The sequence below is a fragment of the Ascaphus truei genome, chromosome 21 (genome assembly GCF_040206685.1).
Source record: "Ascaphus truei isolate aAscTru1 chromosome 21, aAscTru1.hap1, whole genome shotgun sequence".
Classification (NCBI taxonomy): domain Eukaryota; kingdom Metazoa; phylum Chordata; class Amphibia; order Anura; family Ascaphidae; genus Ascaphus; species Ascaphus truei.
This window is the reverse complement of record NC_134503.1, coordinates 5,477,519-5,549,607: the sequence shown is the minus strand read 5'-3', so window position 1 is coordinate 5,549,607 and position 72,089 is coordinate 5,477,519. Positions and strand designations below refer to the sequence as shown.

The following is a 72,089-nucleotide window of genomic DNA, read 5'->3' as shown; positions in this document are numbered from 1 at the left end:
GGCTTTAGTCCCAGAACCAGAGCAGAATTGGGGATGCTGAGCAGCTCTTCCAGTCCCCGGCCCACTGACAGCACTTTCCCTGCAAGCATAGAAACAGGCGGGTCAGAACCTTCCTGCTGGGAAGAACCAGGAGAGGCGGGGGGAAAAGAAGAGAAGGAGGAAGAGTGAAAAATGGTGGACAAGGGAAGAGGGGGCACGGGGGGAGGATAGCAGAAAAGGAAGAAGAAATTAGGGAAAGGAAGAAGGATACCAGTCAGATGTTACTGGTCGCTTCCCAACGTGGGAGAATAATAACGCAGAGAAGAAGAAAGAACATACAATGAAAATGTAGGGTGCAAGAAGAGAGAATAAAATAATGGATTAAGGAAGAAGAGGAAAGGAAATGAACAGGAAGAAGAAAATAGTGGGACAGGACAGACATGAGACCAGGCACATACCAGAGGGATCAGCAACGTGTATGTGGGGCTCTGGACCACTGAGTGAAATGGTCACTTCTTTGAGGCTGGGGTCAAAGGGAATGTCCCAGCTCTTCTCCCCGGCTGACTCGTGGTCTGTGGACAGCAGGTGGACCTTGGAGGCCTGGATCGCTTCCTCCACCCACTTCAACACCTGGGAAAGAGCCACGGGAAGCACGCACGTGAGGACATTGGCTGATATCGGAACGTTTGTATGTTAATGAAGGCCATGGGACCAGTGACCACAGTGTGATGGTGCTGGAGATGGACATTCCAACTACTTCTCCATCTACAAACCAGGAGTACCAGTACTTTTTTGGAAATTGGGATTTTTAGAAGGCTTACTTTCTTTCTACTGGTATATTATAAATGCCGAAATGAAGCATTAGATCAGAACAGCTTTGTCCCAGTGTTAACTTGGTTGGCCCGGCATTTTCCCAGGGGCAGCAATGACCTCCAGCAACATCATTACTGGTACGCCAATGAGTAACACGAGTATTGCCTGTCCTGGCTCCAAAGTTTCAAAAGTAATGTTAGCAGCATGAATTGCATGTTTAATTAAATGGGAGGAAACTCACAAGTCATCCCCCAGTAAGGCTGAGGAGGGGGGGGATGGATGTGATTATTCAACACATAATGTGACCGTGTGAAGGAATTAGGGCACTGGCAGTAATTACAGCCAGATGGGCCGGGTTCAGCCAGCATGAAGGAGACACAGGCCTCAGCTTCCCCGTGGTCATAAACACCAAACAGATGTGAGCCGGGTAGGGAGGGGTCTGTGTGTGCGTTGGGTCTGGGGGTACAAAGCACCTCTGTCTATAACACAAGAGAGGAGTAGGGGTATTAACATCCCCATCCATGTCAATGCACCTTAAGGGCCTATGTGTCAAACAGCCAAGCGTGGGGCTTACATGAAGAGACCCGAGAGATTTGTAAAGCTCTGCGCACTACAGTCTCCGATGAACCCTCATGTGAGGACATCAAAATAAATCTCAGCCAGCAATAAACCTCTCCAAGACAGAGGTCAGAAAGTTACACCAGGTCTCCACTCTGCAAATTCTCTCTCGCTTTAGTAGATGGAGCGACTGGGAACGGTGACGCGGAGGGTTCTTCTTCTAGGTTGGACAAGACAGGATTGGGAGTAATTCGTCAAGGGACCACAGAGGGTTTGTGGGAGTTTCTGGTTAAATGCACTGCCAGTCTCCATGCTTTTCCTCGGTTTTGCTCAACATTGCTTCAGTGGGTGTTGAGCAGTAGGTATTTCATCACTTTTAGTATTGAATACAAATTAGGGTGGGGGGCGGGGGGGACTTTAGTGAAAAAAAATCTGTAACACAGAATAGTCAAAACGGTAATCAAACAGAATTTCTCAAAAGGAGATACAAAGCAGGGCTCTGCTCCCAAAACCCTTAATGCAGCGTCTTCCATTAACTGCAGGAACAGTGCAACGTTTGAGGTCCCGTACGGACCTTTGTCACCTGCTGATACGTCCGTATGGGACCTGAAATGTTGCACGCTCTACTGTTCCTTCAGTTAATGGAAGACGCTGGGTTAAGGGTTTCGTGACCAGAGCTCTGCTTTGCATCTCTTTAGTACGCCATATTGTGCCTCTTGCTGAGGCCGATTTCCCACCAGGCTGACTAGGCTATGGGGGCAATTTGTGTGTGTTGAGAGGGGAGGTCTTACCTTTTCCGGAGCGGCCCCCCTCCTGCAGTGTTGCGTTGTCATGGCGACCCAATGTCAAATTACCCAGTGACGCCAGGTGACAGCGCTTTGCCATGACAACACAGCGTCTCATCATGACTCCGCGGAGGAGGGCCGCCCCCGAGCCTATGGGTGGCAAAAAGATCGGTCCGCCACTGGCCTCTTGGTAAGGTACAGTTATGTGATGTAGCAATGCGTAGCATCCTTAGAACACGGCTAGTTTTAATCTTGTCTGCAACCTTTAAATACGCCCGTCACATATATTGTCTCCAACTGTCCGTGAAGAGTCTGTAAATATAACGTGTCACCATGTATCTGTCATCATAACTCTGTGCCCGGGAGGTACGTTAAAACGAGAGGTAACTCTCAGCGTGTTACTTCCGGGTGAGACATTTGATAAATAAATGTGTGTTCCTTTCATCTGACACTGATCTCAAACACCCGGGATTAACAAAACCCCAGGCCGGGAGGATCTATTGGACAAAAAGAAGAAAAGAAGAAAAAAACACACACAGCACCAATTTGGCACACCCCATTATATTACTGCACCCCCCTCCTAGAGCTCCGTCTACAACCGCTCCCCAAACCACAATCCAGGCTCAAGGATCCAAATGAATGAGTTTTTGTTGTTCTGGACCAAAAAGTGATAGATTAATGAGATTATTCTGATGCAAGAGACCCTGCAGAGATCTGGGAGACCGAACACGCCATAAGAAGTGACACACTGTGAGTGCCCATTTGCATGTCATTACCCAGAGTCCCTAGCTGCGGTGGAGGCCAGGTTGTGGACCTATTTGAGACCTGCTACGGTGTTTAGAAGTGGGGGGGAGACTTATTTCCAAGACGTAATAACCTTACAGGTCTGCACGTTGTAATTTCCCCTTTGCTTGTCACCTATACACCGGTTTTATTACCAAGAAACGTATTCTAGTATAGCCGCTGGAAGGGACGTTCAGGTCATTTTAGCCGAAATTCCCCTTTGACTTCAATAGGGATTTTGGGTAGAATACCTCCCGATTGGGCGCCTCGTGGATGCAGATTAAACCCCCAGGTCATCATTACTAGCTTTTGTTGCCATTATGATGTATTCTTTGCACCGTTTCCCATCCCATATAGCACTGCTGTGAGTAGTAGGCGGTGTTCTTGTGAATTGCTGAAAGCCCCAAACCCTGCCCACTCGCCTCATTAACTTGCTGCTTGTCCAGGTGGAATATCTGACCCGAGCTGGTGGCCGCGATCTCTTCATACACAGTATAGCCTGGGTGAGTCCTGTCGCCGCAGTCCCCGGTCAGCACAAACACTACCTGAAAGGCAGGGCAACGTGAGCAACTACATGCACGTATGTACATATATATATATATATATGTAGAGGTATCAGTACCGTGTTAGCCGAGCTTCAATAATCAAAAAATAAATAGATGATACCGTTCTGTGGCTAACGAAATGCTTTAGCATTTCGTTAGCCACAGAACGGTATCATCTATTTATTTTTTGATTATATATATATATATATACATATAGTATGCACACACAGCTGTCTCTCACACATACTAATACTCCTTATTTCTCCATCCATATACACCAATAGGGACCACATAGTATCCACACACACTTTTAGTTGTGCTAAAAACTCTCACATTTCCACACCCACCCACACCATTTATATCCCTCTCACTCCACACACACCTTGTGTAGAGCACTGTTTATACTGTGGGCTCTCCATTCATTTTTATTCACACTGATACACATACACACTCTTTCTTCACTTGCTTTCAGTTACCCTTTGACACCTCTAGCCATAAAACACATCCACACCGGGGGAAGGACCAGCACAGATAACATTCCAAGAGACACTGTTTTCAAGTTATCCTTGCTTCATTCATTGTAACATCGCCGGAAGAAGAGATCAGTGTATCTCGAAAGCTCGCACAAATAAAAGCATTTCGTTAGCCACAGAACGGTATCATCTATTTATTTTTTGATTATTGAAGCTCGGCTAACACGGTACTGATACCTCTACATATATATATATATAAAAATAAATGATACATTGACATACAAATGACACATTGTCATAGCCAGTGATCCACCAGTTCTGTATGCACAAAGTGATACGCATTGCAAAGTATGGACACACACTGAGCACAGTCACACTCAAAGCTAAACGCTGGCTGTAGGTAGAAACAGTGATGTACAGGAATGCCTAGAAACACACACGGGCAAAATGCTGCATGCAGACACACAATGATACAGAACAGGGGGCATACAGGCACACGCTACGGGAAGCCACTTTCACGGGTGTTTAGGTTCTAACAAAATGTTGACTTTTTGTTTTACCAAAACTTTATTGTTTTGTATTTTTTAAAGTAAGACTTTAATAAGACCAAGAAATAATTTTAAAAAATGAAAAATTTGGAAAATGAGCCTTTCTGGTGTTTTGACTGGAATTTTGCTCGGATTTGAATATGTTTTCCAACGTTCGAGTCAAGCATCAAATTCTCAAACTGCTAGGACTTTCTATGTAGCTATAGGCTGAACCTGATGAACTTGCCTCGTCAGCCTCATCGCCTATGTAACTATTTAATGTCATTAGAATTGAACATCAAATTCTACGAGGTTTGGATCTCAGATGTGTCCAATCCTTTGTACACACACATGGCACAGACACGCACGTGACACACACACGCACGTGACACACACACACACACGTGATGCAGACACACACACGAGGCACAGGGCGCAGGCACACACACGCACATGGCACAGGCACACACACGTGGCACAGACACACACACGTGGCACAGACACACACACGTGGCACAGAGAGATACACACACCTGAGACTGCTTTAACTGCAGTAACTGCAGCACTTCCTGCTTCCTCCTGTAATCCTTAGCCCGGGCGTCAGTGAAAACGTATATAAAAGAACCCGGGCGCGAGACCTCCACCGCCATCTTAATTGCTCCCACACTCATCTCTGGGCAGTCTCCCCCACCCTGTGCCCGTGGAAGGTTAGAGAAACAGCAGAATCACAACTTAACATCTTATTCAAGGTTATTTATGATAATACAAGGAAGACTTATACTTTTACATTTGACGGTAATAAAAATAAAAACCGCAAACACCTTAGAGAACTATTGAAATGCAACAAAAAACGTGGCATTATTTCTTTAACTTGCCATAGAATGAAAAGAACTGCAGTTGCCGTGAGTTAGTGCCTGCGACACGGACCACGTGGAGTGCCATTAATATCCAGAGAGAATGGGAGAGGGAGCACTCACGTGGACCAGTCAATGCTGTAAAAGCTCATTAGTGCAGTGGTCGACGTGTCGGTGCCACAAACGTGGACCACTGCACTTATACTCCCAAATTGTATTGGCATTCCCAGCTTCCGTGGCAGTATACCTCACCCGGACGCGTGAGTGCTGCTAGCACAGTATTAAGCAAAGAAGGGTGGGGGGCCGTGTAACTCCTTCCTTTCATGTAGTAACAGAGGAGGGAGAGGGAGTAGGGGGTGTGATACCTTTTATTGAACCAACAAGTAGTTGAAATATTACAAGCTTTCCAACCTCTCGGGGTCCATAGTCAGGTCCTCCCTACCTTACCCTGAGAGGCTGGAAAGCTTGGAACATCTCAACTACATGTTGGTCCAATAAACGGTAATCATACCCCTTACTCCCTCTCCCTCCTAAGTTACTACTGCAGCATTATTAATACCTACAAGACATAGCTATGTGGATTGGCTATACCCATTGCATTTTTACTGAGGAAGGGTCGCGGACCCAAAAAATCTTGTGTGAGGACATCCCAATCATGGACATGGATGTAAAGCACTAGTAGGGTTATATACCCTGGGTGAGACCATTATGGATTCAGCCACTTTGCAAACATTGCGAACCGCTTGAAAGACTTTGAAAGTAAATATTTGTTTGTTTTAGCTGAAACTTTTTAATACACTTTCTTTGATGATAATAATACATATTCTCGTTTGAATTTATTATAGGTATGCGCGTCTTCTCAATTACTTATCAACAATGGGAAACTGTCTCTGTATTCTGTAGTGGCCAAAGTGGTCATACCACGGAGCACAAGCCCTTTGGAATTTAGTTACTGAACCATTTAAGCACCGTAATAACATCCCACAATATGTTTTTCATTTGCAACATAGTGGGGGGGGGGGGGGTGGGGGTGCGAGGGGGAGGGGATTAGGTTTTTGTTCACTTAGTGATTGCACATTTGATTGCACTTCACATGTGGGTGATTCATTTGCGTGTGTTTGTGTTCAGTGTTTGTGTTCACATTTGGGAAGGATTTGCCCAGCAGAACTGATCAAGGATCTCTGGGAATATTGGTGTTGAGTTGTAGGTCTATTACATCCAAAAATATCATTCCAGGCTGGGATTATCTGAGACATGAACGCTACATATGTGAAATGGAGCCAATTTGGTTACAACTTCTCCAGCATATTCGGGAGAAAGATGGATACATTGTGCCACTTTGCGGGTAAGGAACCAGCTGTACATAACCTTGTAAAAGGTGTATCGTGGTATAGATTGATGATTTTGCAGCAGTTTTTCCCAGATGTCTAACCCATCCTCTGGACCAGGTCACTGGTCCCAGCTGGCTGCTGTATATGTTGTTGCCATATAAGCAAATGAGAAAACAGCCCCAAAGCAGCAACTCATCACCCCATTATTATATTATTAACCCCATCCTGTACCTGGACATACAGCTCTCTTAGTTCGCTCTTGAATTTCTCGGGGTCGGTTGTGTTGGTGATGGGTCCGATCTCTAGAAACCAAGCACAGAATGACACAGAATCAGTATAGGGGCACATGGGTTTGCATTCAGTAAGTGGGAATAAAGAAAAACAACCTTTGTGAATAACCCCTTCACTTCCAGAGCCTAGCAATGAGTTGCAACCCTCCGCCCCCCGCCCTGAAGAGGTTAGGTCGGGAGTGGACAAACGCCAGTCCTCAAGGGTCACCAAGCACTGTCCCACCTGTGCTGAAGCCGGGATATGCTTAAAACCTGGCCTGTTGGTGGCTCTTGAGGCCTGAAGTTGACCACTTCTGGTTTGGGACAACACGGATCTGTTTAATTAGAAGCTTTGCCTCTGTGTTGATAAAGATTAGTTTCCATTTCCAGATTAGAAACAAACTGGAAATGTTAAAACACACACCGTCCTGTCACTTCCCACGGGGAGTCCTCCCGTTTAGTCTCAGCCCTCCATAGACGACTAGGGAATATGAGCAGTGTCACTTGGCGGAGTCCCCAATCGCAGGATGAATTCAGAGCCCGAACCTTCGCCAGCAGGCACAAGACGGCTGCACTGCAGGTTAAATAGTGGTCTGTGCGTTAACTGGTAACGATTAACTTGCAAGCTGGCTGGGGGTAGGATTTTATGGCACTTGCATTGTTCTCTTGTCCACAGCACTTTATTAAAACAACACTTCATATGAAATTACATCTTCTACACAGGGTCTTGGTACACGTTGCATTGCTAATCATTATGTTAATGTCTTGCACACACTATCATGGAGATATATGATTATTGAAGCTCGGCTAACACGGTACTGATACCTCTACATGAATATATATATATATATATATATATATATATATATATATATATATATATATATATATATATATATATATAAACGGAAATAAAGCATTTCGTTAGCCACAGAACGGTATCATCTATTTATTTTTTGATTATTGAAGCTCGGCTAACACGGTACTGATACCTCTACATGAATATATATATATATATATATATATATATATATATATATATATATATATAAAACGGAAATAGCCCTGTTAGTCCAGTTGCGATAGTGCAGAATAAATGAGTTGTCCTAGGACCTATGACATAAATTGTTAGTCCAAATAAAAAAGGTGACACTATAAATATATATATATATATATATATATACACACACACACACACACACACACACACACACACACACACACACACACACACACACACACACACACACACACACACACACACACACACACACACACACACACACACACACACACACACACCGCTCTGACAGCCAATCCCACACCTGACTGATGCTTATGAGCAGCATAATGAAATAAGGATTATTCGGCACCCTAGGGGCCTTTTTATTCTTCGATCTCGAACGGTTTTCCTAAAGCAGTTCATATGTCACTGCCGTTCTGAGTCATGTACAAATTGGATTGTATTTATAAATACCACAGGGGATCTCAGCGTCGCGCACGTCCTTTCTAAGGCATTCGGTTCTTCTGTTCCCTGTTAACCTTTTCACGGCGAGAGGCCTGCAACACTAACAGGAGTGGTCTAAATGTCTACAAAATATAACAGATACAGGGGGAAAGTAATTGCTGTCCCCAGGAGCTTACAATCTAAGGCTCAGAACCACAAAAAGGCGCCAAGCTCTTATTTGTAGTCGCAGTCTTAGATTGTAAGCTTCTGGGGACAGCAATTACTTTCCCCCTGTATCTGTTATATATTTCTTTTTTAGACATTTTCTATCATATTTTCCCTTTATTCTGTCCTGCATAAAGGGTTCTGCATAGCGCTGTGTACATGGGCAGTTATTTAACCCCGTGGGTGCTGCGGTTCTCATCTCTTTTATCCAGGGCGAGATCACGCTCTGTGCGCCTCTGCAGCGAGGGCCGCCCCCTCCTCTTCCATTCCCAGCCTCAGGGACACCGCGATCGCGATGTTGCCGGAGACGTTAGGGCTCCTCCAGCACACAAAGGGTTAAATAAACCCCCCAAAACAGGTGTCAGAACAACCGTGTTTCAGGCAGCACAGGGGGTTCATCGGAAATGGTCAGTTATCCAGTACATGGCACGCCGAGCGCTGGCTGCGCAAACAGTTACATCCTGGCTCCCCTGACACCGCTCCCCACTGCAGGGTTCCCGGTATTGAACCGGACTGTCCTGTATTTGGACATGTATGTGTATTACCTCTCTGGGCGTGTATGTGTATACCGGTATTACCTCTCTGGGCGTGTATGTGTATACCGGTATTACCTCTCTGGGCGTGTACGTGTATACCGGTATTACCTCTCTGGGCGTGTATGTGTATACCGGTATTACCTCTCTGGGCGTGTATGTGTATACCGGTATTACCTCTCTGGGCGTGTATGTGTATACCGGTATTACCTCTCTGGTCGTGTATGTGTATACCGGTATTACCTCTCTGGGCGTGTATGTGTATACCGGTATTACCTCTCTGGTCGTGTATGTGTATACCGGTATTACCTCTCTGGTCGTGTATGTGTATACCGGTATTACATCTCTGGGCGTGTATGTGTATACCGGTATTACCTCTCTGGGTGTGTATGTGTATACCGGTATTACCTCTCTGGGCGTGTATGTGTATACCGGTATTACCTCTCTGGGCGTGTGTGTATACCGGTATTACCTCTCTGGGCGTGTATGTGTATACCGGTATTACCTCTCTGGGAGTGTATGTGTATACCGGTATTACCTCTCTGGGCGTGTATGTGTATACCGGTATTACCTCTCTGGGCGTGTATGTGTATACCGGTATTACCTCTATGGGCGTGTATGTGTATACCGGTATTACCTCTATGGGCGTGTATGTGTATACCGGTATTACCTCTCTGGGCGTGTATGTGTATACCGGTATTACCTCTCTGGGGGTGTATGTGTATACCGATATTACCTCTCTGGGCGTGTATGTGTATACCGGTATTACCTCTCTGGGCGTGTATGTATATACCGGTATTACCTCTCTGGGCGTGTATGTATATACCGGTGTTATCTCTCTGGGCGTGTATGTATATACCGGTATTACCTCTCTGGGGGTGTATGTGTATACCGATATTACCTCTCTGGGCGTGTATGTATATACCGGTATTACCTCTCTGGGGGTGTATGTGTATACCGATATTACCTCTCTGGGCGTGTATGTGTATACCGGTATTACCTCTCTGGACGTGTATGTGTATACCGGTATTACCTCTCTGGGCGTGTATGTGTACACCGGTATTACCTCTCTGGGCGTGTATGTGTATACCGGTATTACCTCTCTGGGCGTGTGTGTATACCGGTATTACCTCTCTGGGCGTGTGTGTATACCGGTATTATCTCTCTGGACGTGTATGTGTATACCGGTATTACCTCTCTGGGCGTGTATGTGTATACCGGTATTACCTCTCTGGGTGTGTATGTGTATACCGGTATTACCTCTCTGGACATGTATGTGTATACCGGTATTACCTCTCTGGGCGTGTATGTGTATACCGGTATTACCTCTCTGGGCGTGTATGTGTATACCGGCATTACCTCTCTGGGCGTGTATGTGTATACCGGTATTACCTCTCTGGACATAGTGACCTGACCGGCTTGGGGGGCCGCGGGATTTTGCCGAGCAGGGAGAGAGCAGGGTTGTTGCTAGCAGGCTGGGCAGCTTCCTCCGTACTGATTGGCTGCTGCAGGATAATGCAGCGAATCAGGAGGAGGTGTCAGTAGTTGGGGGATGGAGCCAAGGAGAGGAGGAAACGGCATGGAGCAGAGAGAGAGAGATGTGAGAGGGTGTGTGTCTTAAGCGTTTTGCACCTTTCACCATTGTGTCCAGTATTTTTGGAGACATCACCTGGCCGCCCTACGGCCCAGACGAGTGTCAGATTTCCCATTAGGCCCGGGCCTACGGCAGCAAAATTTGGGGGCAGCAAAAATTTCCACCCCCCCGTATAATTTCGCTTCGCTCTCTGGCCTATCGGACCTAATGAGAAGGTGTGAAAGGTCCCCGATGTGAGGTCATAAACGTGCCACCATGCGACATCACGGTGACGTCCGCGTTGTCATTTAACGCTGGGTTTCTAAAAGGAGCAGAAGGGCGGCAGAAAGGAGCAGAAGGGCGGCAGAAAGGAGCAGAAGGGCGGCAGAAAGGAGCAGATTGCGGCAGAAAGGAGCAGAAGGGCGGCAGAAAGGAGGCGGCTGACACAGGCATGCGCCAAGGGGCGGCAGAGTTAGAAATCCTGCCCCAGACACCAGCACACTGAATGAGAGGGGAACATGGTTAGCTAATTTAGGAACATACAGAAGCCATGTAATCGCTCGCCCCACAACCCTCATCCCGGCATTAAACGTTTCCTCTGACCTCCTGTCTCGTCTGTTTTGTTTTTACGCTTTAAAAACCATACGGTTCAATTATTTCCTCTAGAACAAATGCATCACGGACAGAGTATGGCCTGTAATGGTATTCCCAGAGGGACACGGGGCGTTCAGCTGAAGTCAGCGAGTTTTACTTTCTCAGAACCAGAGATGTTTAACGTAGGGGGGACTCGATGGGCGTGTCTGTTTTATTCAACCTCATCAACTGTGTATGTAACTGTGCAGAGACTGCTCAGGAAGCCCGCGGGTGTGCAGAGACTGCTCAGGAAGCCCGCGCGTGTGCAGAGACTGCTCAGGAAGCCCGCGCGTGTGCAGAGACTGCTCAGGAAGCCCGCGGGTGTGCAGAGACTGCTCAGGAAGCCCGCGTGTGTGCAGAGACTGCTCAGGAAGCCCGCACGTGTGTGCAGAGACTGCTCAGGAAGTCCACGTGTGTGCAGAGACTGCTCAGGAAGCCCGCGGGTGTGCAGAGACTGCTCAGGAAGCCCGCGTGTGTGCAGAGACTGCTCAGGAAGCCTGCGCGCGTGTGTGCAGAGAGTGCTCAGGAAGCCCGCGTGTGTGCAGAGAGTGCTCAGGAAGCCCGCGTGTGTGCAGAGACTGCTCAGGAAGCCTGCGCGTGTGTGCAGAGACTGCTCAGGAAGCCTGCGCGTGTGTGCAGATACTGCTCAGGAAGCCCGCGTGTGTGCAGAGACTGCTCAGGAAGTCCACGTGTGTGCAGAGACTGCTCAGGAAGCCCGCGTGTGTGCAGAGACTGCTCAGGAAGCCCGCGTGTGTGCAGAGACTGCTCAGGAAGCCCGCGTGTGTGCAGAGACTGCTCAGGAAGCCCGCGTGTGTGCAGAGACTGCTCAGGAAGCCCGCGTGTGTGCAGAGACTGCTCAGGAAGCCCGCGTGTGTGCAGAGACTGCTCAGGAAGCCCGCGTGTGTGCAGAGACTGCTCAGGAAGCCCGCGTGTGTTCAGAGACTGCTCAGGAAGCCCGCGTGTGTGCAGAGACTGCTCAGGAAGCCCGCGTGTGTGCAGAGACTGCTCAGGAAGCCCGCGTGTGTGCAGAGACTGCTCAGGAAGCCCGCGTGTGTGCAGAGACTGCTCAGGAAGCCTGCGTATGTGCAGAGACTGCTCAGGAAGCCCGCGTGTGTGCAGAGACTGCTCAGGAAGCCCGCGTGTGTGCAGAGACTGCTCAGGAAGCCCGCGTGTGTGCAGAGACTGCTCAGGAAGCCTGCGTGTGTGCAGAGAGTGCTCAGGAAGCCCGCGCGTGTGCAGAGACTGCTCAGGAAGCCCGCGCGTGTGCAGAGACTGCTCAGGAAGCCTGCGTGTGTGCAGAGACTGCTCAGGAAGCCCGCGTGTGTGCAGAGACTGCTCAGGAAGCCCTTGTGTGTGCAGAGACTGCTCAGGAAGCCTGCGCGTGTGCAGAGACTGCTCAGGAAGCCCGCGCGTGTGCAGAGACTGCTCAGGAAGCCCGCGCGTGTGCAGAGACTGCTCAGGAAGCCCGCGCGTGTGCAGAGACTGCTCAGGAAGCCCGCGTGTGTGCAGAGACTGCTCAGGAAGCCCGCGTGTGTGCAGAGACTGCTCAGGAAGCCCGCGTGTGTGCAGAGACTGCTCAGGAAGCCCGCGTGTGTTCAGAGACTGCTCAGGAAGCCCGCGTGTGTGCAGAGACTGCTCAGGAAGCCCGCGTGTGTGCAGAGACTGCTCAGGAAGCCCGCGTGTGTGCAGAGACTGCTCAGGAAGCCCGCGTGTGTGCAGAGACTGCTCAGGAAGCCCGCGTGTGTGCAGAGACTGCTCAGGAAGCCCGCGTGTGTGCAGAGACTGCTCAGGAAGCCCGCGTGTGTGCAGAGACTGCTCAGGAAGCCCGCGTGTGTGCAGAGACTGCTCAGGAAGCCCGCGTGTGTGCAGAGAGTGCTCAGGAAGCCCGCGCGTGTGCAGAGACTGCTCAGGAAGCCCGCGTGTGTGCAGAGACTGCTCAGGAAGCCTGCGTGTGTGCAGAGACTGCTCAGGAAGCCCGCGTGTGTGCAGAGACTGCTCAGAAAGCCCTTGTGTGTGCAGAGACTGCTCAGGAAGCCTGCGCGTGTGCAGAGACTGCTCAGGAAGCCCGCGTGTGTGCAGAGACTGCTCAGGAAGCCCGCGTGTGTGCAGAGACTGCTCAGGAAGCCCGCGTGTGTGCAGAGACTGCTCAGGAAGCCCGCGCGTGTGCAGAGACTGCTCAGGAAGCCCGCGTGTGTGCAGAGACTGCTCAGGAAGCCCGCGTGTGTGCAGAGACTGCTCAGGAAGCCCGCGTGTGTGCAGAGACTGCTCAGGAAGCCTGCGCGTGTGTGTTGGGAACAGCTACTCATTGTTCCTGTATATTCTATGTGCTGCAGACACTGCCAACGCTGTATGAAACGGATTGTGATTACCAAGGGCAGTGTGTTGCCGCCCCCTGTGGCAGTGAAGGGGTTAACCGACTTCTCTGCATTATATACATACACAGAGATACGCTGCACTGGCACAGAAGGGGTTAACCAACCTCTCTGCGTTACATACATACACAGAGATTCGCTGCAGGCTGCACCGGCACAGAAGGGGTTAACCAACCGGTCTGCGTTACATACATACACAGAGATTCGCTGCAGGCTGCACCGGCACAGAAGGGGTTAACCAACCTGTCTGCGTTACATACATACACAGAGATTCGCTGCAGGCTGCACCGGCACAGAAGGGGTTAACCAACCTCTCTGCGTTACATACATACACAGAGATTCGCTGCAGGCTGCACCGGCACAGAAGGGGTTAACCAACCTCTCTGCGTTACATACATACACAGAGATTCGCTGCAGGCTGCACCGGCACAGAAGGGGTTCGTGGTGTAACACATGTTGCCCGCTCAGCAGTAATATCAGGACGGTTGTCCCAGAATTCACATCATTGAAACCCCAGCATCCTCCAACTCAAGAGAGACAACCCTCAAAGGAGCCAGAGGAACAAACACAGCGGACAAAACACACTGAGACAAGAGCTGTGTTTGATCTGTACAAATTGCATCTCACTGGAGGTGGGAGCTGCAGCACAGAGGGGTGTGTGTGTGTGTGTATGGGTGTGTGTACAGGTGGGCATGTTTGTGTGTGTGTGCGCAGGTGGGCGTGTGTGTGCATGTTTGTGTGTGTGTGCGCAGGTGGCATGCTTGTGTGTGTGTTTGTGTAGGTGGGTGTAGGCAAGTGTGCATGTGTATGCGCAGATGCAGGTGTGCATGTGTGTGTGTGTAGTAACAACATTACTGCACTGCTGGAAACGGGCTTCTCTTGGCTCGGTGTGTGACTATATTCAGCCAAATATAAAACAGGAGGAAAGTTAAAAGATTAGAAAAGAGAAGCCAGGATAATTTTTATTGGGGCAGCAAATAGTTTAACGGGTTACGCCGGCGAGCCTTCCTGCGCTTTCGCCGATCTTTACCGAACCCTTTAATGTACTTACTGAGGCTCGGATTGCAATGCATCGTGGGAAACGCGTTCACGTCCCCTCTGGCAGGGAATGTGTTCTCTGGATTGTAAGCTCCATGGAACACGGTCCCTGCTCCCCCCCTATACTAGTGAATGCCAATGTCATTGTATGGTCCTAGCCTTCACACCCCCCATTATACCGCACGGCATAATATGTTGGTGCTATAAAGGAATGACGTAGTAATAATCATTGGAAAGGCTGCTACGTAATGTGAAGGTAGGAAGGAAAAAAAAAAAGGGGGAAAGCATAGGTAACGCGATACGTTTTATTGGACCTACAAACAGTTTATAGGGCGCACGTCTCAATCCTCACGGGTATCTTTCTCTATTCTGGAAACTATTTTTAGTGCCATAAAATCAGACGTATTTTTTCCTTTCGTTTATTTTTTTTGCTTGGCACGAGCAATAAGGGACTGTAACTATTCTGCCTGTAACAAAGTCACTTATAAGGTTGCTGAGTCCTTATCTCCTGGGAATTCAACGCTTTCTAAGATGCTAAAATATAGATATTTATATTGAGCCCAGGAATGTATATCATGCAACAATGTACTTTACAGAACAGACATTAAAATACAGCACGTGAAGTATAGGAAACATAAAAGCTGATGATAGTTATAGGAATCCCTGCCCCGCAGAGCTTACAATCTAAGGGATGTTCAACGTCTCCCTTTCTCCTTACCTGGGTCATGGAACGGAACCAGCACATAATTGCTGATGGCCTTGGTTCTGCGATTCAGGGTGCGCTCCAAGATTCGGTTGGCCCCTTCGATCACCTGCCTTAGGTCATCGTACATAGAGCCGGTGACATCAAACACGAAGGCCAGTGAGGGGGCAGCATCGTCCTGAGGGTCTCCGCAGACCACCTGAGCCAACAGGAGGGTGACCAGCACGTGCCAGGGCTGCCCAAAAGCCATCCTCCAAGCTGAGCTCAGAGAAGTGGAGGGCAGAAGTAGCAGAGCAGGATGGGGCTCTGGACTGTGTCCTTATCTGAGCTCAGGTTATGACACTATGTAAATCTGCAGCTGTGCATGTCCCATGGATCTGTGGGATGCTTTTGCCTGGCAGTGCGAGCCTGGCTTTATAAGAGAACCTGCCCCCACTCCCCCTTCCAAACTTTGGGGAGGGGAAGCTCAGCCCCTTACAGCAAACAAAGAGACCCCTCCCTGCCTCCTGCACAGAGCTGGCCCAGGATAAGCCCTGTCTCAGGATAGTGGGGGAAGGGAGAGAGTAAACCCCCCCCCCAAATATTTATCAGCATTCCCCCTACCCGGAACCCAAAACAGCAGGGACTATACAAGTAGGGCACATACCCCCTTCTTCCCCAACTTCTCTACTTGTAACACCATTCCCATTCTTCTATTGCTTTTCTCTCTCACCTTCTCCCCCTCATCTCTCACTTCTCTCTCTCCCCCTCATCTCTCACTTCTCCCTCTCCCCCTCATCTATCACTTCTCCCTCATCTCTCACTTCTCCCTCTCCCCCTCATCTCTCACTTCTCCCTCTCCCCCTCATCTATCACTTCTCCCTCATCTCTCACTTCTCCCTCTCCCCCTCATCTCTCACTTCTCCCTCTCCCCCTCATCTCTCACTTCTCCCTCTCCCCCTCATCTATCACTTCTCCCTCATCTCTCACTTCTCCCTCTCCCCCTCATCTCTCACTTCTCCCTCTCCCCCTCATCTATCACTTCTCCCTCATCTCTCACTTCTCTCTCTCCCCCTCATCTCTCACTTCTCCCTCTCCCCCTCATCTATCACTTCTCCCTCATCTCTCACTTCTCCCTCTCCCCCTCATCTCTCACTTCTCCCTCTCCCCCTCATCTCTCACTTCTCCCTCTCCCCCTCATCTCTCACTTCTCCCTCTCCCCCTCATCTCTCTCTTCTCCCTCTCCCCCTCAATTCATCATATTTGCCCATCACCCATTTTTTTTTTTAGTATATATCCCTCTCCTTCTCCCCTTTCCCTCTCTCGTTCCTCCTTTTTTGACCCTCGCCCGTCCGCATCAGTGATCGCCTTCCTCTCCTTCTCCCGACCCTCGTTTCTCCTCCTTCCCTTTTCTAAATCTAGACAGTTATAAACGAAAAGATTTAAGAAAGCATGAGGGGCTCTCCGGCCCTTTTGGTCCCAAACCTTTTTCTAAAAAATGTTTGTATTCGGGCCTTGGTCATCTTGTTCGTGTGGGTAATGCTTTCCTGCATTCGGGGCGCGGCAGTACCACTGCTGTTTATATTGGGAAGCACTTTCAGTGTGGGATCATGGGAGACGGGAACAATCCCCTTACAGTAGACGCCTTGCAGTGGAGTAGAAAGACTTCTGCGCCAGGCAATGGTGGGTACAAAATAGGCCTTCCAGCAACTGCACCATACCTTCCAACTCAGGGGTGGCCAACTCAAGTCCTCAAGGGCCACCAACAGGTCAGCTTTTCAGGATATCCCTGCTTCAGCACAGGTAGCTCAATCAGTGGCTCAGTCAAAGGCTCAGCCACCTGTGCTGAAGCAGGGATATCCCTAATACTGGCCTGTTGGTGGCCCTTGAGGACAGAAGTTGGCCACCCCTGCTCTAACTTTACCTATTATGCAGGTGCTGTACCTAATTCGTATGTTCCGTAGCTATTTAAACCAGGTACACCTATTCCTGCCGGTGTGAGAGAGCTGAGGAGCGCTCCGCTGCCTGCTGCCTTCCCATTGGATGAAGCGCTGAGCCTGCAGCTGCACTAGTCATAGCTTATATCAGACAGATGCCGAGAGTCAGAGTGTGTGATGCATGGAGAGGTGATGGAGAGGTGATGGAGCCAGTGAATCAATGTGCTGGGTTCCATGTGTGCGTCCGTATGCGCAGTGGAAGTCTACTCAGTGTCCCGGTGTTCACAGGTCAGATTAAAGGCGGATCCGGAATAACTGCAGACAGCATAAATGGCCAGGAACCTTCAGCAAACCGGTTATATTTATTTTAAATAAAGGGATGGCGGGTCACGCAGGTAGTGCGGCGCCTTCTCACTGTCCCGTGTTTCAGCGTTTCATTGATGTGGTAGCTGCAGATTTAAAGGCTGACAACAGGAGGAGTCAGGGCAAGAGTGCTCAACTCCAGTCCTCACCCCCCCCCCCCCGCCAACAGGTCAGGTTTTCAGGATATCCCTCTCCTATCCCAGCCCCTCCCCATCTCATATCCCAGCCTCCCTCTCCTATCCCAGCCTCCCCTCCTCATATCCCAGCCTCTCCCCATCCCATATCCCAGCCTCCCCTTCCTCATACCCCAGCCTCTCCCCTTTCTCATATCCCAGCCTCCCCCCTTCCTCATATCCCAGCCTCCCCCTTCCTCATATCCCAGCCTCCCCCCCTTCCTCATATCCCAGCCTCCCCCTCCTCATATCCCAGCCTCCCCCTTCCTCATATCCCAGCCTCCTCCCCTCCTCATATCCCAGCCTCCCCCCTTCCTCATATCCCAGCCTCCCCCTTCCTCATATCCCAGCCTCCCCTTTCCTCATATCCCAGCCTCCCCCTTCCTCATATCCCAGCCTCCTCCCCTCCTCATATCCCAGCCTCCCCCCTTCCTCATATCCCAGCCTTCCCCCCTCCTCATATCCCAGCTTCCCCCTTCCTCATATCCCAGCCTCCCCCCTTCCTCATTTCCCAGCCTCCCCTTCCTCATATCCCAGCCTCTCCCCTTCCTCATATCCCAGCCTCCCCCTTCCTCATATCCCAGCCTCCCCCCTCCTCATATCCCAGCCTCCCCCTTCCTCATATCCCAGCCTCCCCCCTTCCTCATATCCCAGCCTCCCCCCTTCCTCATATCCCAGCCTCCCCCTTCCTCATATCCCAGCCTCCCCCTTCCTCATATCCCAGCCTCCCCCTTCCTCATATCCCAGCCTCCCCCTTCCTCATATCCCAGCCTCCCCCCTCCTCATATCCCAGCCTCCCCCCCCTCCTCATATCCCAGCCTCCCCCTTTCCTCATATCTCAGCCTCCCCCCTCCTCATATCCCAGCCTCCCCCCTTCCTCATATCCCAGCCTGCCCCCTTCCTCATATCCCAGCCTCCCCCCTTCCTCATTTCCCAGCCTCCCCCCTTCCTCATTTCCCAGCCTCCCCCCTTCCTCATACCCCAGCCTCCCCCTTCCTCATTTCCCTGTGGCTTACTTACAGGTTGGATTTGATTTCTTTACACATTCTGAACCAAGATTGTGACCAACCACATGGGACCCCTGGGGAACCCCACAGTTCCACGGCTACTCAACCCCGTTTCCCCAGGAATTTTAATATGGCATTATCCTAGCCCGAGAAGTAATCAGTGAGAGAGCTTTGCCATGATACCGGACATCCGCTCCCTTGCCAAGCTGGTACTGCCCTATCCCCTCTCTCGCCCTGTCCAGTGCTGCCATGCAATGCAAATCTGCCCTGGTTCAGTAAAATGTGAATCCCCTTGAGTGCCAACAGGCCCCCGCTGGCAGCCATGGGGTTAAGTAATTAACCAAACTACAACAATTTGGCATGTGAAAACGTTATAAATTCCTGGGAATCATTTTTTTTTTTTTTCATTTTGAGCCCAAACTTGTATCCCCTCACCCTCACCCACCCAAATCTTCATTATCCTGAACACTGGGGTCACACATGTCCTCTTGTGTGAGATATTCATGGTTGTAGGTTTAGATCTTCACAACTTTGCCAGTGGGTATCCAGGAGGTAACATACTGACAAACACCCTTGAATAAGGGGTGCTAAAAATCTAGTATTTGTGTTGGATGGGGAAGGCAGCATACAACAAAAAAACAACACTTTTTATTAGTTTGGCTTTTCTACATTTTTTTTTTTTTTATAACTTAAATTTTATTGAATCAAAACAGCATAAAATACATTACAGAATACTTTTGTCTTGTATGCAAACAATATTTTAACAACTGTGTGAGTAACAACGAGGTCCTGCTGGGCTTCGGGACCCGGTCTTCCGGGTATTTTGGTGTTGACCATATTACATTTTTTTTTTAATGCCTTGTACAGTGATTTCCGTCTTTTTCTATTCTACCCGGAGAAATCTGCTAATGTTTTAGGTTTAATGGGTTTGTTTCTTCTTGTTGAAATGTGTATTGTGCCACATACCAGGATGCCACAGAAGAAATATGTGAAAATAGGAGTTCTTTCCCCAAAAATAAAACATGTTTTAACCTTTCATTTGTTCTGCGCACAGCTGTTTGTCTCTTTCCCCGTAGCCATTGGTTCAAAACTTTGTAACCCGTTTGTTCGAGACAGCTGAAACTCATAATTCAATCATTTCTGCGTGCAGAGGTGGCCCCTGCAACTGGTCAGGTTTTAAGGATCTCTGCTTCAGCACAGGTGGCTCAGCGTCACCTTGTGCTGAAGCTGGGATATCCTTAAAACCTTACCTGTTGGGGATAGCTTGAAAACCTGACCTGTTGGCGGGCCTTGAGGCCTGGAGTTGACCACCCCTGGGATAGTGCCACCTTCTGGCACTCATTTTAAAACCGTAGTTACCACTTTCCTTTTCATCCCCTGTAACCTTACTCATTTTACAGCCGAGGTGTGTGTATACAGACAGTCCTCGGTGATCCACCGGAACCCGTTCTGGAAGTAGCGTTGGATAGTGAAACCGTTGTAAAGTGAGTCCCATGTTAATCAGTGGCGGTGAGCGTTGGATAACACATTCAGGCGTCGAAAAACAGCCCATAGGGTTGCATTGTAAAGTGTTGGATCTGCCATTCGTTGTAAAGTGACACGTTGGATAGCGAGGACTGCCTGTTTACCTATATCAGACCTAATTTGCACCCGTCATTTTATTTCAGTGACCGTTTAACTTGAAACAGATCTGTAGCGAGTGTGCCAGCTTTCCTTCCGGCCTTCGTCTTACTTTCTTCATCACCGCATGACGTTTAAAAGACACTGAGTTCATGATACTCCGCCTGAATTCAGTGACAGAGCCGTCCTGATAACAAGCGGAAATCCTTTGTAATAAAACCACGTTTAACGGGCTGGCGCTATGAAAAAAGGGACTTTTCCTCTTGCGTGATACATTTCGTCTCCAGATAGCGGAATGATGGAACTCTGTATGACTTGCTGATCACGCTTGTGACATTGTAGAAGAGGACAGCAGATACTGTAAGAACCGCTCCTGTTGAATCATTACTGGGGTACAGTATTGCCCCAGATTTTCAAAGGCAAGTGTTCGGATACTCGTGGCTGCTTCTGTACAACCCAATCTCAATCCTTGTCTGTTCCAGGAACCTTGAGATTATTTGACTGGATTACCTTGTTCCACCGCTGCTGTGCGGCTGTTCCATGAATCCACAACTGCTTTAATAATGACGTCGTTGGGCACATTTCCCTGCAATCCACCCATCCTCTGGGATGGGAGCATGACCTCTAGTTCATAACCGTCTCTGACTCTGCTCCTCTCCTGCGTTGATGTCGGTGACGAGTCTAAAGGTTTCGTGCCATCACCCTGTGCAGAAATGGCATTTTTTTTTTCTATTAAATGTTAATATTGTGCCATGTTAATGTGTCGGACCACCCTGCGCAGTGAGAGCGCCATCGTGTGGTTAATGACGGGATAAATGGGGGTGACACTTGTCAAGCAGGATATATTCAGAATACATTTTCTGCCTGCAGGATATATTCTGTAATTTGATCATCATTTTGAAAAGCATCGTGGCAACTTTTGTAGCGAGCAGACCGTACACACGATGCAGCGTACCGGTTCCAAGCGACGCCTTGCCTTAGTGCGCTCTAGGACATTTGGCCGCGGGAGTTTTGCAGCAACTCACCCCTAGCGGCAAAGTGGGCGGCGGAAGCAGGTTCCGGCGGCGGGGTAACCTAAACGCCTACCCTAACCGCTAAAAAAACCTGTAAATTAACCACCTACCTTAAGCACTAAACACTTTAAATGAACCCCCTATGCTAACCGCTAAACCCCCTTAACTTAACCCCCTGCCCTAAACACTAAAACCCCTTAACTTAACCCCCTTCCCTAAACACTAAAACCCCTTAAATAAACCCCCTACCCTAAATACTAATCAAACATACCTTTGAAACAGCTGGAATTCCAGCGGCGAAACAGCCGCGAACAAATATTGCATTCCGTCTTTAGCGTACCATTGAGTGTAAAGCTGCAATCCCAGTCGGAAAGTTTGGATTTCTTAGGGGCCTCTGACTGAGTGGGGACGAGTTTGTCAAGGGCCCTCAACAGGTCCGGTTTAACAATGTCCCTGCTTCCGCACAGGTGGCGCAATTAGTCCCTGCTTCAGCACAGGATGCTCAATTAGTTCCTGCTTCAGCACAGGTAAACCTGAACTCTTGGGGGGCGGGGGGGGGGGGGGGGTCTTGAGGACTGGAGTTGAGAACCCCTGGGTTAACCACTTAAACCCCAGCTCCTTCCCGTGAGAGTGAGGCATTTGTTGCTGATATCAGCCACATATTTGCAAGTCTGTAACATTGCCCAGATCCCAACACACGCGCATGCACACACACACACACACACGCACGCGCACACACCACACAGACACACACAGACACGCACGCACACAGACACGCACGCACACACCAAAGACCAGGCCCTCTTTTTCTCTTTTATTTTGTTAAAAATATTTGTCTGTGTACATATTTATAGCAGATGCCGCATGCAGCGTTTAACACTGACAAACGAGTCGCTAGGTGCGCTGGACAGAACTTTCCCCCTTCCCACGGAAACACCTTTTTTAGGTACTTTATTTTTTTGCGGCCGTTTCCGTCAGAGGGCAGAGAAAGCGACGAGACATGCGTTCTAAAAAAAAACAAAGACCCCTGGTGGGAGCGGCGAAGGCAGACGGGGAGGGGGCAGCAGGCATTGCGGACACAAGTGCGGGTCTCTTATCCCAGCGTCAAACTAAACAGCAATTCCCAATAAGGACCAAAGTGGAGTCATGACAGCTAAGAAGCAGCAGCACCCCGCCATTTTGTTTTTTTTTAACCCTTTGTATGTAGAAGGGGCCGCAGGACAGACCCGGCCTCAAAGCGTCCCACCCCATTGTGGTGCCACTGAAATCCGGAAACGGAAGAGAACTGGATCTCCCCCTGGTGAAAAAAACCAGCAGTAAAAGGTCGTGACGTAGGAGGCCCCTGGAATGTCGAACCCCATAACGGAGCGGATATGTCCTCGGGCGGGGGGGGGGGGGAGGCCAACTCCGGGCCTCAAGGGTCACCAGCAGGTCAGGTTTTAAGGATATCCCTGCTTCAGCACAGGTGGCTCAAGCAGTCCCAGCTTCAGCACAGGTGATGCAGTCTTCGACTGAGCCACCTGTGCTGAAGCAGGGATATCCTGAGCCCCTGACCTGTCGGGGAACCGCTTGTGAATTTGTAAAAAAAAAACGGGCACATTTTTCTTTGGCGACAAAAAAAAAAGGGGCAAATTTCTCACAGTTACCCCAACTTGGGCGAGACGCTCACACGTCTGTATTTTCCCGCGGAGACCCGTCGCTGCAAGAAGATTACATTCAAAGCGTTTATCCGAGTGCCATAAACATCTCTTTAATAAAGGGAGCCTCTCGGCCGCTGCGCAGCAATGCGTTGCTGGGCCCACCTGGCGGCGGAAGGGTTAAGGCGTGCGCCGCTGGGATTCCAATGGTGCAGAGACCCGGGCTAAACTTATCAACCAGCTCTGAGAAAACCTGCAGCGGCGGCCATTTTAAATGCCCCCACAAAAGGTTACGTTGGTCTGTCTGTGAAATTCCTCGCGGGCAGAAAAATAATTAAGCGATATTCCCCCTCCCCCCCCCCCCCCCAATAGCTGTGGGTGACTTCAAGGTCAGAGAGATACTCCGCACTTTGTGACCTGCAGCCTGTTGCTCTGGAGAGCGAGGGGGTCCTCTCTATCTCCCTGACATGGCGGCGGTCAGGAGATGACACTGAATGGTGGGTGCGCGCCGACCACCTCTCTAATTCATGCTCCCACGCACAGAGAATGAGGATGTTGTCAGTTTGGCAAAACTCCCCCGCCAGAGCTGGTAAGACTCTTCCCAGATTACCAGGGCCCAACTCCTCCGCTTCTGCAGAATGACACGCGTGTGCCTTCCGCCCACTGTCAGAGGGGCCCTGCAACGCAGCGCGCGGGGGGGTGAACAAACCGGGATCCGTTTCCCAAGACCTCCCCAAGGTAGGTCACCTGCCCACTGGATTACAAGGAGCCGACACTGGGTTACCCCTAAAAACAACTCCCCCCGCCCCCCGCTTTGAGTTACATGCTGGCTCCGGACACCGTTGCATGTTTTGTTCCGAGGGATTCAGATTGCTCTGCTACATGTTTTTTGCACAAGCGCTTGTCGCCCCAAGTCATGGGTGGGGCAACTCCAGTCCCCCGGGGGCCACCAACAGGTCAGGTGTTCAGGACATCCCTGCTTCAGCACAGGTGGCTCAATCAGTGGGCTCAGTCTTCGACTCAAACCTTCCCGCCGGAACTTGCGGCACTGATTGAGCCACCTGTGCTGAAGCAGGGACATCCTGAACACCTGACCTGTCGGTGGCCCCGGAGGACAGGAGTTGGCCACCTCTGACCCAATTGAACCCGTGTTCTTCATCCTGAGCGGCCTGCCTGCGCAATCTCCTCCCAGGGAGAAGAGCATGAAAGGGGGATCTCTGCACCTTCTGTTGAGGGAACTTTAATCAGGGAGAAAGCAGAATCCCAATACATTTCCCCTCCCCCTCCTCCCCCCCCCCCCCCCCCCCCCACATACATAACAGAGAATCCCTCGGACAGACGGGCAGATTCAAACATCAGTGACATTCTGGGGGTTCCGCACCCCCCCCCCCAAACAATGACATTTAAATACTCCTGATTTTTATCCCGATGTAAATGACATTTGAAGCCAATTCCTCTGCAGTTCATATATTTTTTTCTTTCTTGCCCTTTCCCAAGCGGTTTCTATATTTTATATATTTTTTTTAATTCTGAGGCTGCGTTCGGGAGATAGAAGCGTCTCAAATATTAAGTGTCTCCACCAGAGACGTCCCAAGATAACCTCAGAAGCCAGATCATGCGGGTGCGGGGTGCGGGGGGTTAACACGAGGAAAACATTACAAATTAAAAAGCAGAACATTCTCAGGAGGCGGGATAGTATAATTATTGGGGTAGTCGTACTTCTTGGGGGACGGTCTAGGACACTTGCTCGCGGCTTTTTCGCTGCGACTAAATGATCGCCGGCACCTCGCCGGGACTCACCCTTCCGCCGGAACTTGCCGCCGGCCACTTTGCCGCTAAGGTAATTGCCCAAACACCCTACCCTAAAACCACCTACCCTAAAAAAAACCCTATCCTAAGCCCTTACCCTAATACCCCCTACCCATAGCCCTTACGCTAATACGCCCTATCCTATGCCCCTTAACAAAAAAAACCCCTACCCAAACAACTAAAACCCCTTAAATTTACCCCCTACCCTAAAAGGGGGACAGTAATAAGAAACAGCCGGCGGCGGGGATTCCAGTGGCGGATCGGCAATCAGCGTCCGGACGCCGGTGGTGATTTGGTCGCGGCAAAAAACGGCTGTGACCAAAATGTCCCGTTCCGGGCATTGCTGCTCTAAATGACCCTGGTTTGTATCCTGATGTAAATGGACCGGATTATTTATCAGTCAGATCCTACTGGAGTCTATGTGTCCGCTGCTAAAACCCCTCGTTTACCCCCCATTATCACACCCCGTGACCCGTTCCGGGGGCCCGCATTACAGAAGAAGACCGTACGTGGCATGCAGTGTTCCTGCCCGCATGATTTGTGTGTTTTACACAACGGCTACATTAAGACACAATAAATAAAAAGATATGCTATATATATATATATATTAAAAAAAAATCACTTATTCACAATAAAAGCACAATTCAGCATCATGTAGAATGAACCAAACCATGTGGTGCTGTGCGCTGCAGGGCCCGGGAACACACAGACCCAACCTGTTCCGTTATCCCCATCCTTGCAGGAATACCCCAAAGGGAATCCTCTTGTCTTCTTACAATCGCTTAGAGCTGGAACAGCTTCACGTTTAGTCTCTTAAACCCCCATCGCTGCCAAACCGCGGCACGACCGGCTACAACCATCGCCTGCGTGAAGTAAACCCCTTCCCGCTGCTTGGGGGGAACAACCCCTCTATGCTGTGTAAGGATTCCAACAGCCCAGGGCTTGGGAACTCGTAACCTGGGGATCTGACATCCTGCAGTCCGTGGGGAAGAGGAGAGGGCTGGATCTTCCTTGCGCATGGAACACGACAAGCTGCGAGAGGGAATGGCGCACTGCGAGAGAGAGAGAGAGAGAGAGAAGCGCGTTTGGCAACGAGAGGTATTGGCCACTGCGGTTGCGTCGTTCCTGCTCGTCGGATGATGCCGGGGTGGGGACGTTTGTGCGTGATCAGGGCGGGAGAGAAGAGGGCGGGTCCTTTCTCTGCGCAGGACGGGTGCGTGACGATTGGAAGGAGGGAGACAAGCTGCGTTACTGACATGGTCTGGTGGCACAGAAAGGATCTTACCCAGGGCAGCTGGAAAGACAGAGGAGAAGGGAAGTCAGCGCACAAGGTATAGGCACTTTAGACACAGTAAAAGGAGTCCCTGCCCCGAAGAGCTTACAATCTAAGTGATCAACGTTTCGGTCCCATTTGTGGACCTTTCTCATGAAACTAAAACGTCGGTCACTTTAGAATAAACACTGGTATCATTCAAGCCCCGTGTGAATGCTGTTTCTGCGACCCACCTCTGCAAACCCAAACTAGCTCGGTACCAACATGCACACAATATGGCTGTGTACGTGTTCCTAAAGCGTGGGTGCTCCTTTGATCTGCTGTACTAAGTAGGGAGAGTAGTGTGCCCCTGTATAGGAGGAGTAAGGTGTGTGCCCCTGTATAGGAGGAGTAAGAGGTGTGTGTCCCTGTATAGTGTGTGCCCCTGTATAGGAGGAGTAAGAGGTGTGTGCGCCTGTATAGGAGGAGTAAGAGGTGTGTGTCCCTGTATAGTGTGTGTCCCTGTATAGTGTGTGCCCCTGTATAGTAAGAGGTGTGTGTATCAACTTTTCTCTGTACATCTAAATACAATTAACATGGAGCAGTGATTTAATAGCAGATACCATGGTGTTATTCATCAAACTGCAACATCCCCGATCGGGACACGATCGGGACACTAACGCAAGGATACTGCCCGATCGGCACTATTGCAGTTTAATGAATAACCCCCAAGGTGCTGAAGCCAGTGACAACGGTGTACATTCTGCAATAACCATTGGTCGAAACCAAATAGGCATATATGCAGGGCGTGTGCTGGCTATCCAGACACAGCGATAGCCCTACAGCTCCCCCTAGTGGGGTCTCATTTATTACACCACATGTGCAGTAACGGGTGTTAAAGGGGCAGAATTGGGCCTTTAAATGGTGTCGGAGGGCTGCTCTGTGTAACTGCGTAAGTGTGCCACTGATTCTTGGGCTTAATCACTTCCTCTGGAAGTTGCACCTAAATCTTTCTGCGAGTGCTATTCTGAGCAGCTCACACTGACACCGAGCTGTGAATGCGAGGAGCTGTTCTCTGTGGGATGTTCCTTTAGGTGTTTACCCTGCATTAGCAGATATAGCAGGGGCTTGGGAGACACTACAGGAAGTGGAGAAACACATTCACACTATAAGGCAGGCTATGCTCTACTTTATCGCTCTATACTATAGTGATTCCCAGCAGGGGGGGCTAGGGGGTGTGTGAGGGGCCTCCAAGGGGTTCATCAACAAATACATAATGTAATGGGGGATCCCAGGCAGTATAGGGGTTCCTGAGCCCGTGTGGGGGCTGCGCACTTAGTAAGGCCCCAAACTGCACCATAGCATGGGGGGTAGAGCGGTAAATTACAGCAGGGGCTTCCAAAGTCACTGCCCACAATGCTGTGCATCCACAGCAGCACGGCATTGTGGGGCGTGACTTTGGAAGCTCCCGCAGGGAGTGACAGAACCCCCCCCCCCCCCCCCCATGCTGCCTGCACACACCGAGGGGCAGTTTGGGGCCTTAATAAGCAAGCGTTCCCCCCCCCTTCCCCGAGCTCAGGACACTACACTGCCTGGAATCGGTCACATATTTATGTTAGCGATAGTCTGATGAGTGAAACATAAGATTAATTAGGGGTTCCCGGAGCAAATATTTTCTAGCATGTGGAGTACAATGTTGGAAAAGGTTGGAAACCCCAGCTCTACTGTATATTACACTGTGCTGTAGTTTCAGTTTATCCACTGGAGGCTGCCATCTTGGATTTGTGATTGGATTCGGTCATTTATGGCACTGGAAGTACCAGACAAACGGAAGTGCGAGAGGTCAGTATCTAGCCTCGGTTCTCCTCTCTGGTCAGTGTATGCTCAAGTTCGGTGCCAGTTTTAAACTCCAAAATGAATAAATACAGCCTGCACAGAGGCTGCAGAATGGACGCACAGTTGCTTCCTGGGCTATATAAAATCTTAAAGAATCCCTCGGAAGTCACCGTTTGGTGATGGTCAATATACAACCCTGTGCTTCTATGTTCAGTGGGCTACCATGTCTTATGTGCCTTCCCTGTCAGTAAATAATAATGTCTATGGCTCCGATAGGCTGTGCAGCATTGTGCAGATTTTTAAATACTTGTTCCAAAGAGCTTACAATCTAATTTTGGAGCTGGCCTTTAGGTGACTTCACCAGTTTCATTATCACCCAGGTTCCCTATAATCCCTATCTCCGGCCACTTACACACTGCTGGGGTGGGTGGGCACTATACCAGTCCGTCATATAGAGATAGCGCTTGCACGATTGAGGGGTCCGCCTTTGATCCTTCCTGGAACTCCTGCAGGGTCAGTTTGCCATCAGCATTCTGTAAGGGGGGAGGAACAGTGACACTGGAATTAACACGTACCCCTATCTCTACACAAGGGGGTGGGCAACTGCAGTCCTCAAGAGCCACCAACAAGTCAGGTTTTCTGGATATCCCTGCTTCAGCAAAGGTAGCTCAATCAGTCCCAGCTTCAGCACAGGTGGCTCAGTCACAGCTTCAGCACAGGTGGCTCAATCTCTCCCAGTTTCAGCACAGGTCTTCGACTGAGCCACTGATTGAGCCACCTGTGCTGAAGCAGGGGTATCCTAAATACCTGACCTGTTGTTGGCCCTTGAGGGTCAGAGAGTACTCTTCCCTATTAAAGCCGATATCTCAACTACTTGTATTAACTCCTTTGCTGGCAGAGCTGCAGGTCCCTGGAGAATCAGTCATATCTTTCCCCATCACGTGTCCCGTCTCCTGTTGCTCTGCTCGCTTACTGCCCATTACAGCACCCGCTGCAACACGGACTCCCCCTCCTCACCTTGTCCATCATTGCAAAAATCCGATCAACTCGCTTCTCCGGAGTGTTCTCTTCTTCAGGCAACTCCACAGTGTTCCCCTGGGAGAGAGAGGGAGGGGGAGAGAGAGGGGAGAGAGGGAGGGAGAGGGAGAGGGGAGAGAGGAGAGAGGGAGGGAGAGGGGAGAGAGAGGGGAGAGAGGGAGGGAGGGGGAGAGAGGGAGGGGGAGAGAGGGATAGAGAGAGGGATAGAGAGAGAGGGATAGAGAGCGAGGGATAGAGAGCGAGGGATAGAGAGCGAGGGATAGAGAGAGGGATAGAGAGAGGGATAGAGAGGGAGGGTAGAGGGAGGGGGAGAGCGAGAGGGAGGGGGAGAGAGAGGGATAGAGAGTGAGGGATAGAGAGAGGGGGAGAGAGAGAGGGGGAGAGAGAGAGGGGGAGAGAGAGAGGGGGAGAGAGAGAGGGATAGAGAGAGAGAGAGGGAGGGGAGAGGGAGGGAGAGATAGGGATAGAGAGAGAGGGATAGAGAGAGAGGGAGGGGAGAGGGAGGGAGGGAGAGATAGGGATAGAGAGGGGGAGAGAGAGAGGGATAGAGATAGAGGGGGATAGAGAGAGAGGGATAGAGGGAGATAGAGAGATAGAGATAGAGAGAGAGGGGGAGAGAGAGAGGGGGAGAGAGAGAGGGATAGAGAGCGAGTGAGAGAGGGGGGGAGAGAGAGGTACGTACCTTATATTTTTATCGTGTTTCACAGCAGTTATAGAAGGAACAATATAACAAAGGTGTAACACACAATGCATGATGGGAATACGCGCTTCGAGCACAAAATAAACCGTAGAAAAGGGAGTTAGTCCCTGAAGAGTGTACAATCTATATTTATGTATAAGGCTGAGGGAGGCTGAGGGAGGCAGGGAGGCTGAGGGAGGCAGGGAGGCTGAGGGAGGCTGAGGGAGGCTGAGGGAGGCAGGGAGGCTGAGGGAGGCAGGGAGGCTGAGGGAGGCTGAGGGAGGCAGGGAGGCTGAGGGAGGCAGGGAGGCTGAGGGAGGCTGAGGGAGGCAGGGAGGCTGAGGGAGGCAGGGAGGCTGAGGGAGGCAGGGAGGCAGGGAGGCTGAGGGAGGCAGGGAGCATCTGAGTTTTGACACAAATTCTGATAACAGTGACACCGAGTGTGACGCCGGGGAACCTGGTTCTAATGCCGGTGTCGGCTCCTTGTGACCTTGGGCAAATCACTTTATCTCCCTGTGCCTCAGGCACCAAAAACATAGATTGTAAGCTCCGCGGGGCAGGGACCTGTGCCTGTAACATTCCTACGTGCTGCGTCCTGCGCTCTGTACTGTAACTGTGACGCGCTTTATGTCCCATTGGGAGAGACACGCTATATGAAAAAGAATGCTTATTATGTATAGAGAGGGGGAGAGCGCTGTGTGCTATGGTTTTGGCATCACATGGACAGTGCGTGTCTGTATCCCCACCACATAGAGATACCTTCACAGAGACACGCATGTTACATACATGTAAATGTAAGCTAAATACACAATTCTATACATAGTGAAAGAATACACACAGCTACACAGAAACAGCTACATTTACAGGTTCAGAAGCATCCGGACACAGACCAGCAGCAACTACACAGAAAGTACACACACTCCACCGCAAGCACACACACGCACTGCCTCTTTCTGTGTCCCTAATTAACCGCAACTCACCACCATCTGATAAATGGCATCGACAATGTCCAGCATCTCATTGCGTGTGATGTACCCATCATTGTCCAGGTCGTACAGCTTAAACGCCCCTGCGGAAAAGCAGAGCGGGCACGTGGGTAGGCGAAGCAGATACACAGCTCACCCCACTACACGGTCACACCTTATACACCTTAACATACACATTCCCAGCTAGCTCAAACTCCTACACCCACCACATCATGAATATATGTCAAAAACAGCGCTACTGAGCGTGGCAAATGTATACAACAAAAGGCAGGGGTGCCCAATGCTACATCCAATATGACAAAACATATATGGTAATAAGCAGTGTTCGACAAATCCATTCACCTACAGGCCCGTGGCGACTGGATTTGACCCCGTGGCGACCTCCTCGTGGCTGCCCAAGCAGGGCGGGATTGGGGGCGGGACCAGGTGGCGAGTAGATTTTTTTTGGTTCGGCGAGTAGATTTTTGGGTGATTTGTCAACCACTGGTAATAAGTATAAGGTTTAAATCCTTCAATAATAATTACTTGGGTTATTTAGGTAAACCCTTTGGCCAAAGCGTCGTAAGCCTTCATACCACGTCAAGGTATAACCAAAATGAAGGCAGGTCCTACACTACACTGTGACCCTTCCCTTTACCTCTGTATGAGGGGAAAGTTGTATGGAGGTAGGTGGCAGCACCCCCCAGAGCTCACCCCTCCCCACCTCTTTAACTTGGGAGGTCTTTTCACTTTACTGCAAGAACAGGATCTACTATGGTTCTTTCCATAACCAAGTAATTATTATTATTGAAGTATTTAAACTTTACACTTATTACCATATATGTTTTGTCCATTGGCTGTAGCATTGGGCATCCGTGTCTTTTGCCTTATACACCTTACATTAACCCCGTCACGTTGCGTCGCTTCGGAAGCGGAGAAGGGGTTACGGGTTGTGTCAGCTGTAAGTGTGCGCAGATGCGGCAACGTTTGCAGGAAACACATATCCGTCATTATCGGTATTTAGTCAGTCAGGGCTGTGCAGGTCTGAGCTCTCTGCCTGGGACACAGCACCCAGAGCATTATATATTCATGTGGAACGTGAGCCCTCAAAAGGGATAGATATATATATATATACATACACACTTTTGGTACGCTGATTAATACTGTCTCGCTGTGATTAGCACAGGAGAGGAGCGGGCAGTACTGTATGTATCAGCGCAGGAGAGGAGCGGGCAGTACTGTATGTATCAGCACAGGAGAGGAGCGGGCAGTACTGTATGTATCAGCGCAGGAGCGGGCAGTACTGTATGTATCAGCGCAGGAGAGGAGCGGGCAGTACTGTATTTATCAGCGCAGGAGAGGAGCGGGCAGTACTGTATGTATCAGCACAGGAGAGGAGCGGGCAGTACTGTATGTATCAGCGCAGGAGCGGGCAGTACTGTATGTATCAGCACAGGAGAGGAGCGGGCAGTACTGTATTTATCAGCGCAGGAGAGGAGCGGGTAGTACTGTATGTATCAGCGCGGGAGAGGAGCGGGCAGTACTGTATTTATCAGCGCAGGAGAGGAGCGGGCAGTACTGTATGTATCAGCGCGGGAGAGGAGCGGGCAGTACTGTATGTTCAGCGCAGGAGAGGAGCGGGCAGTACTGTATTTATTAGCGCAGGAGAGGAGCGGGCAGTACTGTATGTATCAGCGCACGAGTGGGCAGTACTGTATGTATCAGCACAGGAGAGGAGCGGGCAGTACTGTATGTATCAGCACAGGAGAGGAGCGGGCAGTACTGTATGTATCAGCGCAGGAGCGGGCAGTACTGTATGTATCAGCACAGGAGAGGAGCGGGCAGTACTGTATTTATCAGCGCAGGAGAGGAGCGGGCAGTACTGTATGTATCAGCGCAGGAGAGGAGCGGGCAGTACTGTATGTATCAGCGCAGGAGAGGAGCGGGCAGTACTGTATGTATCAGCGCAGGAGAGGAGCGGACAGTACTGTATGTATCAGCGCAGGAGAGTAGCGGGCAGTACTGTATGTATCAGCGCAGGAGAGGAGCGGGCAGTACTGTATTTATCAGCGCAGGAGAGGGCAGGGCAGTACTGTATTTATCAGCGCAGGAGAGGAGCGGGCAGTACAGTATTTATCAGCACAGGAGAGGAGCGGGCAGTACTGTATTTATCAGCACAGGAGAGGAGCGGGCAGTATTGTATGTATCAGCACAGGAGAGGAGCAGGCAGTACTGTATGTATCAGCGCAGGAGAGGAGCGGGCAGTACTGTATGTATCAGCGCAGGAGAGGAGCGGGCAGTACAGTATTTATCAGCACAGGAGAGGAGCGGGCAGTACTGTATTTATCAGCACAGGAGAGGAGCGGGCAGTACTGTATGTATCAGTGCAGGAGAGGAGCGGGCAGTACTGTATGTATCAGCGCAGGAGAGGAGCGGGCAGTACTGTATGTATCAGCGCAGGAGAGGAGCGGGCAGTACTGTATGTATCAGCACAGGAGAGGAGCGGGCAGTACTGTATTTATCAGCGCAGGAGAGGAGCGGGCAGTACTGTATGTATCAGCGCAGGAGAGGAGCGGGCAGTACTGTATGTATCGGTGCAGGAGGGGAGCGGGCAGTACTGTATGTATCAGCACAGGAGAGGAGCGGGCAGTACTGTATGTATCAGCACAGTAGAGGAGCGGGCAGTACTGTATTTATCAGCGCAGGAGGGGAGCGGGCAGTACTGTATTTATCAGCACAGGAGGGGAGCGGGCAGTACTGTATTTATCAGCGCAGGAGAGCAGCGGGCAGTACTGTATTTATCAGCGCAGGAGAGGAGCGGGCAGTACTGTATGTATCAGCGCAGGAGGAGCGGGCAGTACTGTATGTATCAGCGCAGGAGGGGAGCGGGCAGTACTGTATTTATCAGCACAGGAGGGGAGCGGGCAGTACTGTATTTATCAGCGCAGGAGAGCAGCGGGCAGTACTGTATTTATCAGCGCAGGAGAGGAGCGGGCAGTACTGTATGTATCAGCGCAGGAGGGGTGCGGGCAGTACTGTATGTATCAGTGCAGGATGGGAGCGGGCAGTACTGTATTTATCAGCACAGGAGAGGAGCGGGCAGTACTGTATTTATCAGCGCAGGAGAGGAGCGGGCAGTACTGTATTTATCAGCGCAGGAGAGGAGCGAGCAGTACTGTATGTATCAGCGCAGGAGAGGAGCGGGCAGTACTGTATTTATCAGCGCAGGAGAGGAGCGGGCAGTACTGTATTTATCAGTGCAGGAGAGGAGCGGGCAGTACTGTATTTATCAGTGCAAGAGAGGAGCGGGCAGTACTGTATTTATCAGTGCAGGAGAGGAGCGGGCAGTACCGTATTTATCAGTGCAGGAGAGGAGCGGGCAGTACCGTATTTATCAGTGCAGGAGAGGAGCGGGCAGTACCGTATTTATCAGCGCAGGAGAGGAGCGGGCAGTACCGTATTTATCAGTGCAGGAGAGGAGCGGGCAGTACCGTATTTATCAGCGCAGGAGAGGAGCGGGCAGTACCGTATTTATCAGCGCAGGAGTGGAGCGGGCAGTACTGTATTTATCAGCACAGGAGAGGAGCGGGCAGTACTGTATGTATCAGCGGAGGAGGGGAGCGAGCAGTACTGTATGTATCAGCGGAGGAGGGGAGCGGGCAGTACTGTATTTATCAGCACAGGAGAGGAGCGGGCAGTACTGTATTTATCAGCGCAGGAGAGGAGCGGGCAGTACTGTATTTATCAGCGCAGGAGAGGAGCGAGCAGTACTGTATGTATCAGTGCAGGATGGGAGCGGGCAGTACTGTATTTATCAGCACAGGAGAGGAGCGGGCAGTACTGTATTTATCAGCGCAGGAGAGGAGCGGGCAGTACTGTATTTATCAGCGCAGGAGAGGAGCGAGCAGTACTGTATGTATCAGCGGAGGAGGGGAGCGGGCAGTACTGTATTTATCAGCGCAGGAGAGGAGTGGGCAGTACTGTATTTATCAGTGCAGGAGAGGAGCGGGCAGTACTGTATTTATCAGTGCAAGAGAGGAGCGGGCAGTACTGTATTTATCAGTGCAGGAGAGGAGCGGGCAGTACCGTATTTATCAGTGCAGGAGAGGAGCGGGCAGTACCGTATTTATCAGTGCAGGAGAGAAGCGGGCAGTACCGTATTTATCAGCGCAGGAGAGGAGCGGGCAGTACCGTATTTATCAGTGCAGGAGAGGAGCGGGCAGTACCGTATTTATCAGCGCAGGAGAGGAGCGGGCAGTACCGTATTTATCAGCGCAGGAGTGGAGCGGGCAGTACTGTATTTATCAGCGCAGGAGTGGAGCGGGCAGTACTGTATTTATCAGTGCAGGAGAGGAGCGGGCAGTACTGTATTTATCAGTGCAAGAGAGGAGCGGGCAGTACTGTATTTATCAGCACAGGAGCGGAGCGGGCAGTACTGTATGTATCAGCGCAGGAGCGGGCAGTACTGTATGTATCAACGCAGGAGAGGAGCGGGCAGTACTGTATGTATCAACGCAGGAGAGGAGCGGGCAGTACTGTATTTATCAGCGCAGGAGGGGAGCGGGCAGTACTGTATTTATCAGCGCAGGAGAGGAGCGGGCAGTACTGTATTTATCAGCGCAGGAGAGGAGCGGGCAGTACTGTATTTATCAGCGCAGGAGAGGAGCGGGCAGTACTGTATTTATCAGCGCAGGATAGGAGCGGCAGTACTGTATTTATCAGCACAGGAGAGGAGCGGGCAGTACTGTATGTATCAGCGCAGGAGAGGAGCGGGCAGTACTGTATTTATCAGCACAGGAGAGGAGCGGGCAGTACTGTATTTATCAGCGCAGGAGAGGAGCGGGCAGTACTGTATTTATCAGCGCAGGATAGGAGCGGCAGTACTGTATTTATCAGCGCAGGATAGGAGCGGCAGTACTGTATTTATCAGCGCAGGAGAGGAGTGGGCAGTACTGTATTTATCAGCGCAGGAGAGGAGCGGGCAGTACTGTATGTATCAGCGCAGGAGAGGAGCGGGCAGTACTGTATCAGCGCAGGAGAGGAGCGGGCAGTACTATATTTCTCAGCGCAGGAGAGGAGCGGGCAGTACTGTATGTATCAGCGCAGGAGAGGAGCGGGCAGTACTGTATGTATCAGCGCAGGAGAGGAGCGGGCAGTACTATATTTATCAGCGCAGGAGAGGAGCGGGCAGTACTGTATGTATCAGCGCAGGAGAGGAGCGGGCAGTACTGTATGTATCAGCGCAGGAGAGGAGCGGACAGTACTGTATGTATCAGAGCAGGAGAGGAGCGGACAGTACTGTATATATCAGCGCAGGAGAGGAGCGGGCAGTACTGTATGTATCAGCGCAGGAGGGGAGCGGGCAGTACTGTATTTATCAGCGCAGGAGAGGAGCGGGCAGTACTGTATGTATCAGCGCAGGAGAGGAGTGGGCAGTACTGTATTTATCAGCACAGGAGAGGAGCGGGCAGTACTGTATCTATCAGCGCAGGAGAGGAGCGGGCAGTACTGTATTTATCAGCGCAGGAGAGGAGCGGGCAGTACTGTATGTATCAGCGCAGGAGAGGAGCGGGCAGTACTGTATTTATCAGCGCAGGAGAGGAGCGGGCAGTACTGTATGTATCAGCGCAGGAGGGGAGCGGGCAGTACTGTATGTATCAGCACAGGAGAGGAGCGGGCAGTACTGTATTTATCAGCGCAGGAGAGGAGCGGGCAGTACTGTATGTATCAGCGCAGGAGGGGAGCGGGCAGTACTGTATTTATCAGCGCAGGAGAGGAGCGGGCAGTACTGTATGTATCAGCGCAGGAGAGGAGCGGGCAGTACTGTATGTATCAGCACAGGAGAGGAGCGGGCAGTACTGTATGTATCAGCACAGGAGAGGAGCGGGCAGTACTGTATGTATCAGCACAGGAGAGGAGCGGGCAGTACTGTATGTATCAGCGCAGGAGGGGAGCGGGCAGTACTGTATTTATCAGCGCAGGAGAGGAGCGGGCAGTACTGTATGTATCAGCGCAGGAGGGGAGCAGGCAGTACTGTATGTATCAGCGCAGGAGAGGAGCGGGCAGTACTGTATGTATCAGCACAGGAGAGGAGCGGGCAGTACTGTATGTATCAGCACAGGAGAGGAGCGGGCAGTACTGTATGTATCAGCACAGGAGAGGAGCGGGCAGTACTGTATGTATCAGCGCAGGAGAGGAGTGGGCAGTACTGTATTTATCAGCACAGGAGAGGAGCGGGCAGTACTGTATGTATCAGCGCAGGAGAGGAGCGGGCAGTACTGTATGTATCAGCGCAGGAGAGGAGCGGGCAGTACTGTATGTATCAGCGCAGGAGAGGAGCGGGCAGTACTGTATGTATCAGCACAGGAGAGGAGCAAGCAGTACTGTATTTATCAGCGCAGGAGAGGAGCGGGCAGTACTGTATGTATCAGCACAGGAGAGGAGCGGGCAGTACTGTATGTATCAGCGCAGGAGCGGGCAGTACTGTATTTATCAGCGCAGGAGAGGAGCGGGCAGTACTGTATTTATCAGCGCAGGAGCGGGCAGTACTGTATTTATCAGCGCAGGAGAGGAGCGGGCAGTACTGTATGTATCAGCACAGGAGAGGAGCGGGCAGTACTGTATGTATCAGCGCAGGAGCGGGCAGTACTGTATTTATCAGCGCAGGAGAGGAGCGGGCAGTACTGTATGTATCAGCGCAGGAGCGGGCAGTACTGTATTTATCAGCGCAGGAGAGGAGCGGGCAGTACTGTATGTATCAGCGCAGGAGAGGGCAGTACTGTATTTATCAGCGCAGGAGAGGAGCGGGCAGTACTGTATGTATCAGCGCAGGAGAGGAGCGGGCAGTACTGTATGTATCAGCGCAGGAGAGGGCAGTACTGTATTTATCAGCGCAGGAGAGGAGCGGGCAGTACTGTATGTATCAGCACAGGAGAGGCGCGGGCAGTACTGTATTTATCAGCGCAGGAGAGGAGCGGGCAGTACTGTATTTATCAGCGCAGGAGAGGAGCGGGCAGTACTGTATTTATCAGCGCAGGAGAGGAGCGGGCAGTACAGTATTTATCAGCGCAGGAGAGGAGCGGGCAGTACTGTATTTATCAGCGCAGGAGAGGAGCGGGCAGTACTGTATTTATCAGCGCAGGAGAGGAGCGGGCAGTACTGTATGTATCTGCACACAGTCATTAAGCAGCTAAGTGAGTGTGGAGAAACTACATTCCACGACAGAAACATCTCTGCTCCCTCTGCACGAGCTGCTCTGGGCGTTCAGCAGTTAGGGGCCACAGGTGAAGCCCCTGAGGATCGCTTGTTGCACCATCAACGACCTAGAGCAACGTTACAGCGTTTTTCAAGCATGACTTACAGCGTAGCTTCTCGTCCAGTGTCCCACGGGAAGTGACGGACAGGGCCTGGATAAACTCTGCAAACTCAATGCGCCCGTCCTGCAGAGATGGACGAGAGTGACACAACACTTCACATCACCAGGACACGCGTACGGAGCATCTTTATCAATCCCTGAATCTTGTATGTACCCTTTTATTTACCGTTGTATTATCATCATCTTTTTATTAGTGTGGCACCTTCATACTCTGTAGCACAGTACAATGTGGCAGGGAGGACAATAACATTGATGACAAGGCAAACTGCCCCAGGGAACTTACAATCTAAAATGCATGTTTAGCTACTGGTTAAATGGTCAGTTACCTAATAACATAACTACACTGTAAATTAGCAAACAAACGGGAAGATTTAAAGCACTCTGTGTAGTTCTGGGGCACAGCAGCTCTGCGCTGCACAATGGGACAAGAGAACACTCCACGGGGAGATTTAAATCCCTGGTCTTACGGTGAGGGGGTTTAATATTAACTCACCCTGACCCCAGAGGGGAAAACAGAGGTATGAGGAAGGATCCTATGGTGGAGACGGGGCCTAGGGGGAACCCGGTCTCCGACTTACTTTGTTCTCGTCGAAAACATTGAAGACGAAAGTGGCGAACTTGGTGGGATCTCCGAAGGGGAAGAACTGTTTGTAAATCTTCTGGAATCCGGCAGCATCGAGCTGACCGCTGGGGCAGTCCTTAATAAAGCCCTTATACCTGCACGGGGAGGAGAGGTGCTGAGGCTGCGCACGGGGAGGAGAGGTGCTGAGGCTGCGCACGGGGAGGAGAGGTGCTGAGGCTGCGCACGGGGAGGAGAGGTGCTGAGGCTGCGCACGGGGAGGAGAGGTGCTGAGGCTGCGCACGGGGAGGAGAGGTGCTGAGGCTGCGCACGGGGATGAGAGGTGCTGAGGCTGCGCATGGGGAGGAGAGGTGCTGAGGCTGCGCACGGGGAGGAGAGGTGCTGAGGCTGCGCACGGGGAGGTTACTTATTAAACATGTTAATAACTAATCTTACAGGCTGTTGTTGCTAGGAATACACCTCACCGGGGTACTAAGCTCCTCTTTCTGAAAACAGGCCTGCAGATTATTACTCTATTATTACTCTACTAGCTGAAAATGCGTTACTCAAAATTGTAAGCAACCAACCTCATCCCTCCTCCTCCTCCTCCTCCTCCTCCTTTAGAGCCTTGCCCCCTTCATTCTCTCCCCCTCTTCTCTTTCCTTCTCCTCTTCTCTCTCCCTCCCATCACTGTCCTTTAATAGCTTATGATGTCCCCAATTATTTCGCCTCTCTCTCCTTTCTCCTCCTGTGCCTGCTTGATTTCCTCTCTTTCTTTCTTTGTAGCTATCGGACTCTCCTTATCTGCCACCAGGCTATGTGCATTATGATGTCACGTGCCAGAAACCGAGCCAACACGCAGTGGCTGACTTGCTTGGAGAATTGTAATAACTCAAGAATTAAAAATATAATGTATCCAATTTCCGAACATAGACAAAAAAAAAAACTGCCCCTTGATCTCAGGGACCATCCTGCCTCTTCCCCCTCCCCCCACACTTCTCCCTCCCCCCTTCAACCTCACCACCCTCCCCCCTCACTTCTCCCTCTACTCCCTCCCCCCCCCCCACTTCTCCCTCCCCCCCCCACTTCTCCCTCCCCCTCTCCCCCACTTCTCCCCTCCTCCCCCCTAACCGCACTTCTCCCTGCCCCCTCACTTCTCCCTGCCCCCTCACTTCTCCCTGCCCCGCCTCACTTCTCCCTGCCCCGCCTCACTTCTCCCTGTCCACGCCTCACTTCTCCCTGCCGTCCCCCTCACTTCTCCCTGCCGTCCCCCTCACTTCTCCCTGCCCCCCTCACTTCTCCCTGCCCCCCCCCACTTCTCCCTGCCCCCGCCTCACTTCTCCCTGCCCCCGCCTCACTTCTCCCTGCCCCCGCCTCACTTGTCCCTGTCCCCGCCTCACTTCTCCCTGCCGTCCCCCTCACTTCTCCCTGCCCCCTCACTTCTCCCTGTCCCCCTCACTTCTCCCTGTCCCCCTCACTTCCCCCTCCCCCACTGCGTGTCTGTATATGAATCAGACGGTGTATCTGTGTATATATTACAATGTGCGTCTGCATATGAATCAGACGGTGTATCTGTGTATATATTACATGTGTCTGTATATGAATCAGACAGTGTATCTGTGTATATATTACAGACGGTGTATCTGTGTATATATTACAGACGGTGTATCTGTGTATATATTATATGTGTCTGTATATGAATCAGACGGTGTATCTGTGTATATATTACAGACGGTGTATCTGTGTATATATTACAATGTGTCTGTATATGAATCAGACGGTGTATCTGTGTATATATTACAATGTGTCTGTATATGAATCAGACGGTGTATCTGTGTATATATTACAATGTGCGTCTGTATATGAATCAGACGGTGTATCTGTGTATATATTATATGTGTCTGTATATGAATCAGACGGTGTATCTGTGTATATATTACAGACGGTGTATCTGTGTATATATTATATGTGTCTGTATATGAATCAGACGGTGTATCTGTGTATATATTACAGACGGTGTATCTGTGTATATATTACAGACGGTGTATCTGTGTATATATTATATGTGTCTGTATATGAATCAGACGGTGTATCTGTGTATATATTACAGACGGTGTATCTGTGTATATATTACAATGTGTCTGTATATGAATCAGACGGTGTATCTGTGTATATATTACAATGTGTCTGTATATGAATCAGACGGTGTATCTGTGTATATATTACAATGTGCGTCTGTATATGAATCAGACGGTGTATCTGTGTATATATTATATGTGTCTGTATATGAATCAGACGGTGTATCTGTGTATATATTACAGACGGTGTATCTGTGTATATATTATATGTGTCTGTATATGAATCAGACGGTGTATCTGTGTATATATTACAGATGGTGTATCTGTGTATATATTACAATGTGTCTGTATATGAATCAGACGGTGTATCTGTGTATATATTACAATGTGTCTGTATATGAATCAGACGGTGTATCTGTGTATATATTACAATGTGCGTCTGTATATGAATCAGACGGTGTATCTGTGTATATATTACAATGTGCGTCTGTATATGAATCAGACGGTGTATCTGTGTATATATTACAATGTGCGTCTGCATATGAATCAGACGGTGTATCTGTGTATATATTACAATGTGCGTCTGCATATGAATCAGACAGTGTATCTGTGTATATATTATATGTGTCTGTATATGAATCAGACGGTGTATCTGTGTATATATTACAATGTGTCTGTATATGAATCAGACGGTGTATCTGTGTATATATTACAGACGGTGTATCTGTGTATATATTACAATGTGTCTGTATATGAATCAGACGGTGTATCTGTGTATATATTACAATGTGTCTGTATATGAATCAGACGGTGTATCTGTGTATATATTACAGACGGTGTATCTGTGTATATATTACAATGTGTCTGTATATGAATCAGACGGTGTATCTGTGTATATATTACAATGTGTCTGTATATGAATCAGACGGTGTATCTGTGTATATATTACAATGTGCGTCTGTATATGAATCAGACGGTGTATCTGTGTATATATTACAATGTGCGTCTGTATATGAATCAGACGGTGTATCTGTGTATATATTACAGACGGTGTATCTGTGTATATATTACAATGTGCGTCTGTATATGAATCAGACGATGTATCTATGTATATATTACATTGTGCGTCTGTATATGAATCAGACGGTGTATCTGTGTATATATTACAATGTGCGTCTGTATATGAATCAGACGGTGTATCTGTGTATATATTACATGTGTCTGTATATGAATCAGACGGTGTATCTGTGTATATATTACAATGTGCGTCTGTATATGAATCAGACGGTGTATCTGTGTATATATTACAATGTGCGTCTGTATATGAAGCAGACGGTATATCTGTGTATATATTACATGTGTCTGTATATGAATCAGACGGTGTATCTGTGTATATATTACAGACAGTGTATCTGAGTATATATTACATGTCTGTATATGAATCAGACGGTGTATCTGTGTATATATTACATGTGTCTGTATATGAATCAGACGGTGTATCTGTGTATATATTACATTTGTCTGTATATGAATCAGACGGTGTATCTGTGTATATATTACAGACAGTGTATCTGAGTATATATTACATGTCTGTATATGAATCAGACGGTGTATCTATGTATATATTACATGTGTCTGTATATGAATCTATATACAGATATTTAAGAGTACATGCATTCAAAGACAGGCCTTTGAAGGAGCTGTACAATCATGAACCCCCTTTTTTTATACATAGGTGGGAAGCTGGGGGTTCCCCTCCAAAGACCTCCTGCTCCATTCATGTAAATAATCTTGGTGGAAGTGTTCCTTTAAGTGTGTGTGTGTGTGTGTGTGTGTGTGTGTGTGTGTGTGTGTGTGTGTGTGTGTGTGTGTGTGTGTGTGTGTGTGTCAGAGTACAAAACCCGTGCTGAACATGTGAGTGTGTGTGCGCGTGTGACACGGTCCCTGTGTGCATATATATCCATGAGAGGAAGCACAGCGAGTGATGGAGAAGGGAGAGTGCAGAGGGAGGACCAGATAGAAGGGATTTGTGGTGGAGGCGCAGAGATCACACGTTATCAGTAAACACAGCTGTGATCTGCAGCCCTGGGAAGAGAACCATTATCTCTTCAAAGAAGCTTCACTAGTGCTTTCTGCAACGATCCCCCCCCCTCCACCCCCCCCCCCTCGCTTAATGAGAGAGATTTCACCCCTTCACTGCCTGGCACAAGCACATCCCCACAGCCAGGAGAGAGGAGGCACAGTGAGGAAGCCCTGAGGTGCAAACACTGTACACGTTAACCTGTCTGCTGCCGGACAGGCGTGCAATGCCAGCTGGCAGCGCAAGAGTTAAGGGGGCTTTCCTGGTTACAGCCCCCCCACGGGCCCTACAGGTAATACTGCACATGTCCAAATCCCATTTAACCACCTAGCTGCCAGAGCAGCCGGCAGTGCCAACGGGTGCAGCAGTGGGTACGGTGCAATACTACAGTTCGCCGATGCTTCTTGCGAAGCTGCCACTGCGGACACGGAGCGCTCCAAGCAGATGGTCAGCAGCGTGAATGAAATTCTCTTCCCATTCAGGTACAGTAGCAGCAGGAGCAGTGACACATCAACTGTGCAGGGAGAGGGGGGACATCAAGCAAAAGACGGGACAGAAATTATATACACACACCGGTATATATATATTATGATATATATATATATATATATATATATATATATATATATATATATATATATATTTATTATGTTTATTATGTTGTATATATATATTTAACTCACTAGAAAGGGCTATGGGTTGCCTCGCATCACTCAGTGACTACAACTATTTGACACACGGTATCAGAGAGGTTGCAGTGCATTGAGATTCCCCCACATCCTCTTGGTCTCTGGGTCCCCCGTGCTGCACGTGAAGGAGAAAGGTGGGAGCAGATTGGGGTTGCAGCAGGCGGATGACCAGCGAATCTCTGATTTTAGGCTGGTGAGTTTGGAAGTCGGGGGGGGGGGGGACGGACAGCCCCACGCCCCCAGAGACAGAAAGAGTAGGGGGACGCTCCCCCGAGGGACAGGGCACCGCAGCACAGCCGGAGTCACCAAGATGAGCCTGGTTGTCATGGAAACTCATCAACTGCGTCCTGCAATTATCGGTCCGGCCGGATGCCTTGTCATTAACTCTTTCAGGTACGGGGTGAGCTTTCCGTAACACACAGAAGAAGTGGCTTCACAGTGACCACCACCTTGTGCTTTCAGCGTCCCGTCGCTCTACCCCCAGGCAATCTGGCACTTTAGGCCCAGATTCACAAAACGGTGCTAAGCATTAGCACGCCTTCACTCACATTCATATGCGAGGTGGGCTGTGGCGGGCTAAAGCTTGGCACCCTTTGGGGTTGGGGGGGGGGGGGGGAGATCTGGGTCTTAGTTTGCATATTCCCCCCCATCAACATGAAAGAGAGAAGCAGGAGGATTGGAGCTCGGAAGTGATGGTGAAAACAACCAATTTAAATGAATTATTCAAAATAGTGAAAGACGCGCAGGCTTTTAACGCAGCTTCACAGCGCTTCCAACAACCCGAGTAACAATGCTGAGATGCTGGGATCGTACAGACGATGGAAGGGAGTCGGTCTTGATGCTTTCTTGGACACGCCTCAACCGCACTGCAGGAAATGATAAATAAAAGGTATTTCGTTGTACTGGGTGAGCGTATAACCCACGGAACTGGTTGTCATTCACTGTCATATGAAGGACCCGGAGAGGTTGGAAAGCTTACAACAGATCAACTACTTGTTGGACCACTAAAAGGCATCGTAACCGCTCCTCCCTCTCCCTCCTCTGTTACTACATGTAAGGACCAACACGGCGACTCGCCCGTCTCTGCCTCTTTCGAGCAGCTATATTATTCCCCAATATTTTCTTTGTAAATGTAAAGAATGGGACGATGTATAATTGTAGATTCTTACTGGCAATCGTTTGGTGCCCCCGTTATCAATCTGTGAGAATCCTGATTGCGTGACTAACATAATGGCTGCTTCAGTCAGTGCGACTCAGCAGCTACAATGTGTCCTTATATTACTACGGTAACCTTATCTACTGTTACAGTGTGCAGCTCAAACTGCTGGGAACATTGGCAACAAATTATCACCAACAGGAAAGTGTTGCAAAGATCTTGGGAGGTGGGCTAAAGCCTGCTATAGAAATCAAATGATTCTGTAAAATTCATTAAAATGGCATTAAGAGTTGAATAATAATAATAATAATAATAAAAATGTATTATGTAATACTGCAGAACTGATTTATAAAAATAAAAAACCCCTAAGATTTCACGTGTTGCTGCTTTCACACAATGGTTTCTATCAGCGGACACCAGCTCCAGTCCTCAAGAGCCACAACAGGTCAGGTTTTCAGGATATCCCTGCTTCAGCGTGCCATCGATCAATGAGACTCACAGGGAAGCAGTGAGAGGTGACGTCCCCTCCAGCATGGTCCTGTGTGACTCCAACACCCAAAGGATGCTGGGTATTCAGACTGGGTTGCCTGATCGTCGCTATTAATATTAAAGACCGAAGGCATCACCACACCCCGTCTGAAACCTCTGACCTCACTGATTGAACACATTGTTCCAGGGATACACAGGCTGGTCTCTAAATCTGACATACATAGGAACGGGGGAAATATTCTCGGGGAGAAAGTTAAAAAAAAATGGTACATTTTATAGCATCCAAATTACAGGTGTGTGGTGTCAAAGAACGCAGTCTGTAAAACAGGGGTGGGAAACTGCAGTCATGACGGGCCACCAACAGGTCAGGTGTTCAGGATATCCCTGCTTCAGCACAGGTGGCTCAGTCTTTGACTGCACCACCTGTGCTGACGCAGAGATATCCTGAAAACCTGACCTGTTGGTGGCCCGTGAGGACTGGAGTTGCCCACCCCTGCTGTCAATAAAGGTTACAGCATACCAAAACTGTATGTATGTACGTACACACACACACACACACACACACAGCCCTGGGACTTTCCAAAAGGAAGTTGGAAGCAATGTTGCGACTTCCTATTGCCCTGAGATTTGGCAGCCATTTTGTTTCCCCTGGTGGGGGGGGGGTCCCCCAACCCACCCCATTGTAAGCTACTTAAACTAGAGATACGTTGTGCCTTTAACTGTGCGTACACTGCAACGATGTCTAACAATGCGTACTGCATTCCAGCCATGATGGAGTAATGTGTACACGGTGACGATCCCCCAGTACGCGGGTTTCCTCCCCGAGCAGCGCTATGCAGGAAGAACATCGGAAACTCGGCTTCCCGGCAGCTGCAGGTGAATAATACATGTGCTTATTCTGACGCCCGCCCTGGACACGGGCTGCTGCGTTCAATTACTAAGCCCGGTTATCCGCTCGGCTGCAAGGTGCCAGCTGAGACAGTCTGGAGCCGGCGCCCGAGAATCCCCCCGGGAGACATCACCCACCCGGTGTGACAGTCGGGAAGGAGATATCACGAGAGGGAGGAGGGTGCCTGTCACAGCACAGACACCCAAACCCTGGCGCCGTTACCACTGGCTGGCGTGATCCTACATTGCCCTTATAGACAGAGAAACTCGCTCACTTACCCGAGTGCGAGAGCCGAGCAATACGCTGCGGGACTCGGACGAGCGGTGGGTGGGGACACTTGGGGACAGAGGTTCCCAACAGCCAGGAGGTTTAGGACCTCATTGTATATACGGCAAAGCAGCCGTTAGGGTCGTTTGCAGACGAAGATCCCCATTGAAAATGGCTCGTTTCATGTGTATGTAGCCCCTGCTACAATAATATGTGTGCTGTGGACAATGCAGAAAGAATCTGCTCCACCTATCACATGGTGCGATAAGGAATAAGAGACACTGTCCCTGATCTGCCTGGCAACACACGACAGGAGATATGGGATTGGATAAGAAGAAGATATAATCTTGAGAGCAACTGTCAGTCTGAGAGACACACAGAGACAGCTAGTGACAGTCTGAGAGACACAGAGACAGTTAGTGACAGTCTCAGAGACACATAAAGACAGCAAGTGACAGTCTGGGAGACACACAGAGAGACAGCTAGTGACAGTCTGGGAGACACAGAGAGACAGCTAGTGACATTCTGAGAGACACACAGAGACAGCTAGTGACAGTCTGGGAGACACACCAAGAGACAACTAGTGACAGTCTAAGAGACACACAGAGCGACATCTAGTTACAGTCTGACAGCCAGTGCCATCTTAGGCTGCGCTTATAGTTCCTGGCGAAGGTGACATGACGCCGCGCCAAAACAAATGCATTTAATCAGTTGCATGCGCTTATAATCGCGACGGCGACGAAGCGACATAAAATTTGAAAGCCAGTGAAATTTGATTTTGGGAAAGACAGTCGCCACATGTGACTGTCTCTAAACCAATCACAGAGCGCCTACTGCACTCTGCCCCACCCCCTTGGTGACGTCACTAGCCTTGTCTCCAGCGACGTCGCTCAAACCTAAAGTTCAACTTTCGCCAATGTCGACAGCGACGGGTGACGTCATTGGTCGTGTCGCCGGCGCTATAAACACGGCCCTAGGCTGCAGTGAGGGAGTTGAGGGAAGCAGCAGCAGATACCTGCGGAGCTGTTAAACCACGAGCGGATAAAAGAAAGCCGGGAGACCCGTTCCCGCCACTTACACTGTCCTCTGTGACGTATACAAGCATCTTACAAACATTTCACCCATAACAGGCCTGCCACGCAACTACACCCCACCATAAAGTGTGTGTGTGTGTGTGTGTGTGTACATATATATATATAAACATATACATACATATATATAGTTGAGTATTGGTCTAGTGCGTTCCCTTGTAGAGTACTAAGGGAGGACATATGCAAGCCCCGTCATAGCACATATGGACTGTGGATAATAAGGCGGTACATTTATAAAGTTACAAGAAGGCACATACACCCCGTGAGGCGCAGTACAGAGTTGACACTATTTAGTGTGGGATCAGAGAGAGTAACAAACAAAAAGAAGACCGCTGCCCTCCATCAATAACAAGTCTATTATATTCTATTAAGTGGAACCATTATTGGATTTATTTGGGGGAGCCCAACGCACATATCTTGGCCATCTTGCCTTTTGCACATGGCTTAGTTATTGCTGTAGGGAGGGGGGGGGCAGGTTAAAATATCTTACAAGGGATTGCAAAGCTTTTTAAAGGAGAAGCCCCCCTGGCTCAAATTAGCCCCCTCGCTTTTTTTTGTATGTGGAAGGAAAGCCGGGGGTCCCCAAGACAGAGCCGCAGCAATTTCAGCTCAGAGCTCCCCCTAGTTCGCGAGATGCATAACAGGCAGCGCCAGTACCATCCCTTCTAGGGTTAACAAAATGGCGGCTTACATCTACCGTGTTACGCAGGCAAAATAGAAAGCCGCAAACATCATTTGCCGCGGCTTGATATTGGATAGCGCCATGTGGGGGCACTTACATTTGTGGAAGTATCGGTAGCACTTTTCCCTTGAATAAGGGGGTCCGCGGAGCTGAAAGGAACGCGTTTCCTTTCTGGGAACCCCCTGCGCCCCTTCCATAAAACATAAAAAAAAGGAGGTGGAGGGGTGACAGCTTGTTTATAGGGCCCCCCCCATATAGCAGCTAAACTAAAATGGTTCCCCTTCCCCCCTCAACAACTTAACTGTATTATTGGCTTCTTAGGAAAGATTTTGTTTCACCCTTAAAGTAACTGTTTGTAATTTGTACAAAAAGAATGTTTAACATAAAAAAACCTATCTATAAATAATTTGACATTTGCCTGCGTCCGTCACCTCCATGTGACCGACTAAACACCCCCCTGTCCTTCGTTCCCTTTCATCCCACCAGGAACTGGACTTTGGTTGGTTTTCTCATTCATGCATTTATGTTCAGGGCTGTGTACTAACCCCTCCTGTGCCAACAGCACCCTGCAGAACACGAATTAAAAGGTCAAATCTGAGCGTATAGGAAGGAGGGGGGAATCGGCGCCGGATTCTGCGCCTCCGTGTAATGTATTTCTGTGGGAGGGCAAAGTCTGCGAAGGGTTTTCATCAACATTGTATAAATCCATTGAGAATTCAGACTTTACAAAACGCTTATAGCCTCTGTATGTACTTATAAGGCAAATCCGCACCTTTTTATCGGCTGTCCAGAGCGGGTAGAGAAGGACATGGACAAGGTGTCCCAAGCGGCATCAGTCGCCATTAATACAATTCGCGCTGCTCAAATTGCGCAATTCAGGGCTCTCCAAAACTCACTAAAATCTGCTAAAACCAAAGCCGGGGGACGGAGTGGGGGGTGTGATACTTTTTATTAGACCAACAAGTAGATTATCTGTTACAAGCTTTCCAACCTCTCAGGGTAGGGGTAGGTAGACCTGATGAAGGAACCCGAGAGGTTGAAAAGCTTGTAACATATCAACTACTTGTTGGTCCAATAAAAGGTATCACATCCCCTACTCCCTCTCTCTTCTTTTTACTACATGGAAGAACGGACCAGCACGGCCCCCCACCCTTCTCTTCTATAGTTGGTCAGGCAGCAAAGTGCAATTTTTCACACTAAAATTCACTTCAAGGTAATCGAAATATATATATATGGCACAGATGTAATAAATACTCGCACATTTTTGAAGTATAAGTTTACGTCTACAAATGTGTCCCATCTACTCCTAATTCTTTTTTCTTGATCTGGTCCCTCTGGGAAAGTAGTTGAAGAGCCCCGTGTCCACCACACAGTGCACTGACAAACGGATACACGCTGCACAGTACTACAGGTAGTCCTCGCTATCCAACATTTCACTTTACAACGAATGGCATATCCAACGCTTTACAATGCAACCCTATGGGCCGTTATTCGACGCCTGAATGCGGTATCCGACGCTCACCGCCACTGATTAACATGGGACTCACTTTACAACGGTTTCACTATCCAACGCTACTTCCAGAACGGAATCCGGTGGATAACCGAGGACTGTCTGTACTAATATGAATACACACTGCACCATCCAATGACACTGCGCTGGTTGGGTACACGCTGCATCACTCACACGATACATGATGCATCAACCGAACACACATTGTTTGACGCACATTCAATCTCAGCTCCCACGAACATGCATCATATAGGATGGATAGGATGGTAACTCACCACTGCTGCACCTCCTTCTCTGTAACTGCAAAAGAACACAAGAAAGACTTTAGAATTAGACTTCTGAGCGTTCGTGTAAATGTTGCATACAGTATCCCCCATACAGTGTACAGTATCCCCCGTACAGTGTACAGTATCCCTCGTACAGTGTACAGTATCCCTCATACAGTGTACAGTATCCCTCATACAGTTTACAGTATCCCTCATACAGTTTACAGTATCCCTCGTACAGTATCCCTCATACAGTGTACAGTATCCCTCATACAGTTTACAGTATCCCTCGTACAGTATACAGTATCCCTCATACAATGTACAGTATCCCTCATACAGTGTACAGTATCCCTCATACAGTATACAGTATCCCTCATATAGTATTCCTCTTACAGTGTACAGCATCCCTCATACAGTATCCCTCAGTGTACAGTATCCCTCACAGTGTACATACAGTATCCCCCATACAGTGTACGTACAGTATCCCTCATCCAGTGTAGTGTACAATGCCAGCTCGTTTTGAAGAATAAACATTACCACAAGTACAGGTTTTACCAACTTGCCATACAGCCTCACCACTTTGTATAGGGGCATGGGTAATCCCTTTATTGCCAAACTGCAGCACATCCTTCCTATAGGCTTCCACAGTCCCATATACAATTACGATGCCTCTGCCCCTTCTGCATTTGATTTAGGTAGGTATATCTTTATTTATAAAGCATCATCTATGAATATAGCGCTTCACAGCAGTAATACACAGGACATAATATATAACACATAATGGGAATAAGCACTTCAGACACAAAAGTAAGACTAGGAAAAGGAGTCTCTGCCCCGAAGAGCTTACAATCTAATTGGTGCGTAGGAAGAACGTACAGATACAGTAGGAAGGGGTTCTGGTAAGTGCGTCTGCGAGGGGCCACGGTCAGTGCATATGAGATGTATAGTGTCAGCCACGGAGTTACCCATATGCTTCGATAAGGAAGTGGGTTTTAAGATGGGTCTTAAAGGTGGATAGAGAGGGTGCCTGTCGGTTATTGAGGGGGAACCGCATCCCAGAGGTGTGGGGCGGGTGTTGTCTTTCCCTGTTCAAACCCTGGACTCAGCTAAACCTGAATCAGAGACGCTGCTAGATTAGCCCGAGCTGAACTATGCTGTATGCATGATGCTCTAATGCCTGTCCTCAAGGGCCACCAAGAGGCCAGGTATTAGGGATATCCCTGCTTCAGCACAGGTGGCTCAGTCTTTGACTATACATGAGCAGTGTTAGTATAAATGCTGCATACACTGCATTATATACTCCTATTAATATGAATGTTACTGCCACCTGACATGATATGGAGGGTAACCACATGGCTCTGAGACAGTAGGTCTAATTGATTAACCTTATCTCTCAGTAGCGAGATGTATCAGTGCTTTGCACTGGGGGGGGACCTGGTAATACAAAATCAACAACGAAGCAGCTGCAAAGAGCCGGTATTTCTGATGGAGTCGTGTGGCTGCCCTGATCTTCTGAACGTCTTGCTAAAAAAGACCCCACGGCTCTCAGGTGAGTGTGAAACTCACCCCCCCCCCCCAACATGTGCATTGCAGAAGCTAGAAGACAGTGTGTCTCCAATAACACAGAGGCTGAGACATCTCAGAGCAATTACCAATTACTGCACTGCAGGCGTGGGTCAGACAAAGGGAAAGTGGAACACAATGAGACAGTGACAGTGACAGGGAAGCGAATGGGAGAGAGATGGGAGACAGGGGAGCCAGGGAGAGGAAACACCAAGGGGAGGGAGAAAGATGATGAGGGCAGTGAAGGGAGAGAGAATGTGGGTGGGGAATGGGAATAAATGTCAATTACTAAAAGTGCAATCCCACCCAGCTGCATATATTGGAGTATCAGGGAAGGGAACACAGTGAGCCATGTACTGCAACAGCCTGACCTGTTTGTGGGCTGGAGCAAGGACTGATTGGACCCCCTGTGCTAAAGCTGGGACGCATTGAACCCCCCTGTGCTGAAGCAGGGACTGATTGAGCCCCCTGTGCTGAAGCAGGGCTATTCTGAAACCCTGACCTGCTGGGGGCCCTTGAGGACTGGAGCTGGCCTTCCCCTGTCTCAGAAGCTAGGAAGCGGCTCGTGTCTCGATGACGAGAGGAACATTGTATTTTTTGTTGTAGAAGACGTTTAGGGAAAAGCAGATGAAATATAAAGGCTTTCTGGGAATAAAATATATATTCTCTAGGATTGGGCAAGCAGGATTCAGCCTGAAAACGGCAGAGCGAGAATACATACTGCAAGATAGCGGGGGTGGGGGGGGGTGGAGTGAGAGGCAGGTTAAGGGAAGGGTAGACGAGTGTCGCAGGCTGGAGAACAAATTCTCTCATTACCGGGAGATGCTTCTCACACAACCATAAAATAAAGGGGGAGAAGGACAGCGGCGAACCTGGGGGAGGGGAAGAGGGGAGAGCAATGTCACAAGAAGCCGTTCGAACCCCCCATGTTAACAGGGACTGCATCTCCATCTTTAACTTGTGGAATCTGTGCATGTTTAGCAGAGGCGTCATGGAGGACATTTGGGGACAGGAAAGATAGTAGGGTAGCCAGGACTGGTCCAGGTAATCCAGGTTTGCATACTGGGATGTGTACCAGCACAGCAGTTTCCCCCATATATAGGGGCTTACTCTGCAAGCTCCGTTAGCGCTGTACCGAGCGATCTGCACGGAAGAACCCATTGACTTAAATGGGGCCTTCCGAGCAGAACACACAGTAAAGCGCTAACGGAGCTTACAGAACAAGCCCCATAGTTTTGTACAAGTTTTTGGAGCCTCTCACGGCTCTTTCTGGCAGGAGTGAGGTGAGCCATGGAAAGGCCGCATTCAGCTATAGCGATGAAGAACTGTGACATTTGGTACTTTCGTATGGAAACCTCCACTTCTCCTGAAGCAATAAGGCTACTCAAACGCTACACTACGTTGTAATGGCTAAACTTGAACTGGCCGAGGCTCCCAATTTACCACGAAGGATGGATCTCCGGACAGATTCGGCAAGGACTGCGTTACCAACCATTATTAGTGTTTACTTGTAAAGCGCCCAAATATTCCGCAGCGTGGTACAAGGGGGGGGTACAGAGTTATGTATGTGACATAAACAGAACAATATACAAGTGAGGACAGACAAGCGCACACAGATACAGGAGGTAATAAAGGGGCAACGTTGAAACGAAAAGTAGCATGGCTGCCCATTGTGGGACAGAGCTGGCCTCGGGATGGGGTATGGTCCAGCCGCACAGCGGGGTCCCTAAAGGTTTTGGGGGGGTGGATGTAAGGGAGTGTTAGTACGGAGTTGGGTCCAGCCGCACAGCTGGTACCAATAGTTGGGGGGGGGGCTGGGTGGAGGGGGGGTAAGGGGTATGCCAGATAGAGTTCCATAAAAATAAGTTTTCAGTGAGTTTTTGAATGTCTAAAAGCTGGGGGGGAGTCTGATGGTGCCTGGTGGGGAACTCCAGGGACAGGGGACAGCACGGGAGAAGGATTGTAGGTGGGAGTGAGAGGAGGTAATAAGGCAGATGTTATGGGTAGAACGGAGGGGGTGTTTAGGGGGTATATTTGGGCTGAGATGTAAGGGGGAGGGGCAGCATTATCGAGAGCTTTGCAAATCAGAACTAGGGTTTTAAATGTAATTCCAGAGGATATGGGAAGCCATCGCTCCCTAACGATCTCATGCTCCCAAGGGAATGGCTGAAATGTCCCATGGTAATATTAAATCTGTCCGTCACAGCAATATTCACTGCTTGCAAGACAATCGCTGAAGCAAAGTCACTGGCCGCCATTTTGTTTTCCCAAGGGTCTGGGGAGTCTCATCCACACACCACCCGAACCAGGAAGCGTTTTGTTTTTAGTACAAAATCCCCCAGCTCAACTAAGAAAGAATAAAAGCGAGGTTGCTGCTTTAATCTTTGGGGCTCAGACGTGCGACGCTATTAAACACATCCTGAATGATGAAACCGTCACAGATATAAAAAGGAGAAGGCGCCGCACGGATGGGGCGTTTTCGTCTCACTGCAAGTCGCGTCTCCGCTGGTAAGCGGGACTCCAGCTTCGGGTGAAAAGGAAAAGGCAAGATGAAGTGATAATGAGGTAGAAAGACGTGATTCTTAGCATGTCTGCTAACGTGAATGCACCTTTAAACTGTTACAGAAGAGGTGTGCACAGAACGCGGCGTCTGTAACACAGCGGGAGGGGAGAGGGGGGTCCCCGAAGCAGGCGCAAAATAAATATGGCCGATTAACAGCCCTACGGGGAACATGTCCAGTATTACCTCTCATTTTATTACTGGACAGAGTGTACAAATACAGGACAGTCCGGTTCAGTACTGGACACCTGGCAACCCTACCAACAGGTCAGGTTTTGAGGATATCCCAGCTTCAGCACAAGGTGGCTCAATCAGAGGCTCAGTCGAAGCTGGGCCCAATTGAGCCACCTGTACTGAAGCTGGGATATCCTGAAAACTTGACCTGTTAGGGGGGCTGGAGGGCTGGAGTTGACCCCCTGCAGTAACGCACTGCAGACAGAGACAGGAATACACTGGGAATAGAGAACAGACAAGAAGCATTTTTTTCAGAGAGAAGGGTGGGTCAAGGAATGGCAGAGGGTAGAAAGTCAGAGGCTGGGAGACCCAGAAGAAATGTTAAGACTGAAAAAGTAGTGCATACAAGGAACAGCCCCCTAGAGTCAAATACCGCAAAGCCAATAAAAAGATATTTGATAGGGATATGTGGATATAGTTTGGGTGTACCCCATCCCCCCCCCTCCCCAGCAATATCTCTACAAATTATAAGAAAACAACTGTAGTATATGAGTGCATAACGACATAAGGATCCTGCGTTCCAGGCCTCTCGGGTGTGGAATGGTTACATTCCATGACTAATAGGAACGTACTCTTTAACACACTGTCTGCTAGCGAGGCAAGGCCAAATTCCACAAGGAATTGTTTGTTTCACTCCCATGCAGAAGCTGGATTTAGGAGGAGACCGTGCAAATGCACACACTGGTTCACACAGAGTCTAACAGAAGTGACTGGGGGAAGATCACACGTTGTCATTTCCATGGACAAGAAGCTACTCAAGGACCCTGAGCTCGTAGGAAGCCTTATCCATTTCTGATTTATATTTCCCCTTCACTGCAATGTGCAATGTTATTAAAGGAGCGGCTCAGCGAGTAAAGACTGAGATTGTTACAGGGGAGCCTGGTTCAATTCCCAGTGTCGGCTCCTTGTGACCTTGGGCAAGTCACTTTATCTCCCTGTGCCTCAGGCACCAAAAACATAGATTGTAAGCTCTATGGGGCAGGGACCTGTGCCTGCAAAATGTCTCTGTACAGCGCTGCGTACAACTAGCAGCGCTATACAAGAACATGCTATTATTATTATTATAACATGTCTTAAATAGTTATACTGCTTTATATTTGGTATGTGTACATGTATGTATACACACACACACAATCACATTCAATCATCATCATCTTCTTCTTCTTCAGCCCATGTGGGCCCACAGGTGGATGAAGCTGGATGAAGCCCCCCTAAGGCTAGGTCCCCGGTGGCGACGGCGGCAGCGTGCGCTCCGCACACCCGTCACTAACGTCAATTAGGCAGGCCCCAGTGTCTTCTCGCGTGTTGGCTCACGCAGTGCGGTGGCGCGTCAGCCAGCTGGGGAGACAACACCATTGTGTTCCCGTGCGGCGACGCGGTCACGCGGTGCGCTGGGAGCCAATACGAGGGCAGATAGCTTGGACCAATGGGAGCGCAGTGCTTTGAGCTGCTGGGCTGCGCCCTCTCCGTTTTGGCCACGCCCCCACGCCTCCCATCGCACCCTACAGACCGCAGATCGCGGCTTTAAGCTGTGCACGCGCCGCCAGGACGCCAGGCGCGCGTGCAGCAGCCACCACCTAGGACTTAGCCGCCTAATGATCCCCCAGGTACTGCGGTTACAGCCTCTTTTCTCCACGTTAGGCCTCGGACATGGTGCCGCAGGCCTAAGCGAACAGACTGCCTTAAGGCAGTGTTCGCATCTATGCGGCGTGCGGGAGGGGGCGCGCGTTGCGCAAGAAATCAGTTGAAACTGATTTCCTGGCGCGACAGGCTGGTCACGTGAGCGGTTCGCCCAATGAGGGCGAACCATCTCCATGACGTCACTGGCACGCCCGCCAGACACGCCCACGGATCATTCTTGTGATATGTCCGGTAATAAATATATATATTTTTTTTTTATTTTAAAACAAAAAGGTGTATATTACATATATTATATGCATACACACGGTACACACACATCCTTATATATACACATATACAAATGTATATCAATATATGCTAAGGTAGAACTAGACCCTTAACTACTTAAGTGCTGGAAGACATCAGTAGGTTTTGTGAACTTATAAGTCACAAGTTACTGGCTCACATCGCGTCTAATAGGGTCACGTGTCACAAACGCACTCCAACCTGCACACTGCCGCCCAAAGTGACTGCGCACTCAGTGTCATGTTCCAGGGAACAGGATGAGACATTCACATGCTGAGTACCCAGAATGACACAGCCCCAATGCCCACGCACACACATGCATTCGGAAGGAGCCAGGGGAGCTTACATACCTCATGCCACACAATGGGAAAAACAGTCACACCGTACACAGCAAAGATTATAAAAATATCCCTTTGACTATTATTAACATTGATGGTCACACACCCCTCCTTTTTCTTTGCTGTAAACAGATAACCTGAAGTGCCATACATGTACTTCTTATGGCTCCCACTTTACCTATTGGAGTGTAAGCTCTTCAGGGCAGGAATTCCCTCTTCCCAACATTCGCTTGTTGCTTGCTTCCTAATATTGTGTCACAGCCCCTGTACGTTCTATGCTAATTGTGCGCTTTCGAGATACACTGATCTCTTCTTTGGGCGAGATATATAAATATATATATATTATATATAAAAAAAATAGTATATGTATCTATATTATATAGTGCACTGTGACAAATATTATTTTATTATGTGCAAAAGTATATACATTTTGATACTTGCATAGAGCCAGCCATCTGCACAGTGATTTACAGAGAAATGTTGCAAAAATAATAATACCGGCATGTATAACATAATTGGCCATTAAATATAAAAAAAAAAAATTAGTAGAGAGTCCCTTGGCTGAAGAGCTTACAATCTTCATGAATTCCACTTTATTCTTGCACAATTGTAAGACTTTGTACTCGGCCCTTTTAACATATTATATCGCTAGTGCAGGATGAATATAATTAAAGAAATTACTGTACGTGAGAAAACTGATGTTATTAATTACGGGGAATGAATTAAACTCGTCTGCCTGGGAGTCAGTGTACAGCCAGTGCAATCAGCCCATGCCTCCCGGTATATCAGGTGACAGACAGACACTGCAGTGTTTGGGTTATGGTATGATGGCCTGGCTCCACATATCCCAAACAGGACTTACTGTCTGACGTTTTCCTGATTGTCACCTTTACTCGACAGGTCTTCCTGCCTCATAACTCCCTCCTTTGCCATCTACACAAACCACTGGAACTACATCTGACTTTCTCCTAGAACAGCCTCCTAATTCCCACTACTGTCTTCCTAGTAACATTGGTATCACCTACATGGCTTTTCTCTTTTCTCCCTGCCCCAAACCTAATCCAGTCTTTGCCTCTTGAGTGTGGACGTCTCCCAAACTCTATACATGCCAAGCATCTTCTCTAACCATCTTTAAGTCCAATCTGCATGATAACAGCATGTGGGTACAAGTACATCTCACCCACACTCCAAGTTGCATTTACCAAACATCTTGGCCATTCATTAATCTCCTCTGCACTCATGGGGTGAACATTTGTGTAAATAGCACTAGTTACAATTAAGTGCAAATAATTGTGATGTCGTGTACACACATACAATATTCCGTGCAAAATTAAGTTGTGATATAACAAATTCCACATTAGTCCATATGCAGCCTGAAAAGTCTAACTGGTTTTCTTAGGAAACCAGATTAGATGAATTTATAGGGCACTTGGGCAAATGGTATGAGCTCAATGTTTAGAGTGATCAAACCCTTCCAGACGAATATCCTTTGGAAACCAGCTCTGTTGTTGAAATTAACTCTGCTGTTCCTGGATACTGCACACCATCATCTCTCCACACTCCAATTTGCATTTACCGAATCTCTTGGCCATTCATTAATCTCCTCTGCACTTACACCTTCTATGATTGTGTCTGTAAGTCTCCCATCATACCTCTTAGATTGTAAGATCTCCCGAACATAACCTGAGTTAACGCAATACTTAGACTAGTCAGGTAACGCAAGCGATAGGCAGATTTTACATATAACGCAACCCAAGTGCAATATATAGATTAGACATACACTAATGGATATAACACACAGATTGTACATGTAATCTCATATACTAGGCCCCACGCACTGCGCACACAGGACAGCTGCAGAACCAGACATCATTATCTGTGTACGGACTGGAATATATTCCACAGCATGGAATAATATGCCTGGGGGCGGCCGTGTATGGGAAGTGCATATTTGGGGGTACCGCCCTGTACCGGGTAATCTGCCAGTGCTTCTTGTGGCATTGTACAAGTTAAATGACCTGCCGACCCCATGAATAACGTGTATCCCCCAAACACACCTCTGTATGTCTCATCTCCCATGTGCGCTGTTGAACATCTGCCTATGTTTGCTCGGCTACAAACCCAATCATAGAAGCCCTTTGTGAGGACTGAATGGGTTAATTAGGCTTTACCGACTATTACGCAGAAGCGATATTCTCCATGTTCCCCTTATCTAACCCCCCACCAAATACTGATGAACCCCTCCCGCTCAGCATGCTGATTGCTGGCACCCATATGCCCAGCAGTGATTGGGTTAAAGCCGTTTCTGCTAGAGCATTGTAATGTTTTCCGTGCAATCTTTGGCACATAAGGGGCATTTGTCCATCTGCATACTTCGCCCCCTGAGGTGCATCTCTATGTATGCCCAAAAAACACCCAGTGACCCAATCTGTCCTGACCGCACACGCTGGTGGCCCATGGCTACCAATCTCCATAAGGAGAGAGGGTCTCACCCTGCGCTGTATGACATAATACAACTGTATATACCGCCTATTCCCCTTGTCTATGTCCAAACACCGCCCCTCCTGCAGTCTACACACCCATCTGGGTGGCCCATGGCTACCAGTCTGCAGTAAGAGCTTCAGGTCCCAAAAGCCCAGCATGGGAGGTACATCCCCAGCCAAAAATACTGTAAATAAGGAAGGATGAGCAACAACCAGTCCAGCCAGCCTCACTTCCTATACCCCCCCCCCCTCTGCCACCTCACACACACCCCCTCCCCACACCCCTCTCACAGCCCCCCTCCTGGCCAGCAGCCCCTGATGAAGCTACTCACAGTAAGTCTTTCTGGTCAGTTCTTCCACCACCTCCGGCTTCAGCTTGCTGTTGGATTTCCCCATTGTTATGAGCCCAGTCTTCTGATAGTTAACTCATGAATCACACTCTGCAGCCCCCCCCCCCCCTTGTGCTTCCCAAACTGAGGCCCTTCCTGCCTGCCTCCCTTCCCCCCCAGCCCCCCACCCAGCCACCCCTCAGCTCACCCCCCCCCCCCCTCCGCCCCCAGCCTTGGGTATCTACCCCAGCAGGGAGCAGACAGACAGAGCAGGGAATGTGTGTGCTGGATCCTCTTTGTGTGGTGGCTGATTTGCAGCTCAGATTTCACCCTCTCTCCCCCTCAATCCTTCACCAGGGAAAGGAAGAAGCTGCAAGGCTGCAGTCCTGATGCACACAGGCCCTGAGCTGTGCTACCCCCCTGCCAGCTGTGCTACTCCCCTACAAGCTGTGCTACCCCCCTGCAAGGTGTGCTACCCCCTGCAAGGTGTGCTACCCCCTTGCAAGCTGTGGGATGGGGAGCTGCCTGCCTCCCTGGGAGCTGTGCCTCTGTGGTTGTCCTGCCTGCCCACTGCCTGCCTCCCTGTTAGCTGTGCCCCTGTGGTTGTCCTGCCTGCCTCCCTGGGAGCTGTGCCTCTGTGGTTGTCCTGCCTGCCTCCCTGGGAGCTGTGCTTCTGTGGTTGTCCTGCCTGCCTCCCTGGGAGCTGTGCTTCTGTGGTTGTCCCTGGTTACTTGCCACTCTTACACATGCTGTTGTCCCTCCCTCTTCCTCTCTGTGTCTCTCACTCACTGGCTGCCTGTGAAGCTAAGAGCCTGCCACACTCTGTCTCTCTCTCCCCCCCCCCCTCCTCTAAAGACACACACCCCTCACTGCCCTCTCCCCACCCTCCTCTGCAGATGCAGCTAAGCTCCCATTTCTTCCATTCACAATAGCTTTGCTGCCAACATGATGAGTATCAAATATCCTACTTATTACAACCTCTCCACTTCTGGCTCGGCCACATTGCAATGCATAGGCAATATTTATTATTCCAAATTCAATTCTTTTATTTGGCACAGAAGTATGTTTAGATTAATTAGATTGTAAGCTCTTCGGGGCAGGGACTCATTTTCCTAAAATGTCACTTTTATGTCTGAAAGCGTTTCTTCCCATCAGGCTGGCGCTGAGCGTGCTGTGCGCTCGCCGCTTGCCGCTTTTACTTGCTGTACTCTTTATGTTGACGTCCCCGCTCACGCTCTCCCAAGCTTGGTGCTTGAGAAGACAAAAAAAAGTGACTTTGAAGCGTCCCCCCCCCGCTCGCTCGCTCCCGCTTGCAAAATAGGCAGGACACCCGGTGCTCATGCTTAGAGAGTTGGTGAAGTCGCCGCTCTCAGGCATGAGCGCGGTCAGCGCCAGCGGAGACGCTGCCTTATGTGTTATTTGAATTATTTGTTATTTACATGATTGTCACGTGTATTACTGCTGTGACGCGCTATGTACATGCATAGCGCTATATAAATAAAGTTATACATACCTACATGGTGCAAAATACTACTGAGACACATGCCAGAAACATACATATCTAAAGTATCATAGAGCAGGGGGGCGCAAACTTTTTTCCCTGCGCCCCCTTACCGGTGGTCACCTCACCCCCGTGACCCCCCCCCATCACCCCCACTTACCTCGGCTACGGCGTCATGATGTCACGTTGCCATAGCAATGTGCCGTCACACGACGACGCATTGCCATGGCGACACGTGTGGAGCCCAGGTAAGTAAAGGTTTACAGAGGCCCTGCAGCTCCCCCGGCACTTAACTTAAATGCCTTCGGGAAGCACGCGGGGCCTCTGTCAACCACGCGCCCCCCCACAGGCAGCCTCACGCCCTCCCTGGGTGTCGCGCCCCCCAGTTTGCGCACCGCTGTCATACAGTGTATGCAATCATTGTTTATGAAGGTTTGCACTGAAGATAGATGTGGAAACGTTGACATTGGAAGTATTGTACATTATATTTTGGTGTCGTGGTCTGTTGAAAAATGGAAAATTAATTAAAAAAAAACAAACGTTTAAACAAAACAATAAGAAAAGGTATCGTAGCTCAAACAGGTAACACTAGGTCTCTTATAAGGAGGTCTTCACATAGCCTCAATGGTCATTATCAATCACTAATAATGACCACACTAGAATGACTCGAGAAAATTATTGACAACGTGTCACTTTCCCCAGTGAATTGATGCCATAAACGTGAGAGGCCGCTGTCTCTGTCGTTTGTGTGGTCTGCAGTTATTACTGAGCACATCGGTTAGGGCCGCACGGTTTTCCGTTCCCTACGGCGGGGAAGCGACTAAGCGACGCGTTCTTTCTTTGCTGCCGATGTTGCCTTTTTTACAAGCTTTTTTTATTCCGCCCGCAGAGAATTGCTGTGCGCAGGCAGCGAGAGAGGCAAACAGATCAAAACAAGAATAAGGAGAAATTCAACCCCTAATAATATAAACAAGAACGCAAACGTTTATAAAAGTGCTTAACACACACACACATTCCCAGTTAGCTCAAACTCCTACACCCACCACATCATGAATATATATTTATGCCAAAATGAGTGGTACTAGGCGTGGCAAATGTATACAACAAAAGACAGGGGTGCCCAATGCTACATCAAATTGATAAATAATTTATGATAATAAGTACAAAGTTTAAATACTTTGTACTTATTATCATATATGTTTTGTCAATTTGATGTAGCAATGGGCACCCCTGTCTTTTGTTGTTTATAAAAGTGCGTTGACTTCTTGTATTCGGGTGAGATACTGGTTGGGAACAGTGATACCTTTTAACCTTTTTGCTGCTAGTGGATCCGGCAAAGCAGCGAAGGGTTAAGATAAATTAGAATTCATTGTACTTTTCCCTACAAATATTTATCTTAACATACACAGGGTTAGGGTTACCCCTTGTTTTATCACCAACATCCCAGTTTATGGCGTGTGTATATATATATTTAACAGGGATAATCCCTTTTCTTAACATGCTGTGTGGGTGGTCACAATACACAGTATATAACAAGGGAAGGAAGGATGTGTATATATGTACTGTATATATATAGAAAATAAAAAGATCACTTGTGAGCACATTCACATGTCTTAGACAGGTCTGCAACCCCGCCTTTCACCATTATCACCTACATACAGTGCTTCCACTGCGGCAAGGGATTCTGGAAAATGACATGCAAATGTATATATATATATATATATATATATATATATATATATATATATATAATCAAAAACAAATACTCTATACTGTTCTGTGGCTAACAAAATGCTTTTATTTGTGCGAGCTTTCGAGATACACTGATCTCTTCTTCGGGCGATGTTACAATGGATAAAGCAAGAAAGGTTTTACTTTAAAACAGCCTGGAATATTATCTGTGGATGAAACCTATCCCTCCCCCCTGTGCAGTAAGTGATTTATGACTTTAGGTGTTATATATATACATACACAGTGGTTGACAAATCACCAAAAAATCTACTCGCCACACAAAAAAATCTACTCGCCACCTAGTACCAAACGTGTGCTGCTTGGGCCAATATTTACTCGCCCGGGGGTTAAATCCACTCGCCCGGGGCGAGCAAATGTATAGGTTTGTCGAACACTGTACATACATATATAGCAAATGGAAATATTACTGCTCATTTGCATGTCTTAGACAGGTCTGCAACCCCGCCTTTCACCATTATCGTCCAGCATACAGTGCTTCCACTGCAGCAAGGGATTCTGGGAAATGACATGCAAATGAGCACACAATGTGTCACCTTTGGCTTCAAATCCATTTATACATATACATACACAGTTTGTTGATACGGAAAGGAAGGTATCATGGTTTGTCATTATTTCACGTAATAAAGTTCTCTACTTACATTGACTGGGTGACAATGGTGGGTGGTGGGTATAGCAATGTGTGTTCACAAACACTGGTACACATTGGATATACCTAGCTCTGTCTGCTCAGATTAAAGAAGACGCTGGTCATTTAGGGAAACTTCTGCCGTCTGTTCCGGTTCATACGTCATGGGCTGTGACCACGACACCCAAGAGACGTCCCAATGGGACAGACGGCCTAGGCAGACACACACATTTCACAATCATGGCGTGTGATAGGTCGATGCTGGAAACGCTGCCAGGTAGAGTGTTGCATACAATGTCACTGCAAGGGTGAGAAGCTATCTGCTGTACTGACACTGGACAGTGTCATTCTGATATCAACTCACTCCGGGTCACATTGTGATAATGATCCAGTCCGGTCTTTCTAGGGTCTCATTCTACTGTACCAAAGTAACGGGAAACCAGCAAATGGAATATAAAACCAGGACTGGATCTATACATGGGTGGACCTGACGTTAGTTATCAGTTGGGTTGCCAAGTGGCTTCTCCAAAAATATTGGAGTCAATGGTGAAAGGTGGTTCAGGTCACTATGTCCAGGGAGGTAATACCGGACACATACATGTCCAGTATTACAGTACCTCTCATTTTTTACTGGACAGAGTATCCAAATACCGGACACCTGGCACCCCTAGTTATCAGGTATAGCCTGATTGATGGGACATATTTGTATCCTTTTGAAAGATTACTCCCTTTAGTTCAAACCCTTCAATTCCAGCAAACAGGAACGGAGTCGTTACGGTGAATTCACACTGACATGCCGTACACACACACACACACGTCAATATTCACTCTTAGGGGCTCTGCCCTTGTACCATACAATCATATTTTCCTATTCAATAGAGGCCTATACTCATAATATTTCAGTAATAGGCCCTAAATGTCTTGTTTTATTACTCTCCATGGATACATGTGAGGCAGACCTGCCATCTTCTTCTGCTCTCCTGCTTCATAAATGGCCAATCATGGTACCACACCAATGATGCAGAAATGTGGCTATTAACTATTAACAGTGATGTAATGTTGCTTTTAGTGGTTCATTGTCTACTTCTTTGAAATAAGTGGGTTACTTTTCTGAGAAGCTTCAAAAAGCCATTTCAGTGTGGGAATAAAGGACCAATTAAACCAGGGGTGCTCAACTGCAGTCCTCAAGACCCCCCAACAGGTCAGGTTTTCAGGATATCCCTGCTTCCGCACAGGTGGCTCAATCAGTGGCTCAGTCTGTGCTGAAGCTGGATAGCCTGAAAATCTGACCCGTAATGAAAACCTGACCTGTTAGCGCTGCTTCCCTTTTTCCTTTCACCACTGAAAACCTGACCTGTTGGGGGGGTCTTGAGGACTGGAGTTGAGCACCATTGAATAGCAAAGGCATTGGATTGATTGCTGTTTGCTTTCTGCATTTACAAAGACATTTTCTTGAGGTGTTCCTCAGCACAACAGTATCGGTGAGAGCAGGCTGCAGCTCAATGCACAACTGCTTTGAATGCAGATGGGGAATATGGGAATAGATTACTACTGAAGCAGGTCTCCCGCAGGCCCGCTAATCAATAACTCAGAGCCTCAGTGGTTAAGTACACCTCCCGTGAATAAAATGACCCAATCCCAGAGGATCAATAACTCCAGGAGCTGGATACAGTCACAGATTTGCCAACTTTATTTTATATAGCACTTTTTTAACGATGGGACTCAAGGCGCTTCACAATTACAGTATGGTGCAGCGGCAGGCAACTCCAGCCCTCAAGGGCCACCAACAGGTCAGGTTTTCAGGATACCCCAGCTTCAGCACAGGTGGCTCAATTGAAGACTGAAGCAGGAATATCCTGAAAACCTGCCCTGTTGTTTGCCCCTGAAAATCCACCGCCTCGTGGCACTTAGCTGTTGCGGACGCCCCCCCCCCCCTCCCTCCACCTCCTTCTGAACCACGTCACCAACTGCGACGTTGTGTTGTCATGGCAAAGAGACGCCGTTGGTGACGTCCACGGAGTCAATTGACGCTGTGGTTCAGAAGGAGAAGGTTAGGCGGCCGCGACAGCTAAGTGACTTCCCATCAGGCCCGATAGGCCAGAGAGCGCGGCAAACCTATGCGGGGGCGGACATTTTTGCTGCCCTAGGGCCGGGCCTGATGGGAAATCCACCGCTTCCTAGAGGACGGCTGGGCTCTCTAACCCATGGGCGGCCAACTCCAGTCCTCAAGGGGCATCAAACAGGTCAGGTTTTCAGGATATCCCTACTTAGGCATACGTGGCTCAATCAGTGGCTCATGTGCTGACCTCTTGGTGGCCCTTGAGGACTGGAGTTGGCCACCCCTGCTCTAGCGCGAAAGGTCTTGAACCCATCCTTTCCCTGATACAAAAAGCCTTTGCAGGCGGCTGTGGCAGAGAAGGAGCGAGTAGGGTGCATCAGGGATAGAAAATGCAGCGGTGGAAGCTGAGAAATGGTTGTTGTTGAAGAAAAGCTTCAAGGCAGCCGCACTCCTGCACAAAGGCTGGGCGAGGGCTGGCTAGTAACTATAAGCCAGCAGCTGGCTAGCACCGAGAATACACATTATCATCACGTCTGATAAGCATCACAGCAAGAAAACACAGTGAGGTTTCTCTGTGCGAAGTCACATTATCTTTATTTCAGATAAATAATAAAAAAACAAGTAATAAAAAGATCCTTTGGTCCAGCTCTCTGCCGGTGTATGTGAGCGGGTTACTAAACACATCCTTTATCGGAGGGGAGCAGCTGGAGCAGTTCGGGAAGCTGTTCAATATTACCAATGTTTTTCACCCTCGTAAATATGCCTTTCTTTTAACCCTTCACCGTGACACTGCGATCAAGGGCTCGATACCAAGCTTCGTGTTCATGACCCCATAAGAGCTACATTAACAAATGTAAATATTAAGCAAAACTAGTGTATTACTTTTACTTTCATTATTTAATGATATCCCCCCCCCAAAATAAAAGAATAATTATTGAAGCCCCCCAACTATTGCAGTTTATGCTCCCACTACTCCTAAACCTCACCGTGAAAACACGTGTGCAGAAAGATTGTGTGTGTGTGTGTATAATTTTATTTCTATAACCCCCGCCGTGTATGCAGCCCCTTACATTACAGTACAGCGTGTTAGCGATAGGGGATCGGTGACAAACAAGAGTCTACACAGAGACTCAGGACACAGAGTCTGCAAAGGGTTAACCCAGAGGTTCTCAACTCCAGTCTTCAAGATACCTCCCCCAACAGGTCAGGTTTTAAGGACATCCCAGCTTGAGCACAGGTAACTCAATCAGTGGCTCAGTCTTTAACTGAGCTACTGATTGAGCCACCTGTGCAGAAGCAGGGATTGATTGAACCACCTGTGCTGAAGCAGGGCTATCCTTAAAACCTGACCTGTTGGGGTGGTCTTGAGGACTGGAGTTGAGAACCCCTTAACCCCAGAAGTGCCTGTGCCACTTTTTCAGAATCCCTTGACCCAAGAGGATACGTTATATTTTTGGGGGCGAGATCTTTGGTGCTGCAATTGCACGGATCAACTTAGTATCATTATATTATGCGGCCCTTTTCTCCGGCCCCCTCCCTGCCAAGGATAAATGAAGTGCCTTGTGTTAACCCCATCTCTGGCAGTGAAAGAAGGGTTAAACACGCAGCTTGTGTTATGCTAGAAATCCCACTGCCAGCCTCGCCCACACTCCCTGGCACCAGCTCACGATGATTCCTCATGCCCAGTCCCCGGGAGGCTCCCTTCTCTCTCTCTCTGCTCTCTGCCTAATATGACATCAAAGATGGAAATGTATAGATATCTCTCCCTGTGCAGGTCCGACTCTCCCAGCCCAACAAGGGACATGTGGCAGAGAGACAGGGAAGATGCAGAGGGAGAGGGAGAATTAATTGCTGATGCCCCCAGGTGCTGCAATGCTTCTCTTTCATGTGCACAGACTACATGCTGAGGCTGCAGAGGAGATACCAGCGAGAGGAGAAAGGGAGACAGAGGTCTATGTACCAACACACGGAGACGTTTGCTTTGACACCCTGCACTGTTTTCTGCTGGTGGCTACAGTCAAACGTAACAAGTTTGTTAATCCAGTGTTCCTATGTTATATTATCCGACGCAGAGGTGTCAGCTCCGGCCTGCTGAAGTTTTTGACAAGAGGAAACGTAAAACAATAATGATTCACAGACGCAGGGTTCAATATGTCCCATGATGATGATGATGATGAGGATGGTGATACGTACGGTCTCCTTCTTATTGGGTCCTCTATGTTGTACCTTCATAGAACGGCATTGTATCTCCCACTCTATCCGCCTTTAAGAACGGTGGGATACCAGCAGTCCCGATGAGTCTAAATAGTTACACAAAGTAGTAGGAGGGAACAGTGCAGCAGGGGGAAGAACATAGAGGTGCAAAACAACGGGATGACAAGGTCCAGAAGGACCGCTGATCCAGAAAAGAATCCCTACTTCTAAGCACTCAATATCACTCATTGTGGAGAATGGGTTAATATAGAGGAGTGGGTGGGGAGTAGGGAGGTGGGTATGTGGTGGGGTGGAGCGAAGTTAAAAAAAACCTTTATTCAACACTTAAAATATAGGGATTTAAAAAAATATGTCCCATAGGTCACAACAGGGCTGCTCTAAAGGTGACAGTAAGGGGGTACTTGAAGAGTACCCTACCAAGGCCGGTCTATATGGATACTGTGACCTGTGAGTAAGAGTAATATCGCCTTACAGAAATGCAGGCTTAGATAAGCCAGGGGACCAGCTCCCCCTCCCACGCTACAATACAAACTATATTGAGTTGGTAGTGGGCTCACTTCGTCCCCTGGCTTATCTAAGCCGCCATTTCTGTAAGGCGACATTACCCTTACTCACAGGTCACAGTATCCATATAGACCTGCCTTGGTTGTACCCCTTACTTTCACCTTTAGAGCAGCCCTGTTGTGACCTATGGGACATATTTTTTTTAAATCCCTATATTTTAAGTGTTGATGCTATTAAAGGTTTTTTTTTTAACTTCGCTCCACCCCACCACATACCCACCTCCCTACTCCACACCCACTCCTCTATATTAACCCTTTCTCTACAATGAGTGATATTGAGTGCTTAGAAGTAGGGATTATTTTCTGGATCACCGGTCCGTCTGGACCTTGTCATTCCGTTGTTTTGCACCTTTAAGAACTATCTTAAAACCCAACGAACCATATGGGTAGCTGTGGCTGATACTATACACTTCATACATCGACTGTGGCCCCTTGCAGACGCACTTACTAGAACACCTTCCTACCGTCTCTGTACGTTCTTCTACTTACTGTATTGTATTGTATGTCTTTATTTGTATAGCGCCATTAATGTACTTACCAATTCGATTGTAAGCTCTTAGGAGCAGGGACTCCTTTTCCAAATGTTACTTTTATGTCTGAAGCGCTTCCTCCCATCATGTGTTATTTGTATTATTTGTCATTTATATTATTATTATGTCACGTGTATTACTGCTGCGAAGCGCTATGAACATTAATGGCGCCATATAAATAAAGATATACACACATACATAAAAAGGCATTGGATAAAAATTACTATCATATTGCCCCTAGGGCAGGTCTCTTCAAGGCCTGGGATTGGACCCCTGGACTCTGCTCCTGCTAACTGCTCTGGCAGCTAAGTGCCATTTTTCACACTGGGGTAATACAAATATATACAGTGCAGGTGGTATATACATGCTTGCACAGTCTTGAAGTATAATCTTTTTTTAGTCTTCAAATGTATACAAAATCCTGTCATCGCTTGCGGTCCTACAAATGTTTCTGGACCTGGCCCCTATGGAAAATGAGTTGAAGAGCCCTGCCCCAGGAGTTCAGTATTAGGCCCTTTGCCCCCCTGAAAGGTACAGCAAGTAGACGGAGGTAACATCGTCATGTTAGGGGCTAGTCGTAGGGTATCAGTGGCACTAACATATCTGTCATCTTACAGTTCCATGTTGTTTTAAGAAAATTAGATTTCTCCTGTGTCACATGTTTTAAAGCATCTGGGGGACATTTAAAGGCCGTGCTATGAATGGCTATGAGACAAGTGTCACTAATGGCTTTCCCAAGCAATGGCTTGAATGGGGTCTCGCTCACCAAGGGGCAGAAAGCGCTCATCACAACGTTACAATGTTCTGTAATATTTAGGGAACTCATCTCTAGCATCCCCACTTACTCACCCCATAATATTCCTGCGCCCCCCGATCTGCACCAGAAATGGCCGCACTGCCCTATTTAAGGGGCTACTGCGTTCCTGCACTATGGAACAAACAGCTATCTTGGCTTCTGTTTCACACGGTGGGTGGGGAGCAATCCCAGCGCACATTAGTCTCCGGCACAGTCTACATGCATCATAACAGCACAGTTGCTCGGCGATGACAGACAGGTCTTTTCCAGCGAGGAGGGCTTATGGCTGCAGAGGTTATGCAAGTCATTTTAATTGCACCCATTTAAGCTACACACATAACTGTGGTTTCACCCGACTCTTTTCTTGCCTCTGCAAGCAAAGGGATAAGACAAAACCCATCCCAGCATGCAGGGTGTGAGCCTCTCCGCTGGAGAAAAAGCACATACACCCTGGGTGGCCAACTTCAGTCCTCGAGGGCCACCAACAGGTCAAGTTTTCAGGATATCCCTGCTTCAGCACAGGTCATGCAGTCTTCGATTGAGCCACCTGTGGTGAAGCAGGGATACCCTGAAACCCTGGCCTGTTGGTGGCCCTTGAGGACTGGCGTTGGCCGCCCATGGGATAGACAGAGCCTTGCCTTTGTATCAGCAGGGACAGGCTCACACACGGTTGGTCTTGTAGACCCTACCGCCAAGTGCAGTTTACAGAAGGGGAAATCTTTAGGTGTTTTGTGGGAGACAAGCAGGACTGTCCGAGCCTTCCCTGATCATCTGGCGTGAGGTCACCAGGACAGCTCAAGATGACGGAGATATGATAGAGCCTATCGTCGTGTTTAATGGCTGGTAAGCAGCGGTGGCCGCAGGGATGGAGGGAGACGGGCAGCCCATCCTCGGTGCTGCACACCAGAGCTCCGGGGAATAGTCTGTTAGACAAAGCAGTGTCTTGTGCTGTCTGGCCTCATGCACATGGGATTGATGTGCAGTATCCCAGCGCAGCCCCTCCCCCCCGCTCTCACATGCATCGTGCCCGTTGGGACCAGCACGCCGACAGTACTGCAATGCAGCACCTCTCCTCAGCCATGCTCGATCCTGTGCCGCGACAGCCCAGGCACACAGTGCTGACAAGAGCAGCTCTGCGGTTACATTCATGTCCTTAACCCCGGTGATGCCAGAGCGCCCTTGCACACCCTTTCAAGGGGCTAATACTACAATATCCCGACCATGCCGACATATTCCCACTTTACACACAACGCTTCTTCTAATTACAAGGCTCATTGTTGCACTTGAACGTCTAAAGCTCATAGTATTCCACATTATTGGCCCAAAACCCCATGATCAAGGCGCGTCCAGGGGGAGCGACGCCATGCTGCTCTGCAAAAGTATTGCAGCCTCTCTGCACCTGAAGGGGTTAACATGTTCTCAGTATTCCGTTTTCTGTGAGCATTATTTTTATTTATTTTTTTAATTAACAGCAATTGGACCAGTGTGTAAAAGATGTACGTTTATATCACGCAGGAGGCCATCTTACATGTGCCCTGCAGGTAACGCGTACTGCGTATTCCGCACAGAGATCAGCTTCAGCTTTTATTATTAAAAGCGCGGTAAATAAATTATTCAATTAATTGATCGGAGGCGGAAATTTTTTTTTTTGGTCTATTTTTCTAAAGGCTATTATATTTTATTTCTCGCTGCGAGTCAGAATAAACGCATCTCTAACTGAAAAATTCTGACCTCAGAGACCTGCACCTGTTCTGCAGGTACGCTACGTGTGTTTGGGGTCCTGTACCTATTAAAAGAGTTGGGGTGGGGGAGAGAGAGTTGGGGTTGGGGGGTGGGGAGAGAGATAGGGGGTGGTGGGGAGAGAGATAGGGGGTGGGGGGGGAGAGAGATAGGGGTGGGGGGGAGATAGATAGGGGGTGGCGGGGAGAGAGATAGGGGGTGGCGGGGAGAGAGATAGGGGGAGAGAGATGGGGGTGGGAGGGGGAGAGAGATGGGGAGAGAGATGGGGGGTGGGGGGGGGGGGAGAGGAGATGGGGGGGAGAGAGATGGGGGGGGGGGGAGAGAGATGGGGGGGTGGGGGGGGGGGGAGAGAGATGGGGGGTGGGTGGGGGGGGGGGGAGAGAGATGGGGGGGTGGGTGGGGGGGGGGGGAGAGAGATGGGGGGTGGGGGGGGGGGAGAGAGATGGGGGGTGGGGGGGAGAGCAGTGGTATCAGTGATGGGGAGGGCTTTCCGGGTGTTGCATTTTTTAGCGCCCTTAAAGTAAATGTAATCTCTCTTTATTTTACCTCAGATTATATGGCCTATCGCTGACGTGGGAGCCTGAGTCCTATGGGTTACTGTTTCATTCTTATAGTGTGTGGTACATATTGTGTGAGACTGTAGTGACTAGACAAAACAGTAGTAATGAATTATAACAAGCTTTATATACTCATATAGCTATAATTTGTGGTGTTATATGTCCCATATGAATCAGTACGGTGACTTAATCTCAGAATCACTCCATGCACATATATATTTAAACAAATTATACCAACAGTGTGAACGCTGCGCACCAAATAATAACTTGTCTCTGTCCTGCCTCCCAGTCATGGGGTTCTGGCCTGTAGATCCTGGTGTGCTAGCACAATCGTTGGAGCTCATAAACTGTGTGTGTTGCAGGCCTGGTGCTTCACAAAGATCAAACTGTGATGGCAATATAACTCCAGTTTCTATTCCTTGTGGGTTAGCTCACCCAC

The 72,089-nt window shown here is 49.0% G+C and overlaps 2 protein-coding genes across 2 annotated transcripts in view; both read right to left on the bottom strand.

Moving 5' to 3' along the window:
• HMCN2 (hemicentin 2) overlaps nucleotides 1-15,838 on the bottom strand; it is a 104,593-nt gene extending 88,755 nt beyond the window's left edge. Inside the window, 6 exon segments of the mRNA XM_075579523.1 lie at nucleotides 1-79; nucleotides 438-609; nucleotides 3,341-3,463; nucleotides 4,997-5,155; nucleotides 6,880-6,950; nucleotides 15,457-15,838. The exon segment at nucleotides 1-79 is cut by the window's left edge and continues 28 nt beyond it. Of these exon segments, the coding sequence (XP_075435638.1) occupies nucleotides 1-79; nucleotides 438-609; nucleotides 3,341-3,463; nucleotides 4,997-5,155; nucleotides 6,880-6,950; nucleotides 15,457-15,691 (839 nt within the window). The 5' untranslated portion in view covers nucleotides 15,692-15,838.
• Nucleotides 15,839-25,567: 9,729 nt separating this feature from the next.
• NCS1 (neuronal calcium sensor 1) lies at nucleotides 25,568-59,459 on the bottom strand. Its single transcript, XM_075578691.1, has 8 exons — nucleotides 59,317-59,459; nucleotides 49,890-49,914; nucleotides 38,703-38,841; nucleotides 38,110-38,188; nucleotides 30,765-30,853; nucleotides 29,085-29,162; nucleotides 28,480-28,600; nucleotides 25,568-26,273 (listed from the first exon to the last, which is right to left on the bottom strand). The coding sequence occupies exons 1-7, from the start codon at nucleotides 59,378-59,380 to the stop codon at nucleotides 28,502-28,504; spliced, it is 573 nt and encodes a 190-aa protein (XP_075434806.1). The 5' UTR covers nucleotides 59,381-59,459; the 3' UTR covers nucleotides 25,568-26,273; nucleotides 28,480-28,501.
• Nucleotides 59,460-72,089: the final 12,630 nt, after the last annotated feature.

Bases quoted from the DNA above. Each gene is read 5' to 3' on its own strand.
- NCS1 (XM_075578691.1), bottom strand. From the start codon at position 59,380: ATGGGGAAATCCAACAGCAAGCTGAAGCCGGAGGTGGTGGAAGAACTG. The intron at 49,915-59,316 runs GTGAGTAGCTTC...GTTCTTTTGCAG, and splicing joins ACTGACCAGAAAGACTTACT to TTACAGAGAAGGAGGTGCAG. The intron at 29,163-30,764 runs GTGAGTTGCGGT...TCTCTCTCCCAG, and splicing joins ATGCCATTTATCAGATGGTG to GGGAACACTGTGGAGTTGCC.